Source organism: Eleginops maclovinus, chromosome 8 (genome assembly GCF_036324505.1).
Source record: "Eleginops maclovinus isolate JMC-PN-2008 ecotype Puerto Natales chromosome 8, JC_Emac_rtc_rv5, whole genome shotgun sequence".
NCBI classification, from domain to species: Eukaryota; Metazoa; Chordata; class Actinopteri; order Perciformes; family Eleginopidae; genus Eleginops; species Eleginops maclovinus.
In genome coordinates this window covers 17,991,135-18,044,628 of record NC_086356.1, presented here as the reverse complement: position 1 = coordinate 18,044,628, position 53,494 = coordinate 17,991,135, and the positions used below count along the sequence as shown (strand labels likewise).

At 40.8% G+C, this 53,494-nt stretch overlaps 1 protein-coding gene across 2 annotated transcripts; it reads left to right on the top strand.

Moving 5' to 3' along the window:
* Positions 1 to 255: 255 nt before the first annotated feature.
* olfm1b (olfactomedin 1b) lies at positions 256 to 20,653 on the top strand. Of its 2 annotated transcripts, none has more exons than XM_063890146.1 (6): positions 256 to 754; positions 7,008 to 7,157; positions 8,333 to 8,488; positions 10,585 to 10,804; positions 15,608 to 15,714; positions 18,519 to 20,653. In XM_063890146.1, the coding sequence occupies exons 1-6, from the start codon at positions 689 to 691 to the stop codon at positions 19,191 to 19,193; spliced, it is 1,374 nt and encodes a 457-aa protein (XP_063746216.1). In that variant the 5' UTR covers positions 256 to 688; the 3' UTR covers positions 19,194 to 20,653. The 2 variants fall into 2 exon arrangements, with proteins under 2 accessions (XP_063746216.1, XP_063746215.1); XM_063890145.1 differs by lacking the exon at positions 256 to 754 and adding an exon at positions 5,049 to 5,732.
* The last annotated feature ends 32,841 nt before the right edge of the window (positions 20,654 to 53,494 follow it).

The window sequence follows — 53,494 nt, the reverse complement described above, 5'->3', positions numbered from 1 at the left end:
GGAATAGATATGGCATCATAAAGTACTTTGTGCATGAGCCAATTAGGATGTAGGGTCTATCATGCTGTTATCTTTTTTAGTTTTGTATCAACTGTTTTTTTCAATTAGTTGTTGTTAATAAAGTCAAATAAATAAGTAATTTTAATGAGGCACATTTGTATGATACACCAACAGCAGTTCACCTTGGAAATGCATGTCCCCTCCTGTCTGCTTGCCAATTTAAATCTCCCTCTCTTGGCGATGCAACTTCCGCTTTCAGCTCCATGTACAGCGCCGTCACTCTCATTTTTTCATCGAGAGATTATACGGCAGCTTGAGGCGGGGAGGTAAACTTTTGGCAATATCAGAGTGAAGGTTCACAGCAGTGTATAGCACAGTGTTTGCGCGTCTTCATCCCGATGTTCAGCACAGTCCGTCGCAGCGATAAATAAGTGCAGCCACGAAGAAGAGCGCAGGGGAGAGGCACGGATAGACAGGCTCCCGATATGAAATGAATATGCACAGAGACGATTCCGTGAAACACATCTGTCGCTTTCTGCTCCTGGGTTGCTGAGGGATAAAATACTTGTAGGAGAAAAAGAGAGAATTGAGCGATTTGCAACGGGAGGACAGGACTGCTGTTCGGGGGGACGCGAAGGGACTCGATCTGCATGTGAGACCGCTGGTCCACACACACCGGAGGCAAGAGATGCAGCCTGCAAACAAGCTCCTGACTCTGATTCTCCTCATCTTCATGGGCACAGAACTCACCCAAGTAGGTTTCTTTAACGTCATTTTTCTGTATTAAGAAGATAAAAAAATAAAAAAAATAAAAAATGCGTTGCATTGGCTTTCAGATACACCGGGAGACTACCCGGTTACCTCGCATAAAGAGTCCCCGTGAATTAGCCCTCTACCCCCGTTTAAACAGATTAACGGTTGGGATTACATGATGTGGATACATTGTGTTTGACGGTAGATCAGCAGGTAGGCTATCCCCCACCACCGGGATGTCAGATATAGGGGGAATTATTGCATGATATGTCAATTTCCTCATTAGGAATGGTCGATTAATCAACTGCAGGACTGTTCTGATACAATATGATGCCTGTAGCTTTCTCAAAAAAGGCCCTTGTTGTATTATGGGATGTCTTTCTGACACCACAATCAAATGCAAGGTCTCAAAGAAGGTGTTTTGAGCATGCTCAATGACCACACTGTGACTTGTGTGAGGGGGAAAAAGAACATTTAGTCCAACAATGTAAAGCCACCCAGCTCAGCAGCAGTAAACAAATTCACTGATCAATAAAAATGTGATGCTTTACCGGGATTACTTCCTGCTATCTGAAAGGCCAATTTGCAGCAATGCAATAGTTCGTGTTGCATTAAACTCTTGCCTTTATCAATTCTCAAAGACAGGATCATGGTGTGGAAGAGAGTGAAGGAGGGAATTTATTTAGGCTATTACAAGGCCCTGCCACCACCGGATTGAAAAATGTGATGATTTAATTGCCCCTTGCTTCAGCAGAGAGTCATATTTCATGGGCTTCACTCTTGTGTGAATCCAATTGTGGTTGGTAATTGGAGCCTAAAAAAAATTAAATGTGCAAGAGAGGTACTATCAATAAATTAATCTCTGTTCCCAGAGTATCTGTAATGTACTCTACTCCAAGTAACTCAATAAAATGTGTTGAAAGTGGGTTACTGCCTGCAAATCCTGTTGGCCCTGATAATCAATGTGTGACACAAATATTGATGTCATTTTTTGCCTTGACACAGAAATGCCAGCAATTGATCTCAGCAAATGTATGAGAAGTGTCAGTGGGCTGAGGGGGGAACATTGTATTCAACAACATCCATGTGGAATTGCACAGTTGTTATTACTGCTGCGTATTGAAGCCTGTAATGTGTAAGCCTGTAATCTGAACTGGACGTAGAGTGCAGCAGCAGAGTGCACAAAAATGCTGACACAATGGAACAATGGGGCTATTTGCACTGATTGATGGAAGCCATCACTCAGAGTGGGAGGAAAAGAGAGCGTGTTTCATTTTGGGTTTTATGACAGTCGGGGCTTGTACGGTGTGGGTCAGGGGCCCACGTTACAAAGACAAGGTTTCTTCGATGGCCTGTGTCTTCTGTTTGAAGGTAAGTCAATACAAGTCCAGAGCCTCGCCTGTCTGCTCCCTTCCAAGAGAACAGAAACACAAGAGACTCTGACAGGCTCTATTTATACAGCCCCCTGCTATAGAAACCTACAGTACATCTCACTGTAGGAGGGCCAGGCCTCTCCACATCTCAGCTGGAAGACAGATATAAAAAGTGAGAGGTGTAGCCAGAGAGATAGAGAGCCTTTTATTGCCATATTACTCATGAGGAGGGAAAAAAGCCTTCCGGGCAGCATGGCCTCGACCTTTGATATTGAACAACGATGTCTCTTAATGACCGTATTAACCACCTTGCTTCAAAAGTCTCACACAGTATTAGACAGTGTGGGGGGAGCTGAGAGTCTTTTCTTAACATCTGGCTCAGGGAGTAAGGAGGGGCCTGATTTAGAAGCACACTCTCCTCTTTAATTCCACCCACATTTATTCACCTCTCTCCCCTCCGCTGAAGGATTTGGCGGCTGCCTGGTGTTCACACCGAGAAGAATAGTAAGCAGATGGGCATCTGTTCCTCACCTAGTGGCACCCCCATGGCTCCAGGCCCACATCCTAAAGCAGCTCGCTGACACCTGACAACACAGATGGTGCCGCGATAGCCGACCCTTGACACCATGTAACCCACATGCCAGAGCTCAAACAATCATCATGCAAAGCATTCCTGTAAAACACCCGCACGTGGTCAGGTTTTCAATGCATGCATGTTTAAGTTAAGATTTTTTTTAAAAGCTTTTAATTCATAGGAAACAACTGAATCTGCTTTGCCAACGCATCCACATCTCAAGTTGAAAGTATGAGGACTCCGCTAAAGGACATTTTTTGGAAACTGTTTAGAATTTTAATGTTAGAAAACAGAAGAATCAATCCTGTTTTATGTGAGAAACTGAGATGGAGTTGAGCTGAAATGCAATACGCATGGCAGCTGGGGCTGAAGCTATTTATTATTCAGTAAGGTTGGTGGAACGACGAAGCAAGTGGGGAGAGAGAAGGCGAGCAGAAGAGGAGTAGGTAGAGATAGGCCGTGTTTTGTAGTTCACTTGTGGGCTAGAACAATGATTTTTTGCTGCTTTGTGAAAATGTTTTCCACTGGATACACTGCAGTGTTTCAGTTTTGTTATCCTACTAAATGCATACCTTCCAAGATCCTGCTAAATATAATGCACTTGAGAACAATAGCCCTGTCAGAAAGACTATTTTTTGAAGCTTTCTCTAATCACATTTATGTAGAATATATAAAAAATGGGCCTGCCTGTTTTCCCCCAGGCACGTCTACACCTTTCACCTAACTTACATTTGTGTGCATAAGGTAAATAAATAAGATCTACATCCCAAAAAATGAACAGGTGTTAGATCAAAAGAACTTAGGGCAGCTTCCAAACATTCTTGAAAAATATCTCTGTTGGAATAGCTGGTAGGTTGTAATGCAGTGTTCAGCTCATTTGTCTCACTTTTGTTTGATTCTTGCTTTTATTTTAAAGTGGCATTTTTTGAAAATAGACCTACAGGATACAGCCACACGTCACATTCTCCAAATTATATTCATTATATTGTATAGTGATTATTGTAATCAACACCTGTTTTTCACAGTCTAATTTATGCAGGGCTATTATATCAAACTGTATTGTATGTATGATCCCGTTCACAGAATTCTAAGTGTTGTAGTGCCATTCTAATTAGTGGTTTTAATTGACAACTCTCTCCATGAATCACTCTTGATTATCAGTCCTCTGATCATTGATTGGTTAATTGATTTTTTTTTATTGAGTCAAGTGTCTTTTATTAGTGCACTTGAGGTGTTCCTGATGATGTGTTGGGGATAATTTGTTCCACCTCTGTTAAAACCAAATGTTAGGCTATCCACAGCAGCATAGAACACTAGCTGTACCCTTTTAAACGTAATGGCATTAAAGGCCACTGCATGTATTAAACAAGAAGACCAGACTGGACTCTAGACAGCAGCGCGCCGCGGTGAGCTGACCCCTGCCGATACATTGCAGTAATCTGTGGAGCCATCACTACTGTGAGCTCTCACCTCAAAGGTCATAACAAAGTGGGGGAGAAAAGATAGGGAAGGAGACAGTGGAGATTTATGGCGGTGCAGTGAGTGCAAACACTCCTCCATCTTTCAGTTTACCAGAAAAATGCATTATGGAGCTGACAGAAATAGCTGTGGACACAGAGCCACTCCTGAATCTGGGGACTTCATGCATCATGCAGGGCGGCAATTTAGCCCGTGGTCTGGAGCATTAGCCTCTAGGCCGGCTGATGACCTCGTTTGTGGAAATGAATTATTTGTAATGTCTCAAATATACCAAAGTATGCATCATTAAACTGCACTTGCCAATGCACAAACACATTTTTGAGTCTTTTAACTAAGCATTTAGTGCATAAACATGAGAGTTATAGAATGTTACGTAAATGGAAATTGTCAAGTGGTCTTCTTTTAGTTTTTTCCGGTAGTTATTTTTCATATTTTTTCATATTTTATTCTGCTTCCTTGCATTTAAAAACAGTTTACTGAGATTCCAGCAACGCCCAAATCAGCTACACGATGGCGCCAGAGTCTCATGAATGGAAAGCTCTCCCTTACTTTGAGCACAATATATCCGCTATTCCATCAATAAAACATAACCCGAGCCCTCACACTCCTCTGTCATTGAAATGCGACATTCTGCACAACTGTGTGTGCATTTTGACATGTGCACGGTGCAGTCACACACTTCAGTTTAGTGTCAACGAGTTTTAGCTGCATGCATTGATCCGGAGCTGTGATAGAGAGTCCCATGTCCTTCTCGGGGCAGTAGAGAAATACATGTCACTGTCCGCTATAAATAATAACCCTGAGCTTCAGTGTGGGACGACCTCAGCCGCACTGCTCATTGTCATTCCCTCAGGGGACAGCCGGTGTCAGGCGGCTATGGGCGAATCACGCGCAATCCCAGAATTTACCACGAACATACCCAAACCTGGCTGACATCATTGCGTCTGGCGATATAGATAGATCCGTAGTACCTCCCCCTTCCTCCCTCTCATCCATTTGGAGCCGCCTGTGTGAGTAGTCAGTGGCACTTAATCACAGAGCGCACCGAGGCAGGAGGCGGACCGTCGGGCGTGAACGACATAGTAACGGTGAACCAGAGAGGCAGCAGTGTGCGGGACACAACGCAGGCAGAGGAGCTATCCAGAGGACGTTTGCTGCAGCTGATCTTTTCCATTCTTTCACTGGAGAAAGTGCTGCAGTTTTAATCCCCGTCCCGACACCTCCAGGCAGGTCGTTTTCTCTCGCGTCCGACTGGCGTGCTTTGTTGAAGATGTCCAAAAAAAGACCAGCCGAGCCGGAGTCCCGGGTGAAACAGCAAGCTGCACTGGGCACCATGATTTGTTTCTCACCCGAGTCTGTAGAATGAAGACGGCTTGAAAAAAAAGTCCAACTAACGCGCAAAGATGTCGGTGCCTTTGCTGAAGATCGGCGTCGTGCTTAGCACCATGGCGATGATCACCAACTGGATGTCGCAGACCCTCCCCTCTTTGGTGGGGCTCAACACCACAAAGCTCACGGCGGCACAGGGAGGGTATCCAGACCGGAGTACAGGAGTAAGTGCGCAAGTTTGGCATGTGTCCTGCAGCTGGTTGGGTATATCCTGAATGAATGTTGCAATTAGATTCAAATTCAAACATAAGTGGGCTTTGGTTCATCAATACGAGGAGTTATGTAATATGTTGCAAGAAGCATGCAGAAGTAAAAAAAATAAATAAATAAATACTTGGAGAGACATCATAGATATTTCCCTTCTGGGTTTGTGGGTCCAGATGCCACTGGGCTGATGTCCCTGTTGATATGAGTAGCCTGCACTAAGTGGAAAGTTATCTGTCGTTTTTTCTTCTCTGGTATTGATATGAATGAAAGATCCATGGTGGAAAATAAGGCGATTGACGTGCAAAATGTCCAGGCAATCTTTTCCCCCCGTCTTAATAATCGGGAGTCCTCATTCTTTCCTCCACAGCCTGTGAATGAGAGAGGCGTTCAAAGCCAAGGTACTGTAGAGTCAAGATGAAGCGTTTCTTTGTTTCTCTGTGAGTCTCCCGGCATATCCTGAGCTGTCTTTGTGCCAGGATAATAATGTCACAGATCTGTCAAGTGGAAGTTTGCACTGGAATTTAGAACAATAGATGTTGAAGGCAAGTAGACAGTAAAAAGTAGTTAGCTGATATTGACTCCTGAATGAGATGTTTCATTTTGAGAAGATTTAAGCATTATTTCTAATCATTTTTGGCAGCAACCAGTGTAAGAGTACTGACTGATAGCAATTCAGGAGCTTCAAAGTGATTTTTCTTTGTCTTGTCAGCACATCCTTTGATAGAAAGCGTTGCAGCTGACTGTCAGCAGTGATGGTTGCTCCTTTTGGATGTTGTAAAGTTGCTTTTTCTCATTAATTGACTCAATCAGCCCCTCTGTCCTGTTTTTTTTTTTTAAAGGGCTGATGCAGTGATGAATGTCACTCACTCAGTCTCAACTGATCAGCAGGTTACTCTCACTGGAAGAGAAAAAACCCTCTATCTGACGTCAGCCTGCTGAATAATGGTAGTAGCCTCTGCTGTTTCGATTGGCTGCATGTTCCCTTTGTGTGACTTCAGAATACTCTGTGTGGTGCAAAACGGGTGGAGCCTGGTAGTGTGTGGCATCCAGATGGAGATAAATGCAATGCAGCTTTAGCATCACACACTTTACTTAATGGGCAAATAGCAGCAAGTGACCTCTGCGTTTTCCTTTATAAAAGCAAGGGTGTGTGTTTTTGCTTTTGCTGTTTTAGTCCTTTTGTGCTTTTTAAAAATTATATTCATTTCTGTTTAACCATTGCTTGTGTGCAGGTGTTGCCAGCGAACCCAGAGGAGTCGTGGCAGGTGTACAGTTCAGCCCAAGATAGTGAGGGAAGGTGTGTCTGCACTGTGGTGGCACCCCAGCAGTCCATGTGTTCACGGGATGCCCGCACCAAACAACTGAGGCAGCTGTTAGAAAAGGTAATTACTGCTTAACTCCTCAGCAACTCTGGCCACAGAAATCAAAGTCATACAATACCCAGAATGGCCACCCCTACTGCTTTTACCGACAATTCTTCAAACGCCAAGACATGTGCGCGCACACACATAAGCTCACCAGTGTTTGAGGTCTGCCCGTCGGGTTAGGAATCATGCTCTAATGAGCTCCCTAGAAACCCAACATGCATCATGGGAGGCCTCTCACTCACTGTGAGTTTCTATTGTACCTGCACACACCCAAAGCAACAGATCTAAAGATGCAATCTGCCTCAATTCACATAGACTGGAAGATAAGGCTAACCCATTTACACAAAATGAAAACCTTTTTGAAACTAGGACGCGATTGGAGAACACGGACCTTTGCCAAGAACAATGTGCATTCATGTGCTCCTCGGATGGTCCCATTTTTCGAATTAGAAAGTTATTTCCATTTTTCCACTTGTGGGGAAATATGCTTTAATTAGCAATATGGAAACAACATGAGCAACCAAAAGAAAATGTGTTGTTTTTAATTGCTTTAAGTGTTTAAAAAACAGGCAAACACATTTCTGTGATTATTCCAGCACCACATGAATGTAGCACAAATGCCTCGTGATGTTCATTAAATTTAAAATGTGTTCCCGCCCTGTGCTTTGGATCTTCTCCAAAATTGAATGGGTTAATCTTTGACCCATGCAACACTTTCCCACCAAGTTTCATTTAAACCTGGTAGTAGCTAGATCTCCCGAAATCCAGCTGACAGACAAACAGCCAAACACACCAAGCCAGAAACAAAACTCTTTGGCAGAAGTAGAAAACATTGTACCCAAAGATTGAGTTAATCCCCAAATACTAAGTGATTAACCCCAAAAAATACAGACATCAACAGATCTTTCCTGAATAATAGAAGATGTGCCAAGTCTCTGGTGTTTCTGGACCAAAACTGTTTTGGAAAAACCAAATGTCTTAACAGTATGCATTCTACACTTCCACCATGTGTCTGAGGCCCCTGCCTAGTTGGCCTAATGTCAGGGTTTGTGAGTCACTGGAGGAAGAAAGCCAAGCCAAAACAACATATTGACAGTCTGTTTCATTTTATCTGCATCTCATTGCTTTATTAACTGCGATAAATAGAGATTTTTCTCCTAACTCAGTCCAATGTGTCCATATGGCCCCAGGTCCAGAACATGACCCAGTCTATCCAGGTCCTGGACCAGCGAACCCAGAGGGACCTGCAGTATGTGGAGAAGATGGAGGTACAGCTCCGTGGTCTGGAGACCAAGTTCAGGCAGGTGGAGGAGAACCACAAGCAGAACATCGCCAAGCAATTCAAGGTACGGAGACAGATCTTCAGCCATTGACCCAACCTCCATTATTTCATAGCTGCTCTGTAGCCCATTAATACAGCCCTACCCATTCTGTGTTTGTGTTCCCACTGTGGAGATGTTTCAAAATGGACTCAACATACCACCATACCAAGAGATCCATAATGCATGCATAATATAAGAGATTCAATAATTGGAAACATAAAGTGAACTCTCTTGTGAAAACAATGTGATGGAGTTCTAAATTTGTTGAAAATAAGGATATTTAATAAAGCTAAATTCATCAATAATGGTGAAATGTTGTTCCAACAAGATATCTGCACATGGGAGACGCATCCTTAATCTAATCTGATTCAAGAGTAGACACTTGACCCTTTTTTTCTTGGAGGGTTTACTGTCCAATCAAACATTTTATAAAGATGTTTTGCAGTTAGGGTGGGGTATCATTTGTAATGTTCTGAAACCAGTGCTGCTTTGCTTCCTTCTCTCTAACAATCCAACATAAATTCCAATTAGGACCACAAATCAATAACGGTATGCTGCTATTTTCCTGGTTGATTTCTTGACTCTTTAACCCATATAAATATTAAAAAGTAACAGTAATTGTTTCTCAAAGCACAGGGAGACATCTGCAAATACTATGGTTTCCCTGACCAAAGCCTAAAACAGAGATGAGAAGCAAACCTCCACAATTAAAAAGCATTATTTTTGCGGAAAATGGGGCACTTTTGATTGAAAAATTACTCTTTTTTTCAACAAAAATTGCTGACGATCATTGGGCTGCCATTTGTAATTGAATAATCGACTAATGGTTACATTTTTTCATTTGACAATTTAAGTTCTCAAATGCTTTCCAATTACAAGCAGCTGAACAATTACTTTTAAAATCAAAGAACAATTAAACAAGTTGACCAATTACACGAGACAATTGACGCCTTTTAAAAACACTTCAATGTTTTTGTTACTCTTTGCTACTGACAGTTCAGAAAGTACCAAAAACGCATTGCAGTTTTATACCCAGCCCTCTTTGCTGCTAATCAATGCATTGTTCCAGTTTCCCTGATTTCTCACCCGCAGCACGCCTCAGTGTTAGCATCATCTCACCTAACTGCACATAACACATTTGTGTTATCACCAACGCATGCTCGAAAAACCTCATGCAACCATTGCCATATTCAGTGCATGTATGGAATTCTCTGTAACATGTCTATGTGCATAATACTGTGTGTGTGTGCGTTCGTTTGTGTGTCTTGTTAGCAAGGTTAGCAAGCTCAAGCTCCTGTCAACAGTCTGTCATTTTCTTGCTTGCAGGGCTAACTTTAAGACATGTAAAGAGAGCCACAGGGAAGAAGAGGCAGGTCAATTCCAGATTCCCCTGAACTGGGCCACAGTACTGAGAGCATTTGGGCGTCAAACAGTTAATTTACCTTTAGCATCATTAAGACTAAGAAACCCCACCCTTCTCCCAAACCAACCCACCACTGATCTCTTCCTGCATGTTACTGCTGTCAAAGTTTTCCATTTAAAAGCTTTTTTCAAACGTAAAAAACATTTTTTTTATTATTTTGTTATAACTATCCTTTTTATGATTAATAATAATTGCTGTTATAATTATTTTATTTTTAATTTTGGCTTTTGTCTATGCATATTTGGTTATTCAACAAATCTATACGTAAAACTACAGACGTAAAATTCAAGACACTTTGTTGTGTGTGACATGTAAAAGCATGTAACCCTTAATACGATGTTGCATTTTAAACGATGATGACCAATAAAGAGCTTTCCCAATTGTTGTCGGTGTACCGAGGGCTTGCTTTTTAAACGGCTGGTCACTGCCAGGGGACGGAGCCACCTGCTCTGCTCGTACCAGCGGGCGGAGAATATTTAACGGGTTTGTTTGCTCAGACACACACCTGCACGTACAAAACACAGCTGTTCACACACAAACACTGAACACAGACACAAACCGGGGGGTCAGGTCAGTGGAGAGGCAGGATAGAGTCAGAGTAGCCAGTTTCAGATAGGTGTTTTTTTTTTCTTTTCTTTTTCTTTTATGGACTTTTGTCGCGCATGACACTCAACCGAGCTTATTCTAATCCTTTCAGGCCATAAAAGCGAAAATGGAGGAGCTTAGACCGTTGATACCAGTGTTGGAGGAGTACAAAGCCGATGCCAAATTGGTATTGCAGTTTAAGGAGGAGGTCCAGAATCTGACGTCAGTTCTAAGCGAACTTCAGGAGGAGATGGGGGCCTATGACTACGAGGAGCTCCACAACAGAGTGTCAAATCTTGAGGAGAGACTCCGAGCATGCATGCAAAAATTAGGTAGGCACAGAAAGTTGTTGGCACACACTTTGCTTCAAACATGTGCATGCGCAAACACACCCACTGACATGTAGTACAGTATGTTGTTAGTTGCCAGAAAGGAATCCTCAGGCATATTCACACAATTCAGAACTTCACAGGAACATTAAGTGTGGCTGAGATACTCTAGATCTCAAATGCACTTTACACAGAGTTATAACACAACCGCCATTCACAATCTATGGTTTATTTTAACGAGTTCACCTTATAACAGACTTTGTTATCGGTATACTCTAACATTTTACACTTGACCCAAGTCCATTAAAGATGTATAGTATGCATGTGCTCATAGAACTGGAGTTAGATCACTTTGAAATCATCGGTAGTTTCTCTGAACCAATTCTAATTCATTTAACGATCAAACATGTATGGGTTCCAGCCCTTTAAAATGAAAACGTGTTAGTTTATGTAACGGTTAATGAAGATTTTTGGAGTTTTTTTGCTGATATCCAACAAAACAAATCAGTTTAACCCAGTAACACGTATGAAGAATGGCGTGTAATGCAAAATAAGCTAATTCATAATACATTATAAGAAATAAATGTTGATAGAAAACCATGACAACTTATAGTAAGTTCTATAAAATATCACATGTATTATAAGTTCAACATTTATAGTGTTCTACCTTTATACTAAGGTCAAAACAGAGTCTTCATTTACTGCTAACATTTGATCTACCAAATTTACGTTAGCCCGTTATAAAGACAAACAAAACTGCTCTATGTATCATAACGGGATAAAAATAATATGTTTCGGAAATGGAATAATGTCTAACATCAACCCTTTTAGGAGTTTTAAGTCCAATCAAAGTACTGTTTAAGGTTATTAGCAATTGTATGACACTGTAACACATTTACAGGGACCTAATGGCTGCAAGTAAAATGTCAAAATGTAAAATATTTCCAATTATCATCAAAGGCACGTCAAATCTGTATTAGGGTTAGTGTTAGGGTTAGGGTAAGCATCATACCGAACTCATTATATGAAATTACTTCATTAACCTTGTTATAAGTTCTCATGAGGGATTATACACATGCATAATGTGTGTTATAAAGCCTTATAAATGTAATATAATGTCTAAAGATTGAGCTTATAATGCATTATAGACATGCAGCTTCTAGGAACTGTGACTAAGACACCACAATACACTCTGGAAATTTGGAATAGACTTGTTTGACATTTTTATGACAGTTGATCAAATAAATCCTAAGTCAATGATGACAATAATCTTTAGCGACGGTCCTACAAGGCCCACCTGTTAACTCTTCATCAAATGTGGGTTGTAATGTGGAAGTCTGCATCAATCTTTGGTAGCGTCCCACAAATCTGTCTCCCTGTGAGAAAATAGATGTGGTGTTTAAATGCATGAATAGGTATGAGGTGTTTAACACGATTTCACAGGTACACACACACACACATGCACACACACACACACACACACACACACACACACACACACACACACACACACACACACACACACACACACACACACACACACACACACACACACACACACACACACACACACACACACACACACACACACACACACACACACAGCAATGGAAAGCCCACAGAAAGGAGAGCTGCTGACAGCAAGTTCCCATCGCAGTTATCTTTGCTTTTAGACCCTGTCTCAGTCTCTTTCGATTTCACACCTCTGTCACAGCCCACAGTGCTAATAGATGCACACCCACACTAGTGACTAAGATATATTACAAGAGCAGAGACACTTACACGATGCACATCACGGGTATATTGTGTCCCTGTTTGAAATTATTCACAGTGCACGATGAAAGAAAGTCATTTTTGGACAAACTCTAGCAAAACCTACTGTTCATTTAGCTAGTCGAGACACGGAAATTGTAGAGTACTAAAGATAGACATCCTAATCTCAACTACCACTTACTACATCTGTTATTTTTATCTAAAAGTATTCAATTGTTTTATAACATCACATCTGCCGTCAATAACCCTCTGTTTTGTTAGTGTTTTCACTCTCAGTTAAATGCACATGTCGCTGCTAACATCAGTGGGCAGGCTGCCAAAAGATAGGAGAGCGAGGAACTGTGGGAGTGTGTGTGTGTGTGTGTGTGTGTGTGTGTGTGTGTGTGTGTGTGTGTGTGTGTGTGTGTGTGTGTGTGTGTGTGTGTGTGTGTGTGTGTGTGTGTGTGTGTGTGTGTGTGTGTGTGTGGGAGATCAGATGAGATAAAGGCGAGGTCACCCAGCGAGGGACTGGCTCAGGCAGAACAGAGGGTGGCTATTCCTTTCATCCTCACATGATTATAGAGGCACTCATGCATAGTGCACACAAATACACTCCACTACACTCCCCTTATTGAGATTAATCTTGAGAAGGTCACTAGCCAAATTTGCATCAGAAGATCAACACTGGGGGGGGGAATAAAGAGGGCCAGGGAAATTTCAGTGTTGAATAATAAATACAGCGGCAGGAGGAGTTGATAGAAGGTGTAAAGGGGGAAGGAGGAAGAGTGATAAAGTGAAGGCGAGCAGGGAAAGTGAAAGAGAGTAACTGAGGTCCCTGCAGAGCTGTCCTTCAAGATCTTTTTGTGCCTAACAGGCCGCCGGCTGCTGGGACACAATGGCCATCGATCAAGGGGACGTGCCAGCTTGCTGGGCAATAATCAAATAAATAAATCACCCCGTGTCCTGCCCCTGTACAGAGAGCTTCAGGCAAATCCAGTCCCTTCACACCAACACGCTGATGAATGGAGCTGGAAAATCAGCACATAAACACCTCTGCTACCTGCTCTGCAACCATCTTTCTCAAAGAACACAATCAATATTTCCCTTTCTACGACAGCCCACAATCGAGTTAGTTCATTTCTAATGTGTTTTTTAATTATTGATATCTTGGTCAGACAAGACGTTCACACAGGTTCAAGTACCCCCAAGAACTATTTCTTTACAACAATAAATATGAGTGACTAAATATGCTTATATCATTTACATGAAGGAACGATTTTCCAGCTAAACTTCAAACCAGTGAGAAGGGTACAGAGAAATACAGAAATCTCTCGTGTGTAATAACAGTAAAAGTGTTCTAAATTTGCCCAAAAATGTTGTGAACTCCATCAGTCAGTAGGAAAAGTATGCTTTCAAAGCATTTAAACAAGACTAGGGAGAGGCAAACATATACTAAACGAAAAGGAAAAAGAATGGTACAATTATGATACTTTCAGCTATCATACTTGTCATGGAGTAAAGATGGCGGAGTAGAGTGAATATCATTGCATTTTGTACAGTTAGTCAAATGAAATGGAACATTTAAAGAGAATAGGCTGTTACTTTCAGTATTTTCTGTTTCGATCAAAAAATTAATTAAGAAAACAATCATTTTGGGTGTCTAACCCTAATTGGTTTTAACTCAAAGTGCTTTATATAATCAGGTTTATAAGCCGTCTTATCATACGTTTATAGTTGCAGCGTTCCTCATCAGTTACTTTGGCGAGTACAATGTTATCATAACTGATAGAAAGTGAGAGCCAAAACAAAAAAATAGAACTTCATTTAAATGAACAAAATACAAAAATATTCATCCTCCTCAGGAATTAAGTGTTCATTCTATATCTTAATCCTTATTTCAGGTTAAAGACTGATGCTGTTTTCCTATGTCAGCCCCCTTTGACATTCAGTTTTCCATTTGCGCGGCCCGCTGCTTCGGAGCAGGCACATTCAGGCCAAAAGGGGATTAGACCCTGTGGACATCTCGAGAATTGAGATCCATCAGCAGGCTCCCCAGCAGCCTGCAATAGTTTGATCTAAAGATAGAGGGCACGATTAGAGGAACTAAATAAATAAATCAATGTATTACTGCGCTCTCTAATCCCACTGAGCGTTACGTAAAGGACTCAACCCCCACTAGAATAGTAGATGCTGCTCATGTGACCGTGTGTTTGTCTTTCAGCCCGATGCTGAGGTGTGATGCCCACACACACTCACAGGCACGACATATGTTGCACATGGAGACACACAAACATTCATTATACTCGGTTTTCATTATGTAAGAGAAGTAGATCGGACCAGATGAGATGATGAGAAGGAGAGAAATAAATGAAGGACAGTAAAAAAAAAACATTGACAAAGTTAAAGGATCTTTCACAAGAACAAAGAGGATGAAAGAGATGATAAAAACAATGAGTGATGATGAGAGTGATGATGGGTGTTGTACTAAGGGGTAAATGGATGCTTCACAGAGAAAGATTTAATGAAAATCGTAAGTGAGCCACCGTCACAGTCCCACTCTTTAAATTAGCATATCAGAACGACTCATTAGGTTCATGGAATAAAATTGAACCGTCAAAATCATCTACTTTACTTTTCTCCATGAAAAACTGCCAATGCCACAAGAAATGGAAATATTGTAGTGGTTTTGTTATGTCGTAAAATCTAAAAGAGTAACATAACACAGATTTAGTTTTGTTAAATTCACATTATCACCACAATCAACACAGCAGCACACTGAAGCAGCTTCCCTCTTCTGTTCCCTCTTCCTCTTACTTTCTCACACATCCACACAGAGAGTAAAACATCCATTAGCATGTGTGAACTGAATAATAAGCATCCTGTGAACCGAACATCACACTTTTTAAAGAGAAAAGTACCGGGTTGGACTCCTTAAATATTAATGGAAAATTCATTTTGATTTAAAGTAAACTAAAGTGAATCCATGTTAATAGATTTAAAATACCCACATGGACATTGGTCTGGATGTTTCCATCTCACTACTTTCCCTTCCAGCATGTGGCAAGCTGACGGGCATCAGTGATCCCATCACCATAAAGACGTCTGGATCCAGGTTCGGCTCCTGGATGACCGACCCTCTGGCACCTGAAGGAGATACGCGGGTATGTATCGTTTGAGACATACGCACGTCCTAATATGATGTTTAATGTGCAGCAGGCAGACCATCAGACCATAAGCTGACATGGAGTTTTTACCCTTTGCTGATTTTTGATCAGAAAGTTTCTGATTTGAATCACGAATGGAATTATTTTATTTTGATCATGCAAAACATTTGCAAAGCTACTTGTGTCCTGAATACATAGACCTATCCGGCAATTACATCGCTGTTCTTTCATTGGAAAAGATGTTTGGGTATTTTTATTCCAGAACATGTTCTTCAGAATCAGAAATACTTTCAGAACACTATGAAAGACAACATACCAAGTACAAGTTTAAGTTTGTATTCTACTAGCTTTGTCAATTATATAGCTGTAGAATTTATATAAATTCTCAGATAGGATAAGAATAACTTTATTAATTCACAACTGGAACATTTTTGTGTTGCAGCAGCATAATACAATGAAAGGCATAGCGAATAATTATAAATAAAAATAAGAAATAAACAATTCCAAAGTATAGACATGAAAACACAGACGTGTATCCCAACGGTTATTGGTTAATAACTATCTATTGCAATGGCATTAGATAATTTGTATAATTAAACAGCATTTCAGAATACTTTTAATATCAAATGAGTTGTCTTAATGTGCGTATTCAACTGGGGAAGTTTGTTTTTTGTGGTGGTACACTAAGAAAACATACTTTTTGAATTAAGTTAAGCATAAATTAATGCTAGCACATAGTTAGCAAAAAGTATGGGATAAATGATGAGATCCCTAACCTTAACCCTAATCCCAGCAAAAAAGTATATAAATATTCAATATATGACTGAAAGAATTGTACACACAAATTGAGATCAGTAGGTCTAGAAATTGGGAAACAATGTTCTGCAGTATGATAGTAAACTGAATATCATTATATTTTTTTAAACTGTTGGTCAACCAACACAAGCAATTTGAATATTTCAAGTTGGGCTTGGGATATTGTGAATAATTATCTGCAGATGAATCTTTCATGAACTGCAGCAGGACATCATTTGACAAGTCAAAGTGAAAACAATCACACTGGCTGTAAACATTTGATCTTGACGACGGTCTGTCAAGAGACGAGCACCTCCAGATCTGCAACACAAACAGCTTCCTGACTCTAAGTAGGAGTCGGCCTTGATTGTAGGTGAAGGTCAACCCTCACTGTGAAAATGAATAACGGTCTTTGTTAATTGGTCACTGTCCTTTAATCAGCTGATTGCGTCTGATTTCACTGTGAATGCGGAGTGGTGCGACTGTTGGCTAAATAACAGGGTCTGCTTCCATTACTGAAGCACATTTAGAGGAAATGGCAGGGATAAATCTAGAGGGGCTCAACGGGAAGATGCCCAGTGGAAAAAAGGGAGGGGAGGGAGTTGGAAATAAGTGAAAGTTTATATGTCATCTATATGTCTAGCAGCTGTATGAGGCACATTTATAAGAGACAGAATTCTTAATGTCAAATGGGAGGAAATAGCAAGCAGTACAGTACAGTACATTTGAGGTTTGCTTCCTTGGGCTGAATGTCGTGACAACACGGGGTGCTTAATATTTATATTTTAGAAGATCTCGGCAGCAAGTGCAAAGCTTACTGCTGACTAAGATTATATTTAGCATACTTTGAAGGCAACTTTATTTTGTAGAAACTAATACATTTTGAACTGAACATAAAAAAGATGTGCTGCATTATCAAAGGGCAGGACAAAAAAAGTGTGAGTATAATTGACGGGAGCAGACAGTTCTGCTCCATTTCCTTTAATCTTTTGGTTTCCATACCTTGCCTTTTTTTTCCCTGGGTTCCTTGATATGAATCATTTTTTAAGTCAATCACAGCGGCTCATGGAAGCAGGTAGAGGAAGGGTTTCAGGTGTCTCCCTGAAGTATAGTCCCTGTGAGACTAAGGAAATGTTTGAGTCTCTAGCAGCTGCCGGCTAAGAGCTCTCTGCCCACCACCGCAGGGGCCAACAGGAAGCTGGGTCGAAGCAGCTGAGACGGGGCTTTTATCTGGAATGATGGGCATTATCCCTGTGGGGCCCGACTCATGCCACACTGGGGCTGCCATGCTGACTGTTTGTTTTCAGAAGCTGCCGGATCCCAGCTTCCTTCGCTCCTTGAGGAAGCCTCAGCACTAACCTTAGTGGGATGCTTGTTGAGGGTGTGATTTGATTTATTCAGTGTTTGTTCTGCTAAGAAGATTCAAGGGCTGTGGTCGAATACTTGCTATGTGTTCTCTAAACCACTGTTCATTGACCTCGTGTGAAAACGTCATGAGGTGAAGGAAAGATATGAAGGATAATGCAAAAGGTCTTGTGTTTTCATTTATTATTTATAAAGGAACTGTATTTTTAACTCATAAAATGAGTACATTGACAACCTCAATGCTGTACAAGCAAGGATTAATTCTCAAACAGAATCATTCCTGCTTGAAGAATGTTAAAATGTATCCATAGTGTACGACTTAAACTGCAAAGACAGATGACTACAAATGGGGTGTCACATAAAATGTTGCTGCAGCAAGGAATTTTGGGATAGCATTATCTCCTTTTCTTTGGTAAAGGGTGGTCCAGTGTACCTTCTGCTCAAGGAGATAAGGAAGGACACCTTTCCTTAAAATAATAATAAGTTCTTATCATGGATGTCATTCAAATCATTCGTATATCATTTCCCTCAGCCATGAAAAAAACAAAAATACTTTTCAATCTGCAGTTTATTGTCTTATCTCTAAGGGGCTGCTGTGTTTGGTGTCAATAGTTCTTTCTTCCTCTGCTCCTGATGTCTAGGTCTGGTATATGGATGGCTACCACAACAATCGCTTTGTGCGGGAGTACAAGTCGATGCAGGACTTTATGACGTCGGATAACTTCACGTCCCACCGGCTGCCCCATCCGTGGTCCGGAACAGGTCAGGTGGTCTACAACGGCTCAATCTACTTCAACAAGTTCCAGAGCCACGTCATCATCAAGTTCGACTTCCGCACCTCCTCCATTAGCAAGTCCCGGCAGCTCGATTACGCCGGCTTCAACAATGCATATCACTACGCCTGGGGCGGCCACTCCGACATCGACCTGATGGTGGACGAGGGAGGCCTTTGGGCAGTCTACGCCACCAACCAGAATGCAGGGAACATCGTCCTCAGCAAGCTGAACCCCAACACGCTGCAGATCGTCAAAAGCTGGACCACCAACCACCCCAAAAGGAGTGCCGGCGAGTCTTTCATGATCTGTGGGACGCTCTACGTCACCAATGGCTACTCTGGAGGCACTAAGGTGTATTACGCCTACTCCACCAACTCCTCTACTTACGAGTACATCGACATTGCTTTCCAGAATAAGTACTCGCATATCTCCATGCTGGACTACAACCCGCGTGACCGAGCTCTCTATGCCTGGAACAATGGCCACCAGGTTCTCTACAATGTCACACTCTTCCACGTTATCCGCTCAGAAGAATTGTAACTGTGGAAAAATGGATTACATACATAAATACATATTGTCTGTGTAGAGATCTCCGTATATACAAAATATATCTGCGAAAGAAAAAGACTATGGCGAGACCATTCTATTTATAATATAAAATAACTTTTACTGAGAGAGTGCATCAACAGTGAATGCAACATGGATTGAATGTGCATAATGAGACTGAAAATAAAAGTAAAATTAAAGTGTTTCATTCCAAAATGTGTTACAAAAAATAAATGCTTTATCGTTCAGATCCCCGATTCCTAGGTGATTGTTAATAAAACAGGACTGTTTTGTATATAAAAGTCTTAATATAACTTAAAACATAGTAGACTTTATTTTATATCATTTTCTTAGAGGTATTTTCTTTTGGAATGAAACTCTTTAATTGTTTGCTGCATAGAAAATGATTGTAAAAGTAGATTATTATATCAGATGTAAAAGAATAAGAACAGATGCCAAAAAAAAAATATCATCACGCCTTTTTTTTTATATTTTGGAGTATCAACCTAAGCTCATTCCTGTGGCTCCGGTTCTTCTGTAGAAATCCTCCCAGCTGAACTTTATTTTGGTCAACGGGGGTCCAGAACCGAACACTGCTGTTAATAAACTGTTGGACCCCCGGGTCCCATGGACAGACAGAAAAGTGGGAGGTCAGTCTAGTCAGAAGACCTGATGGCCTAATGGGTACGCTCTGTCATATCGTTTTTATCAAGTACAGTAGCAAATCAAAAGTCTGTAGAGAAACAGCAAACAACAATAACAACATCTTCTAAAAGACCTGAAGGCACTGACTGTTGACGGCGCTGTTGTTTGAGATGAATTTCTTGTGTTAGTGACTATGTGTGAAAAAGGCTTTCTTTGCATGAGTGTTTTCTATCACTCCGGTCTGCTCTTCTGAATGTCTTTTGCTGTATGATACAAAAAAAAATGGGAGGGATGGGAGGGGGAACAAGGTGGAATACCTTTGGGATTTGAGGATTTGCTAAGATCTTTACTTTTCTCCTGCTTCTTTATATATCTTTGTTGTTTTGTTTATTTTCTATTTCTTTGCAATTATTTTCCGTTTAAAATGTTCTTGTATCACTGTAACTGTTGGCACTGATTTTGCGTCTATGTATTTGTTTATTTGGACTGCGTGGGATGAATCTATCTAGCTCACATCTCAGAAGTAAAAAAAAACAAAACAGAATGTATCGAGTATTGTATCCTGGAAACCTGGTCCTCCTATCTTCAATTCACTTCATGCGCCTGTAGTAGGGAGAGTTCTTTTTATTTATAGAGGATAATCCTGTCTCATGTCATGTTTCCCCCCACTGCTAGTGAAGGATAATGCTGTTTTAATGTATAGCCTTGCAGAGGACAAAAGCTTTCACTCTTTTTGCGCTTTGCTGGACATATGTTGTATCTGAGATGAGATAGTTAATGATTCGTGTCAATAAAACAGAGAAATCTGCTGCTCGGATTGTTGCCTAAAAAAAAGCTGCCATGTGCACACTGCAGGCTATGCGTATGGACTTTAGCATCTAAACTAAGGCTCTTATTTCCTGCCTTTTGTTGCATCCGTCATTAAGATTGCAGAAAGATGATGTTCTTTTGTAGAATTGGTGGAAAAGATTAACCCTAACCCTAGCCCTAGCCCTACTTAGCATTGACAGACTGTCACATATGCACTAATCCTAACCCTTTTTATAAAGAAAAAACAAATCCTTCCTTACAGATGAGAAACAATTCATAAAAAATATCATGTCAACTGTTTTCAGTTCACTAAACGTAGGGGTTTTGATGCTACAGCCTTGCTTGGTCTTTTAAGACCATTAGCTTAAAGTGGCTAACGTTAGCATCCTTGAGCTTTGTTGTGGCAAAGGGCTGATTTTCTACGTCTGAATACATGGAGTTAGCATCCCATTGAGTTCCTTCCCCTTGACAAACAATAAGTATGAAATATTTTAAGCTTTTATTGGTTGCTAAAAAGAAAAACGTAGCGCACAGTATTGATTCATATTCAGATGACGTCTCGGCCCTCAGGCCTTCATCAAAAAAAACAATTCATCAGTTGCTAAACATGTCTTTGAAATTGCACGGCATTTATGTCATCATCTGAAAGTATTATGACTTTAAAAAACCCTTTGTGTATTTGCCTCACTTGACATTTCTTTTGTAGGTTGTGATGTCTTCTTATTAAGGCAAAATTGTCCTCTTTTTGTTCACTCAACAATTTTCTCTCCTTTGATCTTAACTCAATTTCCCTCACCCCAGCCCAAGCCCTTTTTTCCCCTCGCTTATCCTCCAGCCAGTCTATCTTTCCCGCTCTTTGTTGCTCCCACTCCCCCACTGCCTCTTAGTCTTCTGATGTTTCAATCGATGAATAAATGATTGCTTCTATTTTCACTCAGAGTGCTTGGCCAACACAGGCTGCTTTGCTCCCCAGAAAGAGATAGGATGTGGGAGACAGACAGGCAGAAAAAAAAAGCACACAGAGAGAAACATGTTCGGCGGAAGGTCTCACAGCGTATGGCATGAGGAGCTGTCAGTCAGGAGTTGAATATATTTGCATCTTAAAGCGGTGATTGGCGCATCAAGAGACATAGCAGCACTCGTTCTAGTCCCAGTCCCCCACACCACCGTCACACGCATACGCTTGTGAGCCTGACAGTTGCAGCTCATTTCATCATTTTGAACATTGCATCTCTTTTTTTCATTTCTGTACCAATGTCTTGTTTACTCCAGACATGGTGCACTAGCATTATTATCTCATGCACACGTGCCCTCTAAAAGCCAGGACCACTGCAGCAGCACTTCTGGGAGAATAGGATGGACACAGTGAGAGTTTGACCTTGCTTTGGCCAGCTGTATGGTCCATCGTTCCCCCAAGGACAAAACCACTTATCAGTGATAGAAAGCTTAGCGCGTATGTGCCAACAGGAGGGTTGCAGAAATGTTGCATAGCACTGCAGTTCAGAAGTTGTACTGCTGCAGAAAAAGTGATGGTGTGTTGTCATGATTGTAGACTTTTCCTGACACCCTCTTATATAATTTCCTTTGAGACTGACTCTCAGGTGTCTAGGGCCTCTTTGTACATTTGAAGGTTGGCTTACGTATCCTTGAGAAGTTTGACACGCGGGCATTAAAGCAGCTGACAAACTGTTATTTGAAAATCCAGTGTACATGACTTGTGCAGCTCAGAGCCGGCAGCAGACATACATCTGTGGGCGGGCATTTGGTTTACCAGGACGGGCCAAATGTAAAAATAATATTTGTTTACAGTGCCCCCCCCCCCTCAGAGCTGACCAATGGACTCTCACGCACAAGTATTGACTTAAAACTTTCTTGAGCCATTTACAGGGGTATGATTTTAACGCACAAAATAATCCACAACCATAATCCATTTGACGTGATTAATCCATTTATTTTCCGTTTCACCATACATCACTCCCTCTGAGTGTGTTTGGTGTGTGTGGTTGAACTGGTTTAGCTACCCCTAACTAAAACCTACCTTTCCCCATTAACAGACATAATGTAGCAAATAGGAGGACCAAGAGGTGTCAACGAACATATTCAGGGACGTAAACAACTTAGGTAAATATACTTAACACAAAAAGCAAGGACATTTGTGTTTGGTAGATTATTTCTTTGTTGTAAAAATGCTTCTTGGCAATATATCTTATACGGTTGGAAAGCCTGTTTTCTTACCTTTCAAATGGTGCCACATTTGTGAACAACATGCATTTGTGGGAGGAGCAGCAGAGCTGAGTATGAAAAATGTGACAAATCTCCTCTGCCAATGCCAAAGAACTTTTTTTGCTGTTGACTCGTTTGGTGGTGTTTGATGGATTGGATGATTGACTTTTCCTTTTTGCTGTTTGCAGTAAAGCCTGCCTCTGTAATGCAGGATCTCCATTCTGATTGGCTAACACGCTTTGGGTTGGAAACTCTGTGGAACGATTGGCTTGGAACTTTTGTGTTGTTAACCCTTTCCGAAATGGGTTACATGTGCGCAAAAAAAAACACATTATAAATTACATTTTGCTATCGCTGCACGTTCCTGGTGGGTCTAATAAAACTGTAACAATTCAGATTTCTCCTGGGCGGGCCTCAATCCTGAATGGGCGGGCCTGGCCCCACGGGGCCCACCCTTGACACCCGGCCTGGTGCAGCTGCCTTTGTGCTTATTTTTTGAAAGACTTTGCAACAAATCTATGTCAACTTATTTGGGAAGAGGTAAACATACACCAAAACAGCAAGGCAAACATTGATGACAAAATTCATTTAAGAGGATATTAGATTGACAACATATCAACGACTTGTTGAATCACAGCTTTCCAGTTGTGTTTGCATTAGTTAATCAATTGGCATCACCTGCAGTGGCTAATTCATCAGCTGATGACAATCCAATCAAATTCAGGTGTGTGACCTGTTTGAATATAAAGTCTCCCATCTATGTATTCCAGAAAACTCTGTAAAAGCTTTTTGCTACTTTTTTTTTTCTTTCATATTGAGTCAATTTAATTCATGGAAATTCAGATTTTGAAACAGCTCTCTGTGCCTTGAATAGTTTATTTAAAGATTTAGCTGTAATCACTTCACATCACAACCTGCATTTAGATGTTGGTGTCAAGTACTTCACTTGAGAAGGTCAGACTCACTCGGGAATTTGAGAGTCATTGATGCTACTGCAATATTAAAACTATAACCTTTCTTTTAGTTTAGATTAGTACAACAGGTTGCATTTTTATTTCATTGTAGAGACACCCTGGGTTTAGTTTTTCTCCTTACATTCTGCAATCCACCAAATAGGCTTTTATTTAGCAGTATTAACATTTCCACAGCCCAGGACCTGCCCCGCACTCAGGCAATTACTGTGAGGCCTTTGAAATTTAATGCAGGGTGACACACACCAACAGTGTCTCAAACAGTTTCTTTTACTGTGCCATTACGAGACTTTCCATTCAGGTTCATCACAACCGCAGGATAAAAAAAAAAAACAATTGATGACTTGGCCTCACATTTTCCTTGTAGCTGGGAGCAATCTCCAAGATAAAACCATTACAAGCCCTGTGTGGGTTGGAATAACAGCCGATAATAAATCAATACGACCATAAAAAAATAGGACTGGGGGAGAAAAACAACAGCAATAAAGACAATTCATTTTAATTACATTGCACTAAAAAGGCAAAGTAAAAAGAACTCAGTTGTCCTGTTTGCAATTCTCAGTGAAGTGTTTTTTTTTTTGGAACGTGTCATGTCAGCAATTCAGCACCTGCTACGCTGCTAAATGTCGCCTTGATTTGCATTTTTTTAATGCACTGTTATCACAAGGGTCGTGCATGCATACTTATACTGTTCATCTGTGTGTACTACATATAGACACCACACTAAGAGAAACAGATTTTTCGTTCTGCAGACAAAATGAGATTACAAACCGTGTTTCCTGCAATATACACTTACATTGTGAAAGAGATGTCTTTATACCAGTTGTTTTATTTGAAGGTAATTCCCAGTACAAACACTTAGATTAAAAGCAGATTTAATCAGGACCTCAATCTTCACCTGCTGCTTTACATTCTCTAAAGCCATGAAAATGCTAACTGTGCTATAGCTGCCAGGAGCTGTTTGTAGGGAAATATGTAACATATATTCACAGTGAATATTTAGCAGATACTTTCGGTATGACCATTTTTATCAATATGTTTTTTTTAATCTTTTAATCTGCGAGGCAAATTCATTTGAATTCAAAAAGAGATTTGTTAATGCAAGTTAATGTTGACAATCTTTACTGAGGTCTACTTCTTTTAAGTTATTTTGTCCATTAAGGAGAAAGAAGTGTATAAAGTCGAACATTTTCAACCGAGACTTATTACATTTACTACATTTTTGCCACATTTATCTATGTTTAAGTCAAAGTTCATTAAAAAAAAGCTATCTGTATGTCATTGATAAGCATTCAGACCCTTTTTTTTTCATGCCACTTGAAACTGAGCTCGGGTGCCTCTCATTGCTCTTGATTACCTTTGAGATGTTCCTGCACATTGATTGGACTCCACCTGTGGTCAATTCAGCTCATTGCGAAAGGCACACACCTGTTGTATAAGGAAGCTCCTGTGCAGATCAGACTAAGAACTGAACATGGGGTGATAGAACCTGGCTGCAGAGCACAGAGACAGGTTGTGTTGAGATATGTATGTAGGGGAAGTAAATGACATATGAAGGGTTGCTAAAAGAGCAGTACCTCCAGTCAGAAATCTAAGATTTTCTTGTCTGATGAAATCAAGATTAAGCCGTTTGGCATCAATTTTAGGAGTCATGTTTGCAGGAACGCAAGTACTGCTGCATTGGAGGTAGAATTATGCTGTGGGTGTGCTTTCAGCAACAACACATGGCACACAGCCAAGAGGGCTCAGGTGTGGCTTAGGAACAACTCTGTTAATGTCCTTGAGGGGCCTAACCACAGCCTGGACTTGAACTCAATCAACCATCTCTTAAGAGAACTGAAAATGGCTGCCCACAAGTTTCAGAGTGAAAATGACAAACTGCTGTGAATGATTACAGCTCTAACGTTAGACATGCATTTGTTAAGATTACATTTATAATGAATGACAATTACAAATCCTAATGTAGTGTCCCTTAAATCTTTATCTAAGTATACTTTGTGGATACAAATGATACAAAAAATTAGTAAGAAGTGTACTTGAATTAATTTTACTGCAACAAAACCCCAGCCAAACCCCAAGCAAGTGCACAGCACAAGACATCGCAAACCAGCTCTTTTTACCAGGTTTCATTGCCTGCTTGCCCAACTCGAGGTTCAATAAGAGAAAATAAATGGGTCCCATTACTGTGTGAATGCTCTGTGCACAGCAGATGAGCAAGAAACAACTCTATTACTTTTTTTTTTTTTCTTCGATCCAATTCTTCAAGACCAGGAACTGATTTGTCTTAGAAACATTTCAACCCTTGACTGCCTGAGCGCTTACTGAGGACTAATGAGCCAAGCACTGTTCATATTGCTTTATCCCAGTCAAAAGTCTTTGGGCTGTGTGTGTTTGTGAATTTATGGGTGTCTCATTTGTGCATGTGAAATTTGACTTGTACGCTCATGTACACTGGTGTGTACCATAACTGTGCCCCACCAAGCGAACACTTGCTTTCACACTTAAGTGGCCACATGTAGTGATGAGAGTTGATCAGCACACACATTTTGGCATAACGGATGTTTTGTCAAGGGTCAAGCCGTAGTGTGTGTGTGTGTGTGTGTGTGTGTGTGTGTGTGTGTGTGTGTGTGTGTGTGTGTGTGTGTGTGTGTGTGTGTGTGTGTGTGTGTGTGTGTGTGTGTGTGTGTGTGTGTGTGTGTGTGTGCTCATGCGTACGTGCATGTGTATTTGTGTGTGGGTATGCATTGCTAACAAGCTGTGGTGACAAAATGCGTGCCATCTGTGCACACGGGAGATTTCACACTCATGTTCGTGTTTGAGTTGTGCCAGTTTTCTCATCGGGGACACTGGCCAATCATCACAGGGAAGCAAAGAGCAACAAGCTCCAGCCTGTTAGCCAGTCACATGCTCGCCACGCTGATTAGCAATAATATATATTCTCCACATGGAGTCTCAGTATTTCAATGCCTAATACTTGTTTCTGCGAGTCTTTCTTTTATGGCATAAAAGAACAACACTGGAATGTCTTACCTGCAAGTTAAAAGCAAATCCAATATTTAAAAAACATTTTCTGCAACACTCTAGTCCTGTTATGCTTTTTGGGGTTTTCCCTTTCCTGTAGTGTGTGATGGTTTTTGTGCATGTAAATGGTCTGCAAAGGCTAAAATCGCTGTTTCATCCAGAGAGATTTTCTAACCTAAGAAACACATCAATCTGACTCCTTTGTTTACTTCCTTAACATAGTGACATCATTATATAACACTCGTGCTTCTATTGGCTAGCGCTCTAACACATTGTACTTGATTGGCTAAGGAGCAGGATATCTCTAAACAAATCACAGACAGTCAGCTAACCAATCAGAGCAGACTGGGCTCTGGTTTCAGACAGAGGGCATTTTACATATGTAGATAAGTTATATTCTTTATGTAACACAATTTTTAAGCAGTTACTGAATTTTGGGATTGGTATAATTGATGATTATGAATTAGTCCTTAGTGAGCGGTGACTCGTGTGTTCTGATTCACTACAAGCATACCTAATCTGTGCTTCCAGATGATTTGAGTACAGGCTGTGACAGAACAATGAATTATTCAGTATCGGCTGTTCACCTGGAATGAAACCAAGGGGAGGAAATCAAAATGATGTGGGTGATTGAAATTAGAGAGTGGCACTGACAAAGAACAATTTCCCTTTTCTAGCTTGTTTCAGACTATCACAGACATTTTCAAAAACAGCCACCTGCCACCGATGAGGGGCTTCAAATGGAGCCACATAGATTCCTCATCTGTGGAGAGCCTCATTAAAGCAGTGCAGCTTTTGAGTGTGCTCTGATTTGTGACTGGTAAAGATATCAATAACTCAATTACTTTGATACTATAAGGGCCTGCTCACAGAAAGGCCTGCTATGCTAAATGTCTTCTCATTTGGTGCTGTGTTCATCCATTTCACTCAGCTGCTGTGCTGTCAGTGCAGCCTGATTACTCAGTCTCACCTGACACCACACGTCTCCACAGAAGCAGGGAGAACAGCTTTTGATGTAATCGGATCAATACTTCCAGGCAATTTGCCCCCTTTTCACCATCAACGCATAATTATGTGCCTAACCTCTCCACCTCAATCCGACGTACAGTCTCTGACCCACACTCCAAAAGGTTATTTGCGCATTTAAACACCATAAAACACTGCTTCTCATCTCTCGTGGAATCGTAATTGTGTTGCTTCTCTTCCTTCCAGACTCCCCGCCACATTTTATCTCTCTCCGACTCTGCTTCAGTCATCAAGAATGCAAATTGGGAGTGACAGAGCAATTGTGAATTCCATCACAGAGAGAAAGAACAGAGTAAAACAGCTTGGCTGAGATCTCTGGGAGAAAGTCCACAGTGTTGGTGATTGAGCTCTTTGGTAACTTTGTCATTCTGTGTGCTTGTTCGATGATGGATGTCATCTATAAATCTAAATAAACTAAGAGTATGAATCTCCGTTTAGCCTCGAAATCATGATAAACAATCCTGATTCTAACATTATGATACATGATGCACAGTAAATCAACTGGAAATTCAACATATCCAACAGACCAGTGCAGGTTTATACTTATCTACTGATGCCTGAACACCAATCAGCATTGACCGATGACTAATCCTAAACCAATTTCACATTCCAGACTAAATCCCTCTGATCCCTGTATGTCGTCTATGCAAATGCACATGCATAATTTGAAGCTTCCACATGTACGGCATGTGTGTCACAGTTAGAGCTACTTTTCAGTGGTGGGAGAAGTTCTCAGATCTTCTACTTCAATAGAAGTACCAGAGTGTAGGAATACTGTCACAAGTAAAAGTACAAAATTATTGGCATCAAAATCTACTTAAAGCTTAAAAACAAAAGTAGTGATTGTTTGATTGGCCCCTTTCAGAATAATATCTCTGATATGTTTTATAATTATTGATCATTAAAGTGTTCTCACTTTATTGATCAATGGGTTTGTATACTGCAGGGTAGCTGCTGGATTTACTCCAGGTGAACTACAGTCTGATTTAAGGGCTGATTATTCACATTATTTCACATTATTAATCCAATTGTACAAATTAACTAAAAGTATTTGATTTACCTCTGAATTGTAGTGGGATAGAAAAAATGTTAATACACAAATAAAGCACCAGTCTTAACTTGTACTTTAGTACAGTACTTGAGTAAATGTACTCGGTGATTTTACACCACTGCTACTGCGATGCAGTTTCCAAACACCCGCAACATCCACACACTGCTCCACGCAGCCCCATGCAGCTCTCCCCACCCCCATCCCTCTGCCCCCAGGTGCACTGAGGCAGAGCGCAGGATGGAGCAGAGCTGTGTGCGGTGACAGTGACATCCATCGCATGCAATGAATAATCAATGAACACCATCTGGTGCATACAACAGGGGAGCACAGCACCAATCACTTACTCCGGTACGGCTTTCTCTGTCCAACAAAGTCCCTCACTTTCTCTCTCACCTGTCCCCCCCCCCACCCCTTTCCCACACTTATTACATCCGCACATTCCCTCATCATCTCTCTACCCTGTTCCGCCACCCCCCCCCCCCCCCCTCCCCCACATGCTCCTCAGTGGCCTCTGTGACAGGATAGTCACGGTATCCCTCATTCTAATTCAGCGGTACAATTCCCAGGCAGCTAATAAGGTGACCTGTTGCCCTTTAAAGGACATCCGCCTGTATGATTTATAGTTACTGAATAGCTTATTAGAGTGGACTGAAAGTACTGTAATAGCACTCCAATTATGTAATCTAAAGGACAACTGGTTTAGGAAAACTATTAATTACACATAACTTTAAAAGGTCTGGCTAAAAGAGGTTTCTTTTTTGTCCTCTGTTCACCTTTTCTTCAATTTATGGCTTTTTTATGGCTTCAGGAATTAAGCAATAGGACCGGTACTACCAACCTTCAGCAGGTACATTTGCATTTTACATTTGCATCAGATTCTGTCTGACCTCAGAGTTATGTGACGCTGCTGTATTCAGAGTAGCTAACTGGGCAGGTCTATAACTCCTTTTTGGCTTGGCACTGTTTTTTGCCCCTGTAATTCATCCAAAACTTGACTTGCCTTCAGCCTCTTTAAACGCTCCAATGTCACCCATCACTTCCGCCTCCTCTAGGAATCTCGATCAAACAGAAAAATGCTGGCAGAAGTGAAATATCTGATGCATACAGCCCATATCTCTTTCTAGCACAAAGTTAGTTTGATAGAGACACAATTTGCAGTCATATAGGGATAATAAGTGTTAGCCGAAATATAAAACTAACAGCACTTAGTTGAGGTGGCCATTTTTAAACGTACAGACAATCCAATGGGTACCCTTTCATCCTGGAAAACATAGCAAAAGAAAATGGCCAATGGATCATGTATTGGGATTAAAAATCCTGGTTCGTCCAAACAGTCTTGCCTGCTATACATTCATTTCAGATGGAGGTTTTTACAAAAGACAGGGCTTTAAATTGCAGAAAATGCTCTCAGGTCTGGACTAGGCCGCCAATGCAATGCTCCAGAAGATATACATCATCTGTCATTTCGGTCAATTTCATTAAGTTCAATTTTGGGGTCGGTAATGCTGAGCAAGCAGAAGTATTACTTGGGCTTCACTTCAAACAGCATCCCTAATTTTAAAACCAAAACATATCTATTGACTTTTGTCTGTTAATTCACAAACATTTTAATAATTCTGTTTGTGCTGTACACACACAGAGACTGTTTTGATTAACGCTACAAGTACTGTTTTTTACTGCTGATAAGTGTTTTTTTAAATCTTGTATCTTGTAAGATAGTACTTGTGCTCCTTTGGTAAGTGATGTACCTTGGGCTACAGTCACCTCAACATTGCAACTCATTTTTTTGCACAAGGTGTTCTACAAGAAGCCGTTTGAATTGGCTAAGGTTCTGAAAAAGACAAACAGGAGATATACGCACTCTAAGGAAAGGTTTACATGCATACAAATAAGAAAAAGAGAATTAGAGTTGGCCAGAGATATCAGACCCGTTTGAATGATCTGTTTCCCAGATTGAAAGATGTGCAAAATGTGGGAAGGCAAGCAAAGGTTTCATTAGCCCCAGGGCTGAAGGGAGAGCTGTGCCAGCTACAGCAAGGTGCACAGAGGATTGTGTGGAAGCTCATTTGATCAACACAAAGAAAAAGGCTTTCATTTCATCCTGGTGCAGAACAGGTGTACAACTCATATTAGAAAGAAATTCAAACCGGCAATGTCGTCTGTTTAAATGAAATGCATTTATATTGTAAGCCTATCTACATTGATGTTAAAATAAAAGTCACATTCGGATGCAGCTCTCTCAAATGTTTTCCACTTTAACTTCACATAACTTAAGGGTGGGAAAGTTCAGTTATATCATCAGGAACGACCTAGCCCTCAACGCACGTCTTTTAAATGAAATTACATCCTCTACTCCTTTTGAAAATGGAATTGCATTTCCATATCCTATTAGTTTACACTTGAATTATCCTTATTTCACCAGCAAGTAAATAAGATAAACGAAGCAAAAAAAAAATGTGAATGTTTCTTTTCTTTCTTTGCTCTGGATATGTCCTATTATTAAAGACATGTTTCCTCCTTTCTTCCTCGCCTCTTTCTTTGATTCATGACCCAGGGACTGACATCTTGAACAGAAAAACAACTTTGTTATCTGCCTTGAAGCAGGATTAGAGCAGACATTGTGATACACCCAAACACAAACTTCTGTTCTCAATTCCAACGTTAAGCTGACACATAAGCATCAACGAATAAAAAGCATTTGGTCCTTTGTAACTGAGAAGGGTTCAAACTGAGATTATAGGCTGACTAAAAAGCTGACCCTAACTGTAGCGGAAAACCTCCCACTAGGTTCTTTCGCTGAGAAAAACTTGGCTTATCACTTTGACGCGCTGCAAGAAGAGTCCATGCTGAAGTTGTGGTTGGCCATGGCATTTAATAAAGCACATAACATAAATAATCATCTCTGCACAGGATCAAATGCTCAAGAGAAAATATCTGAGCCTAGCTCACCCTCTTCATCATCTACCCTAGCCCGGTACAACAAGTGCACTAAATACCTTTTATAATTGCTGTAAGTGACCAATTACAAGTGTTTGTGGTGTTAGAAAATAATAAGACTTATCAAAGAAATAAACACACAAAACTGTATTTTGGCTCCTACACCAACCCCAACCCTTTAGGAGTTCCTATTTTATCATTTGAATATGAGACAGAATAAATTCATGTCTTTGTTTTTGCTCGGTTAGTAAGTTCTGAGTTCTAGGGATGACAAAAGAAGGTAACTCATCTTTGTTCACGTTACGAATAAGTGAGGAAAATAGAGTGGAGTTTAAAATTGACAGCAACGGTCACAATTCATTAGCTTGAAAACTGCATAAAGCAATGATCATACATTTTCTGATGACAATGTCACCTTAATATGATGTGTTTGCCAACAAGGATTAAATGAGATGAATGCTTTGTGCAAACACAGATTGTTGTTTTCATTTGCATTTATGCATCAAGAAAGCTTAGAAGTTCGGCAGGGGTTATGCTTTGAGTTCAGTCTGATACGAGATGGCAACATCTGGTTGTGAAAAAAGAAGCCAATGAGAAAATGCCTTTGCATTGTCTTTCATAGTCAGCAGGTGGAATATGCAGTTTTCAATGAGAAAATTATCCCAATTTTTAGTCCATGTGTTACTTGAGAAAATATTTTCCTGACAAGTTTAAGGTTTCAATTGCTAGTTTGAAGTCCTCCTAAATACAGCATGATCAAAGTCAAAAGTCAAAGTCAAAGTGAACTTTATTGTCGATCAGACCATGCAATTAGTACAAATAATTACACAGATGATTGAAATTACGTTTCCCCATACTCCAAATGTGCAAGTGAAAATTGACACGCAACATATAACATGGTAGTACACACACATTTAAATAAATAAACACAACATATACAGACAGGCAGAATAGAATATTCAGGTAGTTACTGAGGTGTAATAATAAAAGTGCAATATGGTAAAGTGCAGAATAGCACCATTGAGATAAGTATGTCTGTAATTATGGATGATGTTGTGCATGTGAAGAGCAAAGTACAGTACAGTTTTAAATTAAAATTAACATTCAGTTGGTCATTGTGGGTGCCAGGGTTGTCGTGTTCATGAAATTGTCCTGGATGAGTTGAGTAGTCTGATGGTCTGTGGGAAAAAGCTATTGCAAAGTCTGGTAGCACTTGCCAGATGGTAGAAGAGTGAACAGTTCGTGTGCTGGATGGGTAGGGTCTTTGGTGATGTTGGTGGCTCTCTTGAGGCAGCGGGATGGGTACTGGATGGATGGTTGGGCTGATCTGGTGATTTTCTCTGCTATCCTCACCACCCATTGTAGGGCCTTCTGGTCAGCAAGGTCAGCTCTCCTCATCCGGTGAAGGAAGTGGAGGCGTTGCTGTGCTTTTTTGACAAGTGCGGTTGTGTTGGTGGACCATGTTAGGTCATCTGTGATATGCACCCCCAGGAACTTGGTGCTTTTCACAGTTTCCACAGCACTGCCATTGATGGTGAGTGGGGTGTGTGGCATGTGTGTCTTCCTGAAGTTATTTCAGTTATTTCTTTTGTTTTGCTGACGTTAAATTGGAGATTATTGCTGTCACACCAGTTGAGGAGTAGATGTACTTCCTCTCCGTAGGCTGAGTCATCGTTGTCACTGATGAAGCCCACCACTGTTGTGTCATCTGCGAACTTGATGATTTGATTCGAATTGTGTCTGGTACAACAATCGTGTTGATGATGGCATCGCAGTCTCTCACCTTTCTTTGTGTTCTTAAATCCAGTCTGAGGTAATCCATTTTGTTTTCCAGCAAACGAACGTTGGATAGCAGAATAGAAGGAAGCGCTGGTCTGTATGGGTTAGCTTTTAGCCTGGCGCTGATAGCCGCTCGACTGCCCCGCTCTTTAGGTATAGCACACCGCTTGCAATACATGCTAGGTTTCTCACGCCGCTTGCGCCGCCTCCAGTGTCGGCCGATGCTGGGAGGGGAGTCCGCTGCTTTGCAGGCCCCTGGGTCTTGCTGGTGTAAGATGCCTAGCTCACAGAGTGTTTTGGGTTCCAAAGCCAGTGTAACTCCAGAAAGAGTTTTGGAAAATTTTGGAATTTTGTAGTACAAGTAATCTAGTTTTGTTCTCGTACAAGACTGTGACGATACAGACAACATATTTAACATAGAACGCACATCGCTATCGGGAGCTGGAGTAGCCGCTGCCATACAGGGCGACACCATGTAAAGAGGCTGATAAATCACAACCTAGCAATAGGTGGTGGTGACTTGAGGGCCCTTTTTAAAGGCGTCAAGAGTGGGGATGTTGTGGATCACTGCAGGGAGATCGTTCCAGAGGTTGGGAGCTGCCACACTGTAAGCTCTGTCCCCGAGGAGTTCACAGGTTGGTGCTGGCGGTGGCAAGCAGGCCAGAGTCTGAAGACCTCGGGTTCCAGGAAAGGCGATGTGGGCGGAGGATGTCAGATAAGAAGTCGGGGGAATGGGCCTCGAGGGACATGTAGCTGAGGAGGAGGATGTTGTAGAAAATGCGGGACTTGACCGGGAGCCAGTGGAGGTGGGTGAGGGTGGGGGTGATGTGCTGCCATGGCTTTGTGTGCGTGAGAACCCTGGCAGCAGAGTAATGTACATGCTGGAGCCTGTCCAGGATTTTGCTGGAGACCCCGAACAGGACACCACTGTGATAGTCCAAGCGGGAGGTGACAAACCAGGAGATGCTGATGGATGGAGCCGACTTTCACCTGGAAGAAGTCAAGGAATTTGAGAGATCAGGGCTACAAGCAGGATGGGGGGTGTCAAGGGGGAGGAGTAGACGGTTGATGGTGGAGAACAGTGTTATAGGGTTGCTTTGCTGGGCACCAATGAGAAAAGAGTAGTAGAGTGTTTTGGCTTGAGATAGAGCTTCCTTGTAGGCTTTCACATTGTCACCAAAGGCCAGGAGGTGGACCATTAAGCCAGTTTCCGGAGAGCCTCTTCAGGTGGCGACCAGAGGCCTTCATGCTGCGGAGTTCAGTGGTGAACCGGGGTCAGGGCGGGTGAAGGAAACACTCCGGGTTTTGAGGGGGGCGAGAGAGTTGAGACAGAGGGATAGGGCAGTGTTGTAATAGGCTACCAGGCCGTCCATGGTGGACTTGGAGGGAGCCCGAGGCCATGTGGGTAGCTATCAGGTTGGATAGGGCTGTTACACTCAGTCTTGATGTTCCTAAACATGATGGTGCATTTAGGATGCTACCTGGGCAGGGAGACCGGAACAGTGAAGAGGATGGGGTGATGGTCAGATACAGCCAGGTAGGTCGTGGGGAGGTGGGCCGGTGGAGTACACCAGGTCCAGTGTGTTGCCTCTGGTGTGGGTGGGTCACTTCACATGTTGCTTTATGTTGAAACAGTCCAGAAGTGATAGGAATTCAGCAGCAAACTTGTAGTTGCTGGAGTCCATGTGAATGTTGAAATCAAATTGATGGAGACATGGAGCAGAGAGAGGTGAGCAACACAGACAGCTCGGACACGAATGTAGTGGAGGCTTTAGGAGGGTGGCAAATGAGGGCAACCAGGAGCAGAGCAGACCCAGCCAGTTTGAAGACAACACAGTCAAATTAGGTGGTAGTAGGTACTGGGAGTTCTTTAACCAGGATGCCGGCTCTGTGGATAACAGCCAGTCCACTGCCACGACCCAGGGAGTGGGGCATCTGGATGTACACATAGCCTGGGGGTGTGTCTTGATTGAGTGTCACAAAGTCCTGCTGATTTTGCCATGTCTCTGCTAAGCCAAGGATGTCAATGCATCTGTCAGTGATGATGTCATGAATTAGCAGTCTTTTATTATTGAGGGAGCGGGTACTCGGCAGCATAAACGTTTCAGTGTTGTTCATAGATGCTGGGGAGGACGAGGAGGGAAAAACCAGCACACTGTCAGCACAGGCCGGGGACCACATGAAAACTGAAATCATGACAGACTTTTAACAAACGGGTGGCTCCCAGCAGCATTTGAGATTGTAATACACAGTGAGCTGCCCCTGTTTTCTGAACAGCAGCCACTGCGTGCTGGTCCTCTGCTGAGTGCCAGGTACTCTCCCAGAGAGACAGAGAGACTTTGCCTTTTTAATTGATTGCCTGAATGATTGCGCACATTAAAACAGCCATTTCCTAGCTGTCCAAAGGTGATAATGATGAAAGCAGCCAAATGGAGCCTATTTCTATAAAAACTGTCCGATAAATTAACCTTGGATTTGTGCGGTTTTTCGTAAACACTGCTAAGTAAAAGTCAATATTTCACAGAGATGATTAGGATAAAATAGGTTACACAGGGCGATCAGTTGCTAGGATGGTAAATAGAATATAAAAAATATACAATAAGTTTGAACTAAATCTTAAATGTAGCCAACAGGAAAAGCCATATTGTGTGTTTATTACCGCTGAGGAACTATTATCATCACCCTCTGTCATCTGCTGGGACTTCTCTTTTGTAAGAGCTCCCAGAAAACACCAGCAGGGACTTGTGTTGCCCCAATCTTAACTAGGGGCAAACTGCTGAGTCATGTCTCCAATGGCCTGTGGCATGCAGCCCCTCGGTGACTGGCACTCTTATCGAATATGGCTGGAAGACAGGGGAAGAGAAACAGTCCTTTGTGTTTAGTTAATCCCAAATGTCCCATCGGTTTGAAATGATTTGAGCTTCTGGTTGTTGGCTTGAGATTACGAGGGGAGGATTTCCAGCTCCCTCGCCATCTGATTGCTTATGTCCTCCATGGGATGAAGTGATGCAGATGTCATCAGCTATACAAACATTACAATACATTGGGCCTTCAATTACGCCCACAGAATGCGTAAGAAAGACAATAACATTTGTACTTTTTGCTACAGAAGGCTAATTAATACAGCTTAAAAAACAACAATTTGGACCGATGGATAGCTCAGTGGTAAGAGCTGGTGGCCCATATGCGTCAACATCCAGACAATGTCCTCCCCTCTGTCTCCCCCTTTCAACTGCATACATCTCTAATAAAGACCTTCTGTGGACCAAAAAATACCTTTTTACAAAAACAACAATTTCTCCCACAGAAAGTGAAGGCATAAGCTGCCTTTGAACCTCCTGTCCCACACTCCCTCTGTTTCTGCACTTTTATCCTTGTGTTAATTAAGGCGAGTTAAGGGACACCCCCCACTGCTCCCGGAGCTGAAAGCTGCCACTGCTGCCGACCTCTGTGTAGAAGGAGGAAACGGGTGGCGACAGGGTGGTAGGTTGCTTTTAATTAGCTGGGTATCACGAGGAATCACTTATTTCTTTTCTGAAAAGGGTCTAATTTTGAAACTCAAGGTTGAAACTCCCTTGGAGCTGGGTGTACTCGGGATTCTTCTTTTTCAAACTACAATGTTAGCTGAAGTAAATCATTCCATGCCACCAAGTATTGGTCTTTAAAAAACTAGCAAGAGCAGAGGACAATGTTTGCATGTGTTATGAGTTTTGTGAAATTTGTCAAGAAGTGCATTATGCTATTATAAAAATAAATGTTGCTGTGTCTCAAAAAACATATGAAAAGGAAAGCTAGCCTGTTTGTCATGAGGTGGTTTGTGTTCGTCCCTTGTGGATAAACTGTGTTTCCCGAGCACGGACCCTAACCTACCTGTCTTATTCTGTTTTAGCTTGTTTTATTTTATTCTCTTGGCTTTTAAATGACTAATTTTACATGTATCTAAATGTCGTTTTATGTGTTTATTTTGCCCTATGTCTTAATACTCTTAATGTTTTATTTTTGTGTTTGTTGTAAAGCACTTCTAATTGACTTATGTTGAAATGTGCTATATAAATGAACTGCCTTGCCTTTACACTGTATACAAAACTGATGCACTAAAAGGTGTATGTTACACGTGTAATTGTGAACCAGGACAGGTGTCATGGTATAAAACGCATAGGTTACACTAAAATCAAGGTTTTGAAAAGCTTTTCAGGTCCTACTTGATACCAGATCTCACCGTTTGTTAAGTGACTTTCAAACTTAGATTATTTACCAAATGAACAACATGGTTTTTTTTAGAAGAAAAATAAATAAATGTGAATTCATAAGGAAAATGTTTACTGAGATAATTGATCAAGTTAATACATAATCATTGTTTGCAAAATGCCACCGTAACGCTGGGAAGAAAGAGAAGCATGAAGTGGACATGAAGAGCTGCAGACTGAAGACATGCCTCAATGGACTAACACAGGAAATGTGCTGGTGTACTATAACAAACATTAGGTTGGGTGAAATGTTATTTTGTAGAATGATAACTTCAGTTTATTCATTAACACCAGAACATGGGTGTCATTTGGGAGGTTTTCAGCTCCGTATTTTCCATTTTATCCCAGCACCTGTAATCAGTAATTTACGTTAGCCCTTCTCTTGGGATCTGGGGGAAGAAACTGGATTTATCTCAAAGAAAGAAGCGAATTACTTTGTAACAGAACTTGGAGCCAAGGTCTCCACTAAAATCTCCAATGAACCCCCTTACAGGAAATTGGCAGCACCTCTTTACAGCCTCATCTATATGGGGCTTTAAACCAAAGCCAGTAAACTCAGAACATTTTACAAAGATGTTGTAAAGCAGTCCCTGCATTTCATTGAAACAGTTTTTTTTTCCACAGGTCACATAAATCTTATCGGATATACTTGAAAAATCAGAGAAAATGTTTTAAATTAAAGTCTTCATGTTTTGTGATTTCACCTAATTATTTTAGCTCAAACTAACAACTCCCATGAGTTGATTGGAGGTAATTCAGATCACCTGTATGCTCCAGGTGTGAGGTCTGGCTCCTGATTAAGCATTGAAAACAGCTTGGAGCATTTCCCCCTCTCAGCCAATCAGGGTGTGGGACGCCCTGTTTTTAGGTTTTAAAAGAGGTAGAGAACTGCTCCCTCAGGGCACTATGATCCTGTCTCACTACACAGGGTGATTTTAAACAATATGAAACATAGCTGCAGTACAGGTTTCTACGTTACCTGTATCGGGGCAGATTTCATTGCTATTTATGCATCAGTTTATGCTTGCCTTACTTTGCCTACAGCAGGGGTGTTATTCCTTATTAAAGAGGCATTTAACTTTTTATTAAGGCTTAATATCTTTCTTTTTTGATGGTTGGGACTGGCTCTGTGGCTTTTCCTGATCAGCTTGAGTTTTCAGTCCTACCACCCTATGTAATATAGATTTTAAAAAGAAAAGCTTAGCTTGCCATTCAAAGGTCAACAAAGCAGACTGAACACGAAAGGCTTTATTTTTCTTTCCTTTGGCACAATTAAGCTAATCCAAAATGGAAAAATCATAATTACCTTCTGTTTTGTCTCATTTGTTTTTAATTTCGTCCTCTTTTATCAGCAACATGGAAATCCTGGAATCTTCATCTTCCCATTAATAGATGCCAGCACTGCTCTGGTATGCACATTCCTAACAAAGCGTTGTGGAGAAGCTAAATCACCCCTTTTATGAGATTCCTCAAATGATATGGGGCAAATTGTGAAAGTGAGCAGCTGATGCAAAAGGTTCCTGTTCCTGTTTCCAACTATCTGTGCTTTTATTGAAAAAGTGTTTAAAGCTTTTACAACATAAAATGACAAATATTGAGAATGACAAAAATCAAGCCTCACTAGTCTGTTACTCTCTGTGGAGTCATATTGCTGTCAGCAGCAGCATCAGAGTATGGATTTCTGAGTCAGGGTCTCGAACGGCATAATGATATATACACAACACGGCAGACAAAGAGTGATGGCGAGACAAGGTCATGTGTTCTGACTGGGAAAAGGACATTTCTGTCTCTTTACACAGAGAAAAAGAGTGCTGGACATGGTCGGTTATACAGATTGTCTGGAGCAGAGCAGAACTATGGATGTATAAAGATAGTATTTAGAAGAGAATAATAATTGTAACAACTTTTTTTCTTACCTTAAAGCCCACAAAACTTGGTTTTGAAACATATTAAATATTCATGTAATACAATTTAAATTGAAAACATAAATGTTGATTAATGTCGTTAAAAGCCCTTCTGAAGGGTCAGACCACCTAAGTTTGAACAAATCTTTTTGTTATTAAAGAGGCCCTTATGTTTTAGGGGGTTTCCCTTTTCTGTAGTCAGTTATATAGGTGTGTGTGCATGTAAATGGTCTGCAAAGGCCCCTGTTTTCCCTCTAGAGGGAGTGAAATGAACGCCCCCATTGAACTCCTTTCTCTATTTTTGAAAGTGATGTCGGTGACGCCTGACTCTAATCTGACTACTTTTTTCATTAACGAGTAATTTAACGTGTTACTATTTCCAAACCAGTAATCAGATTAAAGTTACTTATCCAAGTCACTGTGCGTTACTATTTTTGTCATTTTCCTTAGTAAAAAGATATATGTTTGCTTTCTTCTTGCGTCTCGGGGAGTGACGTCTATGCGACAATTAAGTCACGTTTTCAGCATAAGGACAACTCACGTGTAATACCAAGAAGCGACACCAACGTAAAGAACAATGGAGGGAGGAGAGAGATGAGTGTTTCCTAGCTGGAAATACAGTCAGTATTTTGAGTTTGAGTCAGCTAAAGATGACAATATTAAGGTTCGTTGTTCTCTCTGTGCTGGAGACAAAGTGCTATCTAGCTTCAGAAACACTACGTTAAATCTGAAGAAACATTTGGAGTCGCAGCACGGCACAGTCAAACTTACAGAGCAAGTCCCACCAGGCGGTGCGAAGCAGAGAGCTGCGACTAAAGCAGAAGGTCCGCCACCACCCAAACAACAAAATCTGGACTTCAGCTGCCCCCCCAACCCAAATGCACGACTCGACACAAAAAGAATTTCCAAAAAAGGTTTTTACTAGAGGTAATATTCCATAGTCACAAAAGTCAAAGCATAACGCACACTAGCGTGGTGACAACTCAAAACGATCTGGCCCTGGGCACAGAGACAAACACAGCTTAAATATCAAAGGTGAACACAGGTGTAAACAATAAGGACGGGGCAGTTGATCAGGTCAAGGGGAGAGACAACCAAGGAGGGGAAATCAAGCTACCGAGACACAACAGTACTTTTAAAATCAAGTAATCAGTAAAGTAACTAAGTTACTTTTTAAAGTAATCAGATTACGTTTTTGAAGTAACTGTGGCAACACTGGTCACTATATAACCCTTGCGCATCTATTGGCTAGCACTCCAACACATTTTACAATGTAGGCTAAGGGGCGGACCATCGCTAAGCGGTGGTCCAATCACAACAGACCTGGCAAGCCAACCAATCAGAGCAGACTGGGCTCTGGTTTCAGACAGAGGGTGAAAAGAGGTGCTGCAGCACAGACAGTGTGAGAAAAATAAAAAGCTTTTTGAACATTAAAGCATGGAGACATGTCCCAGTAGAGGCACAAAATACAATTATTTACCTGAAAATGAGCAGGATAGGGCCCCTTAAAAACATATTGCTTGAGGTTAGTGGCATGACCAAACTCTGACCAAACTGACGATGGTTGATTGTATTGTGAGTAATTTAGGTGCAAGACCTCACAATAAAGAATATAAGAAGATATACATTGTGTCTGAAATTATTGAAGTGAAATGATAAATCAGTGAAGTGCTTATTTGACTAAAATGCCTCTGAGAAATGACTTGGTATCTCAGAAGGGGCCTGTACAGTCACTGCAGATGCTGGTGGCTGCTTTGCTTTTCTTCATGTGAAATCCGTGACAAATCCAGAGATGAATTTATAAAGTAGCAACATATAAAAGTAGACCTTATTACCATTTGAGGTGGGTGAGGTTTCCCAGGCATAAATTGATGCCTAACACTGGTAATGTTCATGTGAGCCTGCACATTTGCAAATATAAATGTAAAATGAAGTGAAAAGTACAGAAAATAAATATGCTTTCACCTTCTGCACACACCCAAAGAGGATCATCCATCTTCTTTGTTATCACACAGACTCCCTCCCACTCCTTCTCTGTCTTCATCTCCTCCCCTCTGAGCTCTCAGCATATCCTCTCATTAATCAGGTCATACATTTTATCCCAGAACCATGAATTATGAATTTCTTTCTTTCCTCTCTTGCAACAAAACATGCTATTTTTTGCTCCAAAAACACACTCTGCGAGCATGACGAGTTTCTACTTCAACACTATGCCTGCCTCAGATGTCAGGTTTCACAGGGGATTACAAAGTGAGGTCAACACACCCAATCTCATTTGTTTGTTCTGTTTCATTTTCAGGGAGGCACATTTCCTCCGCACATCAGCTGGGAAATAGGAGGGAAGCAGCAGGAGAGGATGAGGAGGGGGGGGGGTTGGGTATCTGATCAAAAGCATGGCGTCTTATACGGCACATGAAGCTGTTTCATCATCGCGTGATCCTTTTCTGACACCTCGTATGATGGAGTGGATGGTTGTGTGTGTGTGTGTGTGTGTGTGTGTGTGTGTGTGTGTGTGTGTGTGTGTGTGTGTGTGTGTGTGTGTGTGTGTGTGTGTGTGTGTGTGTGTGTGTGTGTGTGTGTGTGTGTGTGTGTGTGGTGGTGGATTGTTGAAAGTAATACGCTGAGCCTGTACAAATGTCACTTCCCTTGTGATCTTTAGTAGTTTCTGGGAGGCATTTCATTCACATGGCAGTGTGAGGATTTGTGAAAATGTCCTACCAGATTTTTACTAGACTCTGACATTATGTTTCAATAAAGTCAAAGATTAAACCTTTTTATGGCAGTAAGTCCATTTTGATAGGTAGTTTAAAACCCACAATTCCTTTAACGGAAAGCTCACAGATGACAGAAAGGTCAATTATCGGCAGACTTCTTTATTAAGAATTTATTTTTTATTTCTGACAAACTAGCTGTCCATACAGTGTTTTGCTGCAGTATTTAATGGGGTCATAATTTCTTAATTTTCAGGTTCATATTTGTATTTAGTCACATGACTCCATGCTTTAAAGGTCTCCTATCATTCTATATTTGAACAATATATTGTAGGGCAATATCTATACAAAACATGTCTGTAAAGTGTTTTGCTCAAAATACCAAACAGATCACCCATTGTAGCATGCCTCATCCCCCTCTATTTCAGCCCTGTTCCTGAAGTGCTGATTCTGTGACTGTCGCTTTAAGAGACAGAGTGTGTGCTTGAAACTCACTTTGAAAACCAATATAACACACCACAGGAAAGGGACAACTTTAAAAAGCATATAAGGTCCCCTTTAGCACACATACTGTTACCAACAGTAACCAGGAATTAAACAATACAATAGGACTGAAATCTAAAATAATTTAACATAAAATACATGTGGTTTAAAAAGCTGTCTTTGAAATTATCCCCACCTGATCCAGGTGTTTAGCTAATATAAATGATGATTTAAGAAACATAGATGACTTTACAACTTATTTCAGTCTATTCAATGGCTTAACAATTGGATCCATGTAGTTAGAGCAAAAAACACGAGCTGAATACTAAACAATTCAGTCTGAAAATAATAATGAAAACTTTTTGTCATTAAATTGTGAAGAGATACAGAAAGATAATGGGATAACAATCCAGAATACTGTGGAGTGGAAATATAGATAAAAAGTGCAGCCACGAAGGAGGTCTCGAAATTGGAACTTTGTAATGCTAATTATAGAGACAAAGTGAGACAAGGACCTTCAAAAGAGGCCAATTACCTGGGCCCAAATTGCAGGTGCTATGGAATGAAGAACTTTACTAAGGTACTTGTGCTGCACGGTTGAAGATTGGGCTCTCGAGTCTCACATCTATCGCCTACGGAGGATAGATTCTACAACGTAACTCAGAAGGATAAACATAATTCACCGTCTTAATTGTTTTATCTGCAAAGAACTGCCACTGTGAACTGTGTGTATAGCCACAGAGTCAAGATCACTGATAAGAGTCATGAGCCAACACTGTATAATGCTTTTTATGAGGAATATTTTACAAGGAGCACACTATATTCTTTAAAAAATGTCTAATAAATTGAAACCCACTGTTTCTTTCCTTCCTATATCATCATCAAGTATAGAATTTGCCTAAACAATAGATGTCTAGAACTGTGTTTACTGTACATTAAGTGGTAGAAAGCCTTAAAATGAACTGACAAACTACTACTATCTCCGTTACACGTTTTAACAGAGAGAAAGAGAGTTGTTTACCGCAGTACTGGCACATAAATATAATCTGTGTCAATAGCAGGTGTAATTTTATGCCACTTATATTAAAACCATACTCACTTTTCATACAATTATAGATGAAGAACCTGTGAACTATAACATGGACAAACCATTCACCAGTATCCTTTGGTCACCATGACAATGAAGCTCTTTCCAACTTTGGAAGCAGTTTGGCTTTTATCTGTAACTAAAGGAAGGGATCAGATATCTCCCACTTCACTGCCTTTATTACATCCCCATTAAGTTGAGAGGCTTTATTGATTATTTTAAAGAATTGAATAAATATTGTCCAGTTTATATTACAGAGCTTTTAGCAGGGCTGGTTTCTGAAATGTTTTTTTGTCAACATTTCAAACAATGTGTATTCAAATAAATACACTTTGAACTATGATGTTGTTGGTTGTGGTTTGGTTATGTTATAAATATAAAAAAGGCACTTCTTAGTATTGCACTTAAATCAAGTTGATGGACTTTTTAAAGACAGATTTATGTACTCCAATAGATGCTAACAAGATTTTCAATGATATGTTCCACAATATAATGTGTCAAGCTACACAAATCCTCATCTGCTACATTTCCCATGATGCAATTAAACATTATCTTTACAGTGAAGGTTGCAAGGGAAGCATTTATAATACACAGGAGACAAGACACAAAGTATATAGACAGCTTTTTGAGAAGTAGTTCCTCTGACATTAAAGAAATGCTCTTTTGTGTCACAAGTTTTGTTTTTTTTGTGGTTAGAAACATCTGCCCAGAGTGACTGAGGATAACTGCTTTCTCAGGTGACTGGCAGGAAATGCAAAGTCACAGGATCATAATTGTTGTAATATTTCACATCAAATCTGGCGCCTACCTTTCCATCACAATGGAACAATGAGCATCTCAATATCTAATAGCTGTGAATGATTCACTCCCAACATAAGAGTCTATTTTTGGAATAACAAGAGGGAGGGGGGAAAGAATCAGAGATTCTTCTCCCAGTTATTGAATAATTTACAGACCTTGCCAGTGTACTCATTAAAGCTCTACAGTAGGCAGACAATGCAGGGGGGAAAGGGGGGAGTGCTGTCAGATGGAAAGGGAGAGAAGAAGAAGGATTGGCTATTTGGTAAGACGGAAGGAGAGAAAAAGGAAGGAGGATGTTGAATACATGAGAAGAAAAGGAAGGAGAACAGAGAATACCAGCATATCAAGGGAGATAGAGGAGAAAAAATGGTTTCTGTCGCTGTCATGATTAAAAGATTTAGGGGAGATGAGGAGGACGGGGGGGTAGCCGACTCTTCCCACAGCCGCTCTTCCTTTTGTCTTCTTTGAACTTGGGATGTGTCGACAGGCTAAGGGAGTTTGGTTAAACCTGACTGATCGCAGATATGAGGTGTGACTTGCTCTTTGAATTAGCGGGTCCCAGAACACACTTGAATGGGAAGTGAGGAAAGAGGAGAGGCTAGAAAGGCAGAACAAGTGAGGTGAGGTGGGGAGAGAGATTGGAGGGTGGGTGAGGGGAAATGGAGGAGCTCAGAGGGGTGGAGCCATAGATAGATAGATGGAGAGATAGATTGATGGAGGAGAGAAGAGGAGTTGTCAGTGGGGTTGGGTGAGTGAGAAAAGCTTTTACTGGAAGATCACAATGCACTATCCCATGATCCTCTCTTGTCTCTTGCAGCACTATTCTCCACTATTTAACAGCTGAGGCCAGGCAGAGGGATTGGCAGGCTGTAACACAACAGCATTTTTTCCCTGGCTTTACTGTTATAGCATAGTCATTATCCAAGTCCACATAAAACACCCGATGAAATGCCAACACTCTTGGCCTAAATTACCTCTGAGAGGCTACTCTTAATGTCTGTGTTGAAGTTCTGCTCTTACACCAGGCGTTTACAGTGTCATAAGAGGATTTTCAATATCCCACCCTATTCTTCTTCTACTGCAGCAGCTCTGCTTTCATGCTCTGTTTCATCCCTCAGTGTATATGCTGTAAAATAAGGATCATCCAGATCATGACAAACCACCGTGTATCCCTCTTCTCTGTGTGTATCTCTGAATATTTTATAAATGGCACGCAGTTGATGTTGTTGTAAAGCGCATCAATATTTGATGCTCTCTCTGTCTCCCATTCTGATATTCTGTATTCTGGTGACATTGTCGTCTGCATTCATGTTGGCCTAACAGCCCGTGTGGTTTTGTTTATTATGAAGCATTAGGTTTGAGTCGTGTTCGGCACGCTGGCTAATGGAGAAAACAAGTCACAACATTGTGCGAGGGGTAGCGGGACGATCAGTGTGTTTGCAGGTGGCTAATTAGCATGGCTTGCTCTTTTTATTCCCCGCATCGCTCTTTCCAGCGTGTCATAATTCTCAATGAGTTCCTTTTAACTGCACCCTAACAGTGTTGATTAATTTACTCAGAAATTACAGTGGAGGTTGCGAGGAAAGCATTTGCATAATGCACAAATTGTAGAACACATTTTTGAGTCACCCAGATGAATGGATTCAAGTTGGCAGAACGACTGGCCATGAATGAACATGAGGCACGATTGAAATATATTTCCAAGTGTCAAACTATTTAGATTACCTCAGCCTGTCTAGGCATGATGTGTAAACTGTATTTGCCAACACTATCAAATATGCCCTGGCATGTTCTTATGCTACACACAGCTTGTTTTGGATTAATATAGATTAGGAAAGGGGGGATGGAGAGAATTCCAATATAATCTAGATTATCAGCGGCCTCACCCCCTCTGGTCATGACAATTCCCTGGAAAGTCAAAGCCTGTGTGCGATGGCATCTTTTATTTGACCCATTTGAAGCAGTGGTGGTGTTGTAGGATGAAATATGGAATATGAATGAGTGCCTCCTCCCATAAGAGCTTCCATTAGAGATCACTTAAGGGGCCCTGGTCCATTATTGAGAGGTTGCAGGGGGTGTAAAGCTGCTCTCTTTGAAGTTAGAAGTGGTGAGGAAGTGCGTGCATTAGCTGGCATCTCTATATCATTATGATGAATGTGTGTCTCAAAATGGGAAAGGCTTACCATAACTATCATTTAGTGATTAGATTTGTATCTGTGTCTTACTTAGCATTAGACTCCATGTGTGCGGTGCATAGATAGAAAAAGCGGCTGTAAAACAAATGTAACTTATACAGCAATACTGAAGATTATTCCAACAGTCTGTGAGAAAGAGTGAAGTTATGTATGTGCATTGCTGCTCATTCTCTGGCCTTTCACCTCTCCCCCACACACAGGAGTCGATTTGGCAACCATTTCTCATGGGAGAGGCTGTTACATAGCATCTAAGAGGTTATTAAGGCTACTGTGTCTGGGGGAGTATGAGCTGAAACTGTAAAGATGACCAGAAGGCAGCTGTAAAATGGCCTCTTTTGACAGGGTGCTGTTCCTCTTAGAGTACAGCAAACTAGCTTCAGGTGCATTGTGGTCCATAAATTATTATTTTTTTCCATGTGTGTTCATATCTACGTATGCATGTTGTAATTCGCCCCGGCCAGAAAAGGGATTTCTTTTCTGTATTTGATTTCCATGCCTGTAATCATTACATCTTTCTTGTTGGTAGGGATCAGCTTAATCCCTCCTCCTGGTGCGCATTTCATTCCGTCAGAGTGAAGCAAAAACATGATTTTTTTTCCTCTGATAATATATTTTGCAAGTTATGTCTAAGAACATGTAGGGTTGTCTCTTTCTCTGCACAAACCAGCAGCACAACTAAAAAATAAAAACAGATCACCTACGGCTTTTGCATGGGCTTCACAGTGTGAGTATTGTATTTGAAAATAAATGTCCAACAATAACAATTAAGGGATATGAGTACAGAACAGCATCTTTTGCCTGGAGCATTGTTTTTCTATGTGTTGTTCTTTGCTATATCATTCGAATTGACAAGGGAAATTACTTTACTGTGCATACAAACAACAATCATTACACTCTGCTCGGCTAATATATATTCAAAAGAAATGTGCCATGTCCATATGAACACAATTTCATTTTCCATTCCTTTCAACAAAAAAAAAACTATATACAGTTAACATTAAACGCATAAAGTTCGACCCTGATGCTCTCTTGTTTCATCATCTTCCCCTCCAGTTGCAGCTATCCTTGATCTGTACCAAAGCTTTGCTTCAGCAGGGGAGTGGCACCCTCTGCTATCATAGCCTTCAGCAAACTGTCTCAATAACACTGCAAATTCGTTTTGTTAAAATTGGTTTATATGTCTCTGGTGCCAATATGTCTTGACTGTGCTACACAATTTCATGAACCTGGCTAGCTTCCAAGTTGGTGCTTCTCTTTCTATGCAGACTATATTGAATTTGAAAGAATAGTATACGTTTGATAGAATATATTTATTCATTTGTAATCTTAGTTAAGTGAAACATTCTACAGTATGTTTAGCATTTTGGGCATTGCCATCTTAGCTTTAGGGACCAAAAGTGACATGACGGGGACCGGTAGGTAACTGCATGCTAAATATGATATACTTAGCCAACGAAAATGTTACAAATGACTTTAATGAACTGAAAAGAAAATTGTTGAAGTTCTATGACGAAAACCAGAAAGCACAGTGTTGTAGCAACCTGTCAATCACAAGGTAGCCACGCCCTAAAGCGTACACTGCTTAGTGAAACTGTCTAGTTAACTCTGAATGTGACCATTGTTTACAAAATACTTCAATTCTGTATTAAAGAAAACTTGAAACTAGATGTTTACTTATTAGTTGTTCAATGAAGTAATACATTTACAGCTACACTTGCATGACTGTTAGCTTTGATTAGCATTTCTTTTTTGTATCTTGGTCGGGACCAGAAAGTTACAGCCTAGAATCAGTCCAGCTTATTACTCAAAAATACATATCCTGTCACGCATTAAACACATTTGTTACTCAGTGAGTTTTAAAGGTGATGGTTTTAACCCTCGGGGAAAGTCAGGCTAGCTCTTTCCCATGCTTCCGGTCTTTATGCTAAGCTAACTAAGCTAGTTAAATACTCTTGCTAACTCTTGGCGCAAAAGCCCAAACTATTAACCTGTTTCTTTAACTTTCATTTTTTCAACTTTGGCTTTGTAAAGTCACAGTAAGCGACTCAGCTTTTTCTCAGTTGAAGCAAACTCAGTTGACAAATTTAATGAAAAACTTCAAAGGCATTGAACCATCTTTCATCATAGTCTCCAAGTCATTCCTGCATATTTAACATTTGAACTTTCTTACCTTTAAAGTAAAATGAGGGTCTATCAAACTTATTCATGAATAATTCTCAGTAAGTCAGAGTCATTTGCAAGCATGTATTAGTCCTTTCACAGGTGCATTTATGGAGATAATCTATAAAGCAAACTACATATTGTTTCACCTCCTCATTACAAAAAGATTTTTCATTCTGCCTTTCTCTAAAATGCTGGCTGAATTTCAACTGGAGCGTTCACAGGGGATTCATACATCAGAGCTGTGTACTGATGTCAGAATTATGAAGACAGATGTTACTCCATTATTGTTGAATGAAGGATGTTGTCCATTTCTATTTCATGTTTATACCCTAGTAATTTTCAAACCGACAAATAATGAACAGGGCGTTTGACAGGAAACATTAAAGTAAAAACTAAATTCCAACTGTAATAGCCTGGAGATAAATATTCTCGCTATATTTATGGTAATGAACTTGTGTTATGCATAATTCTTTTTTTTTCTCATGATGTCCAGAGATGTCCTGTGGTTGACTCTGCTGACATAAAGTAATTGCTTTATTAACAAAGAAAGAACAAACTCATCTAATACTGATAGCTAAATAGAGATTTATAATTCATCACTAGGCTGCTATTTGCACATATCCAAATATGTAATTTGTCTTCCGAGGTAGCTTCAATATTGATGCATAATTTGGAAAGACCATGGAAATCACACACACACACACACACACACACACACACACACACACACACACACACACACACACACACACACACACACACACACACACACACACACACACACACACACACACACACACACACACACACATATTGACAGTTGTCCTCACATGTATTAATATTTGAAATCAATATGTCTGCTTGCACACTCCAGTTTGCTCTCCAGGGGCAGCGTTGCTTTGCTAAAGGAAGATGAAATTGTTGACCATAAGTTCTAATGTCCAAATAAATGTGTGTGAGGATATTTCTCCAGCAAACTGACCTTACTCAAAAGTTAAGGACTCACTATTTGTAACTAAACTTTTAGTTGCAACAGATGATGGTTTGTATATCTATGGCTTGCTCATGGTTCTATCTGACACTTTTGTGCACTGGTCCTTTTGAGGTAATCAAAAGGACCATTGTTATATTTAGCACAAATAAAGCTAAAGCTGATACATAGTTATTCTTTTTGCAGTTATTTGGTCAAGCAAGTACATTTGAATTAAAATGATAGAAAACAAGTCAAGGTAATAAATTAAATATGTATCGTGGTGTTGCCCTAGCCTCATTGAAAGGTCAGAAGGATCACCAAAGTCAGTCAAATTCATCCTCCGGAGAGACCATACAGGTCTTTACAAAATGTTAAGGATCCATCATGTAGTTTTTAGCCATAAGACTTTACAGAGGGTCTTGAGAGCTGCACTGTACATCACCAGGACAGAGCTGCCATCCATGGAGGACCTCTACTCCCAGCGGCTCAGGAAGAAAGCCCACAGGATTATCAAAGACCCCAATCACCCCAGCAACAATCTGTTCTGTCTGCTGCCGTCTGGCAGGCGATACCGCAGCACCAGGACAAAAACCACCAGACTCCATGGCTACACTGGACACGCAACTGAAGCGCAGCTCATGTTGAGCGCACGTTCTGCAGAATGTATCATTTTACTGGCTACACCGGCAGCGCACATACAGCGCAGGTACGGTGCAACGTACAGGCAAAACAAGACTTTCGTTGTCTTCAGTTTTTGGATCCAGCACGACAACAGTGAAACTGCAACACCGAGTTTGTGTTTCATCCATCGATCGTCTGTCGTTATCTTATCTGTAGGCTGAATAATTTGGCTAATGAATTTTGACAACAGATATCTCCATGGCAACTTGTCTATCAGAGTCTCCGGTGAAAGGAAACATTTATTCATGTCCTGTATACCGGTAGTTGAATTAAAAAAAAACTGACATATTTTATGACCCATTTCTCTGTAAAAAGGGTCGCGCACACTCCGCGCAAAAAAATATAATTAGAAGACTGGTCTATTTTAGCAAATCTGTGCGGCGCTTGCGTGCTGCTCTCACGACTGGTGTAGCCACTATCATTGATTACAATGGAATCGATTGTTGCAACATGCGCTCAACGTGCGCTGCGCTTCAGTTGCGCGTCCAGTGTAGCCACGGCTTGAGACATTCCACAGGCCATACAAGTATTAAACACCTGAGCCCTGTAAAGTGCCTCCATAAGCATTCATCTGTTTGCATCTTACAATCTATGTATGTATATATTATATTCCATTTATTTGTTTATAGACTCTACTTGCACTATTTCTATTTTTATTTTATTTGTATTTACATGGACATTTTGCAACATTCTCTTGCACTATTGTATTTCTATTCTTTTATTCCTTTCAGTATTTTTATTGGTTTTATTTGTTTTATATTTTATATATATTATGTTGCATTGTTGGAGGAGCCTGGGACTACTGTGGATGTAGGTACTGTGCATATGACAATAAAGTATTTGATTATTGAATCTTGTGTTATTAACAGACCAACAGCCACTAGTTCCACAAAAAACACTTTAAAAAGTTAGGTGTAATCTCCCACCAGTTTCTATTATGTAAGCACAAGTTGTTTGCTAACAAGTGAAGACAAATCTAGTGCCAAACGGAATGGATGAACAGCACACAACAAATAGGGATATTACAGAGATGCAGATTAGTTCATAAATGAGAAGACGAAATACAAGACTGTGCAAGCAACAGAATCCCACCTTGTGTATTGTGTTTGATTGCTATAATTCCAAAATATTGTATTAAGCAACTTGTCTGAGGGAGGCTGATAGCTGGAAAGCATTGTAATTAATGAGACCACACACAGTTTCAGTTTGTCTGTTATCTCATCACAAAATGTACAGAATAAATTATTTAACACAGCCTGTGGACAAATCTGTGTGACACCTCCAGAAGGCTTGGCATAATTGGAAGAAAGACAAAGCTCAATCGATTCCAGTGTCTTAGTTTGGTGACATTTCATCATTTGGAGACAATTTTCTCCATTGATCCCTTAGTTTAGAATTAGACAGTTTATACTCTATGATATGATCTGCTGAGGCAATTTCTTTGTGAGATTGAGTGAATGTTGTTTTTCCACATGTATCTTCAACTGCAACTTTAACAGATTCAAAAGTTTTCTGTTATGAGATTCAAGATCAAATGATACGCTGGATGCATGCACGCATGTTTTAATCAAGTAATTGATATATATATATTCTGGTATCTCTGATTAAACACATCCACAAATATTCTAAAAGCACAGTGAGGCTGTACTTCAGAACATTTGCATGCTGAATCTCAGCAAGCATGACAGCATGCCAACATTTGCTAAGTAGCACTAAACGCAAAGTACAGCTAAGGATCATAGCAGTGTCAGTATTTTGCCATGAACCAAGGTCCCGGACAAATCAAATCTTGACCTACAGTAATGACCTGATTAACAGTGTAATTCCCTAGGAGCCCAGCCCTTAGATTACAAAAAAATACCAGGCTGTTTTAAAGGAAACACATTTTGTCCCTAATTAGGCCTATATTTGTTTTGACTTGTATCCAAAACATTTACGATCCAAGTACACTGAAGTTGGAATATGGAGGTGTTAGGGATGGATTGACGTTTCAAAGAGACACAGGACCATCATTTGTGTCTCGTGTGAAACCATGTTGACTGTTTAAGAGATATGTATTCCAAACCATGACCTTAAATTTAACAAACAAGTTGTGTTGTAACTCGTTTTGTTTTTTTGTTTTGTAGGGATGAAGGAATGTTGGAATGAAGGGATGAGGGAAGGGAGGGATGAAAGAATGTTGGGATTGAGGAATGTTGGAATGAGGGAAGGGAGGGATGTTGGGATGAAGAGATGAGGGGAGGGAGCGGTGAGGGAAGGGATATTGGGATGAGGGAAGGGAGGGATGAAGGGATGTCTGTTTGATGAAATGTAAGGATTGAGGGATGCTTAGATGTAGGGGTGTATCATTGAAGGGGTTCGATGGGCAGAGGGATGAAGGAGTTTGGCTAAGTATGAGGTAGAAGGGGAACTGTATGAGTAGAAGTGAGAGGGAGGGTGTCTTGAGAGAATAGAGCGATGACCGGATGTTTGGCCGAATAAAAATAGACTTAGCCGTGTTTAGAGATGGGGTTGAGGCGTGGCCATGCTCTTGAACCTAGGGTAACAAATTAAAATGTATTTGTTTGAAACTGTGACCATAATGGGG

Bases quoted from the DNA above. Each gene is read 5' to 3' on its own strand.
- olfm1b (XM_063890145.1), top strand. From the start codon at position 5,583: ATGTCGGTGCCTTTGCTGAAGATCGGCGTCGTGCTTAGCACCATGGCG. The intron at 5,733-7,007 runs GTAAGTGCGCAA...GCTTGTGTGCAG, and splicing joins ATCCAGACCGGAGTACAGGA to GTGTTGCCAGCGAACCCAGA. The intron at 10,805-15,607 runs GTAGGCACAGAA...TTTCCCTTCCAG, and splicing joins AGCATGCATGCAAAAATTAG to CATGTGGCAAGCTGACGGGC.